Below are 66313 nucleotides of genomic sequence, written 5' to 3'. Positions count from 1 at the left end.
AGGATTAAATGCGTAGTTAAAAAACTTTACACTGACAGAAAAAGGAGTTCCACCGGTCCACCTGTATGTAGCCCACAATCTAAAATGAGTTTGACATCCCTGCATTTACTCTTTAGGAATTACAGCCATAGTTATACACAGTCCACCATAGTTACCCCAAGGTTGAGAGCCAGTTGAGATCATTAACCTAATTATTCCATGACAAACTTGCATTTGGTAGCTGTTCTGTACTCTCAATATGAGGTCCAGAAAGATGCCGATGCAAGTGAGGGAGGCCATCATTAAGCTGAAAATCTGAAAGTAAAAGACAACAAAAACGTTATGCGTTTCCAAAGCAACAGGCTGGTTCCTTTTTTAAAAGGAGTGCACTAGCACACCAAAAGGACTAAAAGACCATAGAAGAAAACTAAAGCAGATGATGACAGAATTATTTACACAGTTAATAAACACAACTTAACAACAGCTAACCAAGTCAAGAACACTGTGGAGCAGGCAGGGGTATCATTGTCGAGGTTTACAATAAAGAGACGCCTTCTTGAATGGAAACACAGTGGAATGCAAACCACTGGTTGCACTCAAGAACAAGAAGATCAGTTTAGATTTTGAAAGCCTGCATAGTTATAATCATTAATAAAGTAATAAATTATTTGGACATATTAAAAAATAAGATGAACTTGTAGCAGAATGATGGGAAGAAAAGGTTTGGAGAAGAAGAGAAATGACTCAAGGTATGAAGAATATCATTTTTCCCAGTTTGATCCTAGGCAAAGAGACAAATCTCTTCAGGGTTGCATCAGAAAGAGCATCTGGTATATAAAAATCTGCCAAATCAACCGTGCAGAGCTACCCACTGTGGCGACTAACCTGACCATGTTGTTTCTTTAAGAAAAAGTGTACGTTACAAGCTGCAAGTTTCACTTCTTCAGTACATATTTCTGTATCAGATTTATTTATACATCTACATAAAAACAGCAGCTCTACACAGCAAAATGGGAATCATATCAGTCAAATAAAAATATTAATAGTTAACAGTATGATCGTCGATACTAATGTTGGCTTTCTCTTGAATATAGTGGAACTGCTGTAAATGGCACTTACGAGCTCTTTTCATAGGTTGTTATGTAGGAAATTCTTTCTACATGTACACCATCTACAACAGGCAATCAACAAAAGTGCACAGTTAACCGATATTAAAGCTCAGCACAATGGGGTGACATTAATGTTTGCATGAGGTAGCTGTAGCTGAGATCGGGCCAGATGAGCTGTTTGGTACTCATGCCTGTATGAAATTATAACTGGCTCCTCTATGTGTGGATAAAATGCTGCTATGGAGATAAAAACCTCATTTATTTATATTTCTGACAACATAAAGTTCTGGACAGTGTCTGCCTCAGGTTTCCAGCCCCTCCATTGATTTCTTTTACTCTTGCAGATCATGTTGAAGCAGCGTGGTGAATCGTGCAGGACAGACACGCAGACAATTGCTGCCCACTAAAACTGACATTCCTCGTGGCTGCAGCACCATATGCGGAGCTGCTCACTTAGTCCACACATGGCTGGCTTTCATCATTAGCAAAGGATAGAGAAAAAATAAATAAATTAGGCCTTGTAATTTCAAGCGTTTCTGTTCGCCCTCCAGTAAAGATCCAGCAGTTTTTTTTCCTCGAGTGGGCGGTTTCTGATTTGTGCTGGCTGCATAAATGTGTAAAATAGAGGAAAAAATAAGATAAGAAGGCAAATCAAGAAGCCAAAATCAAGTGAGGGCGATCTTTAAATAAGAGCATTAATTTATCTATTAAACCCCAGCAGGGAGGCTTTGTGATGCGTAGATGTTGTTTCTAATATGTTATTATTATTTGCATTCACATCTCTGAGGGTTTCTTTTAGGTGGCCCGGACCGCTGAGCTGTGAAGAATGGGAATGAACCCTTCAGCACAGTGCTTTTCTGACAGAGGGGTATCTTTAATAAGTCATTGTCATGAACTAGTTTTGCATTCAGAATGTTAAAAACATACAAACAAACGTTTATACACCGTGTTTACCTTGTATTTTATGCTGAACTTTTACATTTGCGTGATATTTTTAAGCAAATATTGGATAGATTTTAATCCTGAATCCTCTAGATGGCATTGCCTTGGCTTCCAGTAGCACTGTGAGAAATCTTTGAGTCATCTCTGACCAGGATATGTCCTTGTGCATAAAACAAAGAGAGAAGACTGTTTTCTTTCATCTGCGCAATATCGCTAAAATTAGGAACATCCTGTCTCGGGGTTATGCTGAAAAACTAGTTCATGCATTTATTACCTGTAGGCTGGATTACTGTTATTTGTGCCTAATAAAGTGACCAGTGAGTGTATTTCTTTCATAATAGCTTCAATAAATCCCTTTAAAATCCAACATTTTATTTGAAATCCTTCTATGGAAGCCCATCTTCTATGGAAACAGCTTCCAATTTAGATTCAGGAGACAGACACTTTCTCTTCCCCTCAGATTAGGCTTAAAACTTCCTTTTTGATAAAGTATAAGGGCTGAACCATCCCTTAGTTATGCTTTATTGCAATCAGAATGTGCCTTCTCTCTTCCATGGTTTGTTTCTTGTCCTGTCTACCTATGCTCTCTTTTTCTTCCTTCTCTTTTCCCTCATCCTCTTCTGCCGGATATTTCTTTCTGTTAAAAGGGAGTTCTTCCTCCCCACTGTCACCAAGTGCTTGCTCATAGTGGTCATTTAATTATTGGACTTATCTCTCTAACACTGTAGTGTCTTGAGATGAATGTTATTGTGAACCGGTGCTATATAAATTAAACTGAATTAAATGAAATAATGAAAAAAATACCTAAAAAGTAACATTAATGCTACCAGTCAAATTCATTTTTAAGCAAATTAATTAAACCAATTAAAAATACAAGTGCATGTTGATGGGGAAACAGTCTGTGAGTCTGCACACATATTTTTTTAATATAATTATGTGTGCAATGTTGAAACAATGCTAATATTTCACTCTTAAATATAATAGTTGACAGCTATTGTGGATTAAATTGAAATTCGGTGCATCCTCGAATCAGTTCAGATTCTTGACAAAATATCTGTAAACATAAAGACCTTTCCTTCAGCCTCAGCTCACTTTCCCGTTGAATGATTTTGCTTTATTTTTCAGTCTTCTTCAGTCCTCGGCTCTTCTTTCCATTTCCTGTTTGTAAAGTGTCGACAAATCCTCTGGCTAATCCTATTGTGCGATGAGGCTTGGCCTTCATGAACCAGCCTCTCTTCACTGGATTTCTGTGCTGTGCTGAAGGAAAACATGATTTCAAGTTGGTTGACTCATAATCTTGGCACTGCCAAAGGACACATGATTAAGTGCAGGCTGCTAGCGCCCCTTGGTGGACAGAATGGGTACACTGAAACGCTGCAGGAATAAACAGGAGCGTGCCACTGCTGTGCACCTTCATTTGGATTTAAAGCTCACCCAAAATCTGCCATTAATGACCCATGGGCATTAAAGTCAAAGGAGGGATGTACTCTCATTGCTATTATTCAGATTTAATTATCCCAGCACAAACACACAAAACCTGCCAACGTGATTAAGAGCTGCATGGAAATGTATTCAGGAAGCAAAATAATTAAATTCTTTGGTGCATCTTTAATTTTTAGGCCTGACTGAAAAGAAGCTTCAACAAAATTAGGTCAAATTTAAATATTCAAAGCCAAAAATCGGCTTAAAATGTGTCAAATAAGTTTACCCTGCATTGTGTAACAGTCAAACCAGAGGCATCTTTAATCCTTTTACTCTGCATACTCACTTAAGGGCTCTTCCCTTCTGCTTTTTTTCCCCACGCAGCTGAAACACACATTTGCATTTTGCCATAAATAAGGAAGTAAAACTTAACTTTTGCCAGCAAGTCCTACCAGGAGCAGAGATGGAAAAGCAGAGCTCATCATCACGTCTTTAATAAAGCAGCTGTGTTTTTAATAGACTGTGATGATCATGGTTGTTAGAGAAGTTGGAGAACCTTTGTCACATCAGCCAACTCCAAAACATCCAAACCCATCATCTTTTATTCAATACAGAGTGGAGGAAGCAGGCCGTCTACCAATCAGAAGGCTGCTGTTTTGATCCCTGGGTTCCTCCAGTCTGGATGTCAGAGTGTCTTCGGGTGAGATACTGAACCCCCAAACTGCCCCTGATGCATCCATCGGAGCGTGAATGTGTGTGACAGAAAGAGTGAATGTGGCTTATGGTAAAAAGGTTTGTAGATGTGTCACTTTTAAAGTAGTTTGTGCAAAAACCCTCAAAGTTGAGGCTTCTGCAGCAGCAGATTTGGGTTCTCTGCGTTTTTTAGTCATGGCTCTCTCCAGAACATCACAGCACAGCGATTTGAAGTGGGAAATTACAATAAAATCAGAGCCTGTAATGTGTAAAACATGGGTATGGAGGGTTTCACACAACTTTCCATTATCCTCACTGCAGCAGTGAGCCAATTCCAGTAAAACTATGAGAAGCTGTAGGAGAAGCAAACAGACAAATTCTCAGTAGGAAACATCGTCATCATTAAAAATGTCACACAAGCATATAAAGTCGCCAGCCACTTTATTAGGTACACCTTGTTTCTATCTGGTTGGACCCCCTGTTGCATGCAAATCTGATTCATTATGGAAGAATTACACCCACTGGTCACTTTATTAAGTATACCCTGGTAATACTGGGCTAGACCCCTTCAGAACTGACTCAATCATTCACGGCACAGATTCAGCAAGGTGCTGGAAACATTCCTCAGAGATTTTGACGTTGTAGCATCATATAGTTTGATGCAGATGTGCCGTAAGCACATCACAAGGCAGGATGGATCCATGCATTCATGTTGTTTACACCAAATTGTGACACTACCATCTGAATGTAGCAGAAGAAATCAAAACTCATCAGATCAGACAATGTTTTTCCAAACTTCTATTGTCCAAGGTTGGTGAGCCAACACCTCAGTTTGGTGTTCTTAGCTCACAGGAGTAGCACCTGGTGTGGTCTTCTGCTGTTCTTGAAATGCTCTTCTGACAAGTGGTTATTTTAGATACTGAGGCCTTCCTGACACTTTAAAGCAGTTTTGTATTCCCCTCTGACCTCTTACATCAAAAAGACATCTTCTCCCAGAGAAAGACAACAGTGCCAGAAAATCCCAGCTGATCTGGGAATTTCTGAAATATTCAGACCAACAACCATACCACATTCAAAGTTACTTAAATCACCTTTCTTAATCATTCTGATGCTCAGGTCATCTTGATCTATGTACCTAAATACCCTGAGTTTTCTACATGGATTGGTTGATTAGATATATACACCAACTGAACAGGTGCACCTAAGTGACCAGTTGGAGTTATGAATAACTGAATAACTGGTACTATGTGCTTCTTTTGTGGGGTGAAATAATCCTTTGTAAAGACATAAAATGAAGGCCTTGCAGCCTTTTTATCTGTGGCTCTTTTTGCTGATTGACCTCAGATATTTTCCTCTTATGTGCTCGTCTTTGTTGCTTCTGCAGGCTCTCTCTCTCCCTCCCTCTCTGTCTTCTCTCGCCTCTTTAGATCAAAAATCTCTCCAGCAGATGATTCAGTGTTTGCAGGGGGATCCCAGGGCGTTCCCATACCAGATGGGATATTTAAACCCTGCAGCATGCTTTTGATCTTCCCCACTTTTGTCTTCCTCCCAGTGGCTCAAAATAACCACCACAGGGAGGCGTCCTGGAGGCGCTGTAAGCAGATGTCTGAATCACCTGGCTCCTGTCAACAAAGCAAAACACTGGTTGTGTGTCAGGATAATTAGCTTAAGTTACTTTAAGACATAAAACATCTATGACTAAAGTTTCACTCAATCCTAGAAAACTCCCCAAAAATTAAAGTAAAGAAATTTGTAACCCCACGTCCACACAACATACCAGCTCATTAAGACACGAGGCAAAGCACATATCTGCAATATGACAAAATTGGGAGGTACACTCAAAAAATTATCACCATCTTTTCATGTTTATCTGGCATTACCCTGCACAGCTGGAAGTTTATTTTGCCTAAATTCCAGGCAAAACAGGTATTAACTCTTTAAACATTGAGATGTTTCTTATCAATGTCTCACCGCTGAGAAAGTGACATTAATGCTACCAAATGCCTCTCCATGTGGGTCGTGCAGAAAGAGGTGAAACGTAGGCAAGACAGCACTAAACAACATATGAACGGCGTCTTGCTAGTGAGCAAGCGCACGTCTTTGCTACGTAACGACTACCTCCACCTACCCATCGCTTTGCTATCTGGCTATACTCACTGTTTGCCGTACGACAAAAGGGGCATCATGCGTCATGCTCTCTCAACTTTGGTGCCATAAACCCTTAGCTTATCGTTTATGGCACTTTGAGATTTATATTCAGCAGATGCCACCTGGTTAGTTTCTTTGTGATATATTCATAGGCCTTATAAGTTTTAGCTTTGCTGTCTAAGTCATGTTCATGGTCATAGTCCTTGTTTCACTTTGTCCCTGTGCTCCCTGTTAAGCTTCAGTCTCGGTGTTAGGCATTCCTCTGTTATGCTGCTTCCTGTTTTACTTTGATAGTCTTTTGGTCCATGTGCTTTGTATTTAGTTTTCATCCCCAGTCTAATTATGGCTGATTAACTTCACCTGTTTTCCTCAGTTGTGTCTTGTCCTTCTGACTAACCTTCAGTATATATAAAGTTTGCCATAAGTTCCTTGCCATGCTCACAGTTTGCTCTCTGTTGGTCTTGCCTCCCGTGTTTCCAGTTTGAGTTTGTCGGGTTCTGTTACTGGCTGCCTTTGGACTTTCTGCTCTCCCCCCCAAAAAAAGCCTTGCTTTTGTTCAGTTCTGTTTATGAGCCTGCATCTTGGTCTAAATCTACACTCTTCATTACAACATCAAACTCAACACTACACTTACTTGTTGTCCCCACTGACGCGCCAACTTTGAAGCAGTTTGGATGAACTGCTGGAGACTGACTAAGAAGACACGAGCAGAAAGACTTCTTGAATTATTAGTAGGAAGAAGGGTTTATCTGCAGCTGAGTACATGAATTTCACTTTTCAAACAGGATGTGGCTCATTCCCAATACTGGTGAGCAGTCTGATTCTCATGCTGTTTCCCTGTATAATACACGTGTACTTTCAGTTCACCCTTTCTGAGGTTTTTAAGTCATTTGGCTCTGTTTGATCCCAGAAAAGCTTGCGCTGCCTTTGATCTCGAATCAATAAATCATGTTGAAAATGTCAACCTGTGTAGCTTTGCAGTGAAGTTTCTCTCGCAGTGCTAAAAATCGGAATCTTCAGCTCAAGATAAATGACGAGTGAAGGCTGTCAGAACAGACAGCTGCTGCCCTACAGCGTCTAAACAAGGACTTTATTAAAGAGGTATTTCACTGCTGGGTCCACAAGTATTTAGACCGCGACACAGGTTTCACGTCTTTGCCTCGGTTATTTTCCACAGTGGATTTGAACTGAAGCAATCAAGGTGTGGTCAAATAATCTAACAGCTTTAATATGCACATGTTTTCACACAAAGTGATGTAATTATGAACAAGAGCTTTGTTTGCATGTAAGTCTTTTCAAATTCTTGCTGACATTGTTTATATGTATGTTTGAACAGTATCTTTTTTTTTTTTTATTGAGTTCCAAATAGTTTCCAGCTGTTTCCAGAGGTTTGCTTCGGATGAAGCTTTTTCCCCAAATCTGTTCAATAGGATTCAAGGTTTTGGTGCATTTTGCAAGTACCTGTCTCAGCAATCGACTCCAAAGCATACTCCACCACAGTATGAGAACACTTCATGCCTACGATTGTCTCAAAGACCATCCAGGATCATGGAGTTCATCAAGGTTTTTCCTTTTCAGTGAGTTCTTGAAATTTTAACCCTTTGAACAGGAATTTCAAACTGAGTCCAGATTTGAGCCGGACTTCTTGGAGAAATTTGAAACTATTTTTATGTTCAGGCATGAATCATTTTAAATAGTTCTTTATAGCATTTTTATCACTCTGACCTTCAGATCAATCTATCTTTCATATCCCTTAAAGGAGAGGTCAGAGGTCATATCTGATGTGATATTTTAAACCTTTATATGGTACTTTTTATATTTTGACAACAGAAACCACACTTATAACTTAGAAACTATGATTCTTACAAGGCTTTTTGTCGATTTTCCACCAACAAATCATTAAGCTGACCTCGAAGACCTTTGTGAATATAAGCCAGTTTTTGAGCTCTCATATTTACAGACAGAATGACCAATGACTTGGTGGAGGTAATAAAGACAAAGCACCAAATTTTGAACCTTCCCGATGTGCTCTGAGAGCCTGAAGCTCATAAATATTCAGTCTATGAAGGTAAAGCTTCAGTAAATACACTAAAGTTAATGTATACAAAAGAAAATTAAAATATCAGCTGAAAATATCGATTGCTTCACTTCGAGCCCGTTATGAGTCTGAACAAAGTCAAGACCGTCAAAACATATCGAGCTAACTTTATTCTGACACCATCCAACATCTGGGAAGAACCATTATTGTGATATAAAGGCTTTGCAGAGGGCTGAGAGGCATGCCCTCTGTTTACTGAGTAGGTTTTACAGCTTCATAGCTGCCATAACTAAAGCTTCAACGTGATATTGCAGAAGGAAGTCCATATATATCCATATACTCAGCCCTAACTCCATAGTTAGCTTATTTAAAGGCAGCTTTTTTTCCTAGTCACAGTTTTAGGATAACATTGTTACAATGAGATGGCTTTATAGTGTAATTCTATAATCATGCAACACGGAATTACAGTATTTCTATGTAGTTACGTCATTTTTTCAGTAAATCTTTTAAAGAAACAACTATTCTGAATTGTACATAATGTATCTCAAGAGACTTATAATTGAAATAAAGCTCTTAATAACAAACCCCAAGTCGCTTTAGAGTAGTGGTTAAAATATTAAAGGGCAATTCTGTGGCTTGTGAAAAACCAGCATATCAATGAGAAACTATATTAACTACAGTCGGTACTGTGAGACATAATGGTGCAGTTTCATGGGTTCTGTCTTCCTCTGTGCAAGCTTTAATATGCGTGCATGTGTTGAAAAGTATTTCAAGTCATTAAATCCATACTACATTTTAGAAAAATCACTAAATTGTTTGTGCTATTTTTGTTCAGTATTGCTTTATAAAAGGGTTAGGGCTGTTTGCATAACGTGTGATTCAAACATTGTGCAGCACACTTGCACGTGTCCTTTTATTTTTTCTCATATTTGTTTGTCGAAACTGCTTCTAAAGTCATGAAAATGCTGAAAACCTGGTGCAAGTTATTATTACTCCATCACATTAGTGGCTATAAGGCAGCTGGCAATAATCAACTCATCATATAAAGAGAAATAACCATATTTGTTGTGTTTTATGTAAAAAAGAAAACAAACAGGCAGATCTTACAAATTCATTTCCTGTAGAATAGTAAGAGGTTTAGTATCAGTGAGTTTCTTATACCAAAGTGCTTCTAGAAGTAAGTCTTGGTAGTGCAGCCTCTGTATTGGCTAATCACTTGTCATTTATGAGTCATCAGCCAGTGAGTGAGTAAGACACTCAGCTGGAGCTTCAAAACTGGACTTCACTAACCAGCAGTGTTGGTCAAGTTACTTGAAAAAGGAATTAATTACTAATTACTGATTACTTCTCCAAAAACGTAATCCAGTTTCTTTACTGATTACATCTTTTCAAAAGTAATTAGTTACTTTATTACTTAGTTGCTTAGTTGCTTTTTAAAAACATGATACACAACCTGAATAGGTAATAAACCATTTGAGCTGATAGGAAGGCAACAGTAACTCAAATAACCACCTGTTACAATCAAGGTGTGGAGAAGAGCATCTCAGCAGTAGCAGAAGACCACACCAGATGCCACTCCTGTCAGCTAAGAACAGAAAATTGGGGCTAAAATTCACACAGGCTCACCAAAGTTAGGCAATAGAAGACTATAAAGACATCACCTGTTCTAATACCATTCAGATGATATGGTTAGAATTTGGCACAAACAACATGAAAACATGGATCCATCCTGCCTTGTGATGTGCAGCTGACAAATCTGCATTAAACTGTGTGATGCTACAATCTCAAAATCCCCAGGAATGTTTTCAGCACCTTGTTGAATCTATACCACAAAGAATTAATCTCCTAAGACCCGAACTCTTCCACTGCATGCATTTTTAATTTCTCTTTGATATTTGGGCTGATTGGGACCCGATGAATGTAAAAAACAAAGAATTACCAGATTTTTTTTTTTTTACCTAATTTTTGTTTCTAAGAAAAATGAGAGCCACATATGAGGATATTTGTTTAGAATTTTGATAGAACAGTAGCAGTATAATGTCCTCGTAAGTGGATATCAGGCCTTTGTAGAGCAAAATTGAGTATTTTGGTCTAAATAACCCAAAATGTGATGTCCACATATGTGGACGCCAGGTCCTAGGAGGTTAAGGTGGTTCTGAAGACAAAATAAGGTCTAACTCAGTACTAGCAAGGTGTACCTAATCAAGTGGCCAGTGAGTGTATAGCTTAAGAGAAAAAAAAAAGTCCTACAAATGATATTTCTTTTATTTATTTATTTTTTAAATAAGTTAACAACTATTTAAAAATTCTGACAGTCCTCAGTGGTTATGTCCATCTTTTATATACAGGCTATGGCTAAAGGTAACAAAACGGCAGCTATAGCTCAAATAGAAAACCGGTATGAGTCACAGACCACTGGGAGGCTGTAACTGGAATTGAGGGTTAAACAGCACCCAGTTTAAAACCAGTCAGAGGCAGATGGCCTCGTGGCTGTACTTGTTGATCTCTGAAGGAATGAATTCAGATCAGTGCTGCGAGGCTTATTACATAATCAACAGTTGGCACTTCAGAGCGCTCGTCTCTAGCAGCATGCAGGTTATTCCACGAACAGAAACGCACCTCTTCGTCGTCTCCCTCCCACCCTCCCTCTCTCGCTCTCCTTCCTCCCCCTCCTCATCCTCATCATCCTCCATGCTCTGTGTAGTGACAGGATTTGTGTCGGTGCAGATCGGCTGTGTTTGCGGCTGACTTGAGGAGTTCCCGGCTTAAGCTCCTGCACACACACGCACACACAGATATTTTCTGATCCTCAGAGGTTCCCCGCAATCTGCCAGATTTTAAACCAGCCTGCGGTTCTCCGGATGAGACGGGACCACCTTTTGGGCTCCTGCGTCCTCCTGTGAGAGACGTCGGGAGCCTCGGCATCAGCCCCACCGTCCTCTTATGTATCCACACGAACCCCGAATGAGCGCAGTTTCTCCTCATAAATGACCGAGCGCCGACCTTCCACCTGCTGCGGAGAAATCTCCGACATTTAACCAGAAACCGCAAGACACGGAGACTACCTGTTAGCTTCTCCCACCCCCTCCACCTTCTCCTGCTCCTCCGGGCTCCGCTCTGCGCTTTTCCGTGCCCTCGGTGAGAGAGCAGAGGCTGGGATTTAGGCTGCACACCTACTGACCTACTTCGCGCAAGTTGGGAGTCCGACCAGTGCGGTCTGGCAAAACTGTGCCCTCCACCAGCAGCACCACCACTAGCAGCAGCAGAAGATGACGGGTGATGTGGAAACAGTGGTGACCCCGTGGCGAGACCTTCAGTAAAAAAGCAGCAGGGGGAGGTGGGGTAAAGGAGGTGAGAAGGTGAGGAAGAGAAGAAGGCGTGCAGAAGGAGCCAGAGGTGGTGGTGGTGGTGTGTGCGTATTTGTGCGTGGAGACACAGGAGGAGGTTATGACCGTGTCTCTTCACCTGGATCTCGGGCTGATGCTGCTGCTCCTGCTGGCCTGCTGGCAGACCCCGGGGATGGTCGGAGGAAGTGAGTGTCCCGTTTTCCTTCTCTGTGTCTCATATTTAATCTAAATATAAGAAACTTTAGGAAACAGTGACAGGATTGGCACAAACAGCTGGCATAACTCACATAATCATGACATTTTGCGGCATGATGGGACACAGGTGTTTGAACACATGGCTACCACGCTGTTTCTCTCCATTTAAGCTAATTTGAAGCAGCATTGTCTTTTTTAATCAAGCTGCATTCAAAACTCCATTGGAAAAACATCGAATTTTTAAAAAGAGCCTGATGTCCTTGTTATCTCTGAGCAAGGACAAGAGCCTCGTTTTGCTTTGACTCTCGAAATACCTCCGTCTGACTGATAAGAAGTGGAATGGTGATTTAAATGCAGTATTAAAAAACAAAAAACCCTATATATATATATATATATATATATGTATGTATGTGTGTGTGTGTGTGTGTGTGTGTGTGTGTGTGTGTTAATTGTGATAAAAGAAGAAATAGGAAGAGAATGAGTCCAGTGTGCAGGCACTAGGTCTGCATTTTGCACAAAAAGCTTTTATTTTTCTTTATTTTCATTCTTTTGTATGATCTGAAAGCAATCATGAAAAGGCGATACTGTTCACGTGGTGTTCTGCACAGAAAATGGACAGCTGAAAGCCCACACATCATCATTTTTAAGCTGCAAAAGTTTGCAAAGATGCCAAACACAAATAACAACCATCAGTGTAAATACCATGTGGGACAAAAGAGGGAAAACCTGGATGTTAGCCTGTAAAAACTGGCAATATATGCAGTAATAATAAGCTGTTGGCCCTGAAAGATGATCAATATTTCGTTATCATCTACAGCTTTAAGTACGTGACAGCGGTGCGACTCTACATCGACACACTGCTTTGTGTGTCCACCTGTTTGATTTGAGGTGAGTGGAGCGTTTGCTGCGCTCTGTTTACGCCTCATATTTCAACTAGACTAACAGCTGTTGTAAAAGTGTCCCAACCTTAATTGAATGCCTATCGGGGGATTAGAATTTCAAAGCAATCTCTCTCTCTCTCACTCCTCCTTTGCTCTGTTTAATTAGCTGTTGCAGGAATGCACCTAAATCACCCAGACCACTGGTCACATCCCCTCTCCTCTGCGCCTTCCCATGAGGTTTAGTCCAAAGTAGCCTTTGGCAAATAGCACCGAATTAACATGCTTCTTTTTGGATGAATACCAAAGAGGAGCTAATCTGCGCTTACAAGGTTCTGTATCGATTTATCCAATGAGCTGCTGTGTCTTTATATCCCCCTACACGGCCTTTACCTGCTCAGCTCACGTCACAGACGTCATGTCTTTATGGGAGCTCATCAACCACGCTTCATTTTCCTGCTCTCTGCCACCCATTAATTTTAAATGCAGATTTCCAGTCATGACAAACAGCTGCGGGAGGAAGCCTTTTTTTCCCTCCTTCACCATAAATCACAGACAGAGGCACTTCAGGAAGCGACCGGCGTCTTATTTTAAAAAGATTGATTCATGACTTTGAAGCAGCAGGTGATATTACACCTGGTTATAGCTTTGTGTAAAAATATTTGTTCTATGTTTTATGAGATTGAAAATTGTGCTTTTTCAACAAAAGGCTTTGGCTAGCAGAACAATCTGTGTTCAGTGTGAGTTACATTCTTAACAATGCATTACCCGCACACGGGGGACTATAATAAGTGAGCTGCTTTATCCTTTATGATTATGTATGTTCTTGTTTTATAAGTATCTTGTTTTGCATACCTTATATATACACACAAAGTCCATAAAAAGAGGTGGATGTTAGCTTATCCCAGACTCTGAGCAGGATTATAAGCAATGTTAACTGGCTGAAGAGTCTTCAGTCAAATAAAAAAGATTTTAATACTGAAACAAATGGAATTTGCTCACTGGGAGTTAAACTAGGGACCAACCTGAATCAGAAAATCAAAATTCCAACATGTGCAAATCTAAAATCTTTGCTCAACAGGCATGATCAGTCATTTTTGATCCAATTTATATCTTTGTTTGAAAGTAAAAATGAAAAAATGCATCCCGGGGATTAGCTCTGCCAGGACGGCCTCAAATTAGCTATTTGCTGATATACGAGTATAAGCCGATAAATAAAAATCTAAAAAGCAAATGATGTTGAATAGCTTCGCAAAACGCGTGTTTGGAAGACCACAAATGACAACCAGCTGCCAACCCGAGCAATTTCGGGCACAAACACGTAATCAACCACTTTTTGGGTCAGTAAAACAATTATATCATATTAGTGTTACGACATGTAAGTAAGAACCCTTAAATAACTACACATATCAAATGTTATGGAAATCTGTTTTAATTTTGTGTGACTGAAAGAAAAAATTATCAGCTAATATATCGGAATTACGCTCAGTATTGGTATAAGGATCAATATCAGTATTAGGTATTGGTATCTGTATCGGTCTTAACTTTTCTATGTATGTTGGGCCCTACAGGGGATTATGTGGAATGAGTTACATTACCCACAGTTAATATTTTGTTGCGGTGGTGCCGTCATGTTCTCATCCTGACCACAGATTGAAGATGGAAGTAGTCACTGCTACATCTCCCGACAGTTAGTGAAGTCCTGTTATGAAGCCTCGAACTGAGCATCTGGCTCTGAAGCCACACACTGCTCAGCTAACGACTTGTGCCTGACAAGTCATTTAACATGTGACAAGTCTTCATTTGAGCATGACCATCTCTTTTTGCTTTGTATGATTCTGGTCTGAAATGCTGATTTATCAGCTGCATCTCCTGATTTCAGGAATCTGCTCTCTGGTGTTGCTGCTCTGACACAGAGAGATAAAGGTCTTATTTTAGAGACCTACCGAGTCTGCCTTAGGAGGCTGCAGGTTTCTCAGCTAGGAGACAGTGCATCCTGTGTTTTCATTTTGGCTTATATTGTTCTTCACATGCTTATTTGTTTTGTTTTTTCACTCACTTTTAACTTTTGCTTTCAGTAGTTAGCATTAGGCACTAAAACCTGACTCGGTTAGGTTTAGGAATGTTGGCAAATGATGAGTTAGGAGTGCCAGATCCTTTTGCTCGATGCCACAACCCTGTCTGTCTGGGTGCACACTCGAAAGGACACCTCATGCATGAACCTGGATGCCTGTGGTTCTGACAAAATAACGATATGCTTGGCCATAGGGGCATATTTGCATCACTGCAATGGATGCTTGACGGCCAATACTACACATTGCTCTCCTTCTCCTACATGGTTGTATAACCATGCAGAGGAATAGCTTATGTTGATTGTGAGGTCCCAGATTTCAACAAACATTGCAGCTAATTTTCATCTTACGAATAAAGAAGATGCTTCAGCAAAATGTGTTTCTGAAAACCTCTGAGGCAAGAAATACGCATCGCTGAATCAGTCGTCTCTTCATTTTAACCAATTTTTGCTTAAGTTGTCAACCTTCAAATAATATCCCACATCTAGAATGACAGAATAAATTTAGAATATGTTATCCCAAGTCTTATTTATTAAGGAAACTGAGAAAACAGTTACAGGTCAAAGAGTGTTTAGTCTAAACTAATTTGGATATTAAGATTAAATGTGGGCGATGTGCAAGGTCAGTCTACTTACATTTTTCCAAAAGTGAAAATTTAAACAAGGTTTGTGTCCTTTGCTTAAGCTGCACGTGCACATGCTCAGCTGATATTTTGAATAGTTTGGGGGAACATTTTAGTCTTTGTACCAGCAGAGAATTCAGCAGAGGCCACTTTGTTGCTTTATTTGGCATGCACTCAGTGTCTAGTTCTGATTGGCACTACTTCAATATGAGTTTGTTATTGCATCTGTACTCTACAGTGATTACAAGCTAGGATTTCTAACAGAGGAAGGAGAGTATTAGCTACACTTTTTAATATAATGCAGTCCACTGTGACACCACCAACAGCTCTGACCTTCATTATAAACTTATATTTAAAAGGCCAGTGTGTGTGCTCTGTAAAGGAGTCGATATATTTTAGCTTTCTTTATCGCGTGGCAAAGATCTTGCCAGCTTACGTGGGATATGGCTAAAAAGTCTAGCCAAGTAACTGGACCTCGCACGACAATATTTTTAGTCCGTATGCTGTCAAAGCCAAGAATAAATTCCCAAGATTTATTTGCAGTTGTGTTTCTCTCTGTTGCATCTCGTCGCTCCCTGATGAAAACCTCGGGAGTGAGACGAAAGCTGTCCTACACGGGTCTTCAGAAAGGAGAACAAAGCAGAAAGCTGAGCATGGAGCTCGTAGGGGGATCATAAAAATGCACCAACTGCAGACACAGGAGGTATTTATTTTAAAAGGAGCAGGGTAAAGTGCTGTTTTATTCCAGCAGCGAAGCCTCTCTTTATACTCAGCTCAGCCTCACATAACTGCCTCAGCTCAGTGCTGATTGTCCTTATCTTTCCATGGCAACCTGATGATTTAAATGAAAGTTCACACAGGATTACCAAAATTAGACAATGTAACACTAGAAAAATGTTGCTTGGTCTGACGAGTCTCAGTTTCTGCTGCAACAGTCAGATGGTAGGGTCAGAATTTGGTATAAACAAGATTAATACAAGGCAGGATGGATCCATGCTTTCAAGATTCAGGCTGCTAGTGGTGGTGGTGGTGGTGTTATGGTGTGGGGGATATTACTAAGACTCGTTGCCAACCATGTCCACCCCTTTACAGTTTACAGTTGCTATGCCAGCAAACGTAAATCGCCATTCTCATGAAAGGATTCCTAATAGGGCCTGCAGGGCACACGCCAGCCGCTAGGGTTCAATTAATCTTTCATAATCACGAAGAAACACAAAATGTATGGAAAGCAACAAGCATAGCTCTGCCACGTAGATAGAGAAACAAAATGATCACAAAAACTATCACAAGAGTAGTGCACCTGGTCACATCCAGACATCTAGTGAATGACATTTACACAAATAGTAACAAAAGAATCACTATTTGAAAATTTCCCCAAAGGCGATAATATAAAAGTTACACTAAACAGGAAAGTAATGCAAGAATATAATGGAGAGCACAAAATGTGTACAAAGAGGCACAAAAGTAATGGAAAACAACACAAATGCACAGTGTAAATAGAAAATTTAAAATAACCGCAAAAGCTGAGTGTCTCCGGATTTACTAAACAAATGAAAAAACAACAAAAAAATGAAGTGTCCTTGTAAAAAATATATTGAAAAGCAACACAAAAATGACCCTAAATTCATCATAACGAGACACAGAAAGCACAAAAAATATGGAAAAGAAACACAAAATAATCACAAAAAACATTTTAAAAAAATGCACAAAGCAACAAAACAGACAGTTGTAAAAAAACCCAAAACAAATGAAAAATCATGCAAAATTATTACAAGAATGGAAACCATCCTGAAAAATGAGTAGTGGCAAAGAATGTCAACAAATAGTAACAAATTGAGGCAAAAATGATGGAAAAATGACTCAAAAGGACTGAAAAGATTTGCAAAAGATTCACAGAGAAGGAGAAAATGAAGTTGTGGGAACACAAAATCATCACAAGCATAGCAGAGCCTCCATGGTACACGATGAAGACATCCAAAACAACATCACAGAGTGACCAGAGAGAGACAGGGATGGATGAAAATTGGCACAAAATTACAAAAAATATGAACAGAAAGGAACACATACAATGTTGTGCAAAAGTGTTGAGCCAGCCGTCATTTCTTTATATTTTGCTTCCAAGGGGCCAGACTTTCTGTCTCTGGACCAATAGTTCTTAAAACTTTGTGGAGGTTTTCCAATGTGTTTCTTTGGACATTAGCTACTTTCCCACTCATTTTTAGCTCAGTCCAGTCCCCCAAGTATTTTGGGCGGCTTTTTTTGTTGAGCCACTTAAAATTGATGAATTATGAACACAGAAAAGCACCATCAGATTTTGATCCACTTTGTAATACCATCTGGTAAGTATCTGATGAACAAAAGCAAGATTTTTCACCATGACAATGCAGTAAAATCATACCTGGATAGAAAAACACACTGTCAATAATCAGTCATGGATTGGCCTCCCCAGAGCCCGGACCTCAATATTATTGAAGCAGTGTGGGCTCATGTTGACAGAGAACGGAACAAAAGGCAGAAACATCCAAAGAAGAGTTTTGAATGTCCTTCATGAAGCCTGGAGAACTATTCCTGAAGACTACTTAAAGACATGACAAGAAAGCTGCCTAAGAGAGTTCAGACTGTGCTGAAGAATAAAGATGGTCACACCAAATATTGACTTTCAGCTTGTTAAAATTGCACAAATTCTGTTTTGTTTTGTTTTTGCCTTATATGTTTGTACGTTTCAATAAATCCTAACTTCCTGTTTTCTCAGCAAAACATAAAGAAATTTGTGGTGAATCAAGACTTATGGAAACAGTTGCAAAGAGACACCAAAGAAAGTTAGTGCAGCACGAAATGACCTCAAAGGTAGCCAGGGACAGAAGACATAATGACCACAAAGTGAAGCAACAACAACTTTCATTCTGTCTCGCTCTTATGTAAGAGGAGTGAGGGGAACAATGTCTCATAATGCACTCATACTGTATATTTAATCAGTATGGAGAGGATGTTACTATATTAGATCGTGCACATCCACGGACATCCATCCATCTCAGAGAGTGGTAGGGAGCCATTAGTGAGATTAGGCTGTCTGAGTCAATCGTCAAACTGTTTCTTCGCCGTGATTTACAGCTGAACGTCCGACTCGAGTCACACGTCACAGAGTACTGTACTCCAGGACAAGCGGAGGTAAACAGCTGCCATCTCCGGACTTGTTTTTGTTTTCATCTTGTGGTCCTGGAGAGAAACACGAGGTCAGAGGCTAACGAAAAAAATCCACGTTTAGTAGATTTGGCTTTCGTCCATTTCATAGTACAACACACGGATAGAGCACCGTGTGGAGAGATCAAACCACAGCGTGGGTGGGGGTTTTTTGAACTTCAAATAAGGACGGGAAGATGAGGGAAATTCTCCAGAGTGAGCACATCCAGGCCGAACTTCACATCTGTTAAATTATCATTTTATTTTCCTGTTAAAACCCGGATTAGGATTACTGTTTCCAAAACTCAGCACAAGCAGAGCTGTGAGAGACTGTGAGAGAAACTCCAAGACCTGAAAAAGGGGTTATTATTCTGCATTCTGAGGTCTGCTTTGGAGAAATGCAATAACGTTTTTTGGCATTTATTAATTCCAGGGCTGCTTTTGAAGGAACGTGCCACAAAAACTATACCTTCAGCCTTTAGCAGGTCAAACATGCTGCTGCAGGCTCAGGACACTGTGTGCAAAAGGAGATGCCAGACATGCTTTGACAAAAGAAGGTATCTGAAACCCTGGGATTGAGAACAGGCTGCATTTTCTTGCTGATAATTGGCAGCATCAAAAATGCATTTCTTTTTTTACTTTTTTGAAAATCAGTAGAGGGAAAAAAAGTTAAGTTGTCAACATGCAAAGTGCATTTTCTCCTTTGCAACAAAAACTTATTTTAAAATGTTGACTCCAGAACCAAAAAGGTTTTTTTTCGACTTATTTTGCTCAATACTGCAGTTTGATATGACAAGAACAATCAAAAAATACCAATAAAACATAAACAAATGGCAGCAAAGAATTGAATTAAACAGGAAGAACCTAAATTACTGATCATGAAGCTGTAGACCAGGGGTGTCAAACGCACGGCCCGCGGGCCGGATCAGGCCCGCAAACGGGTTTAATCCGGCCCGCGAGATCATTTTGTAAAGTATAAAAATGAGCTGCAATTTTTCAAAAAAGAAACTGCTGTTCCAATTGCGTCCATTGGATGGCGCAATAGCAATTGTGAGCTACTTTGTTTTGCCTGCGAAATTTAAACCTGATGTGCTTTGGCACCCTCATTGCCCCAATATGTCTCTGTCAAAAAAGAGAAAAGTGGATGCAGAGTGCAGAGTGTTCCAAGAAAAATGGTCATACTCCTATTTATTCACGGAAGTGAATGGGAAAGCTGTATGTTTGGTGTGTTCCCAGCATGTTGCAGTGCTGAAAGAATATAACCTCTGTCGCCACTATGTGAGTCTTCATGCCGACAAATATGGCAACTTTCAAGGACAGCAGAGAAGAGAGAAGGTGAATGAACTGTTGGCGGGTCTGAAGAAACAGCAGTCTGTGTTTACTCACAGCTGAGACATCAGTGACGCTGCAGTGAAAGCTAGCTACCTCATTGCTAACGAAATTGCACTAGCTTCAAAACGATTTAGTGAGCGTGAATTTGTAAAAACATGTATGAGGAAGGCATCGGAGATTGTGTGACCTGAAAAGCGCCAGGCCTTTGCAAATATCAGCCTGACAAGAAACACAGTTGCCAACAGGATTTCTGATCTTTCAGCAGATTTGGGCAGCCAGTTGAAGCAAAGTCATTTATTGCGTTTTCAGTTGCAAATGATGAAGGCACTGACATTACAGATGTTGCACAACTGGCAATTTTCATCCGCGGAGTTGATGACACATTGACCGTCACCGAGGAGTTCGTGGAGTTGGTGCCGATGACAGATACAATGACCGCAGCTGATATTCTCACCGCACTCGTAGGCGCGCTGGACAGGGTCGGAGTGGACTGGTCCTGCGCTGTCAGCCTGACTACAGATGGTGCGCCCTCAGTGATCGGGAAAAAAGCAGGCATTGTAGAAAAGTTCAGAGATAAAGTGCAATCTGCAAATGGAGGATGTGATTTTTGGACTTTTCACTGTATTTTGCACCAGGAGGCTTTGTGTTGCAAGTCACTGAAAATGGATAATGTCATGGAGGTGGTCATCCAAACTGTTAATTTCATCCGATCCAGAAGCCTCAATTACCCTCAGTTTGACAGCCTTCTCAGAGAGAAAGACCACATCTATGTCCTGCCATACCACACTGAGGTAAGATGGTTGAGCCGAGGTGCTGTGCTGAGGCATTTCTTTGATTTACGAGAAGAAATTGAACAGTTTATGGAAGAAAAGGGCAAACCAGTGTTAGAATTTCATTCCGCAGAATGGATGCAGGACCTTGCACTTATGGTGGATGTTACAGAGCGCCTGAATAACTTGAACAAACAGCTACAAGGACGCAACAAAGTTGTCACGCAGTATTATGACAGCATACGTTCTTTCAAGTTGAAGCTGTTACTGTGGGAGACGCAGCTCGCTGGTGGTGATGCAGCTCACTTCCCCTGTCTGAAAAATGTGTGCACAACCTAAAGTGTGGCAGATATGAAGCGGTTCAAAGATAAAATAACGGGACTGTTACTAGAGTTTGAGCAACGATTTCAGATTTTTGGTGAACTGGAGAAAGACTTCAAAGTTTTTTGCTCGCCATTCACCATGAATCCCTCTGATGTGCCCATCAAGATCCAGCTTGAAATAATAGACTTGCAGTGTGACTCGGATTTGAAGGGCAAATTTGCTGCAGCTGGCTTGAACACATTTTTATCAGAATCTCTTGCCAGGTTACCCCAACTTGACAGCCCTCGCTGCAAAACTGTTGTGCATGTTCGGAACCACATATCTTTGTGAGCAAGTTTTCTCTGTAATGAGCATAAATAAAACAAAACTGCGCTCAAGGCTCACACACAAGCACTTGAATCACATCCTGAAGTTAGCTGCCGCTCAGGATGTGACGCCTGATATTGATGAGCTGGTGAAAGCTAAAAGATGCCAGGTATTAGGAGTCAAATAAACTATGCAACCCCACTGAAAGTGCTGCATGAAACACCCTGATATAGTTCTGTGATCTGTGAAACAGTTCTGTGAATCACTGAGGCACTCTGTGCTTGTGTGTTCTTTGTCCTCAGAATTTTCAAATAACTTGAGGTGTTTTAATAAGCTATGTTGTGCCTGTACTATTTTGAACATACTGTCCACAGGCTCTAGCTTTATTTTTTATGTTGATCGTATTAAAACAAAGAAAACAATCTGAAGTTGTTGTTTTTAAGTTATATATACAATGATTTTACCAGTCCGGCCCACTTGAGAATAGACTTTTCTCCATGTGGCCCCTGAACTAAAATGAGTTTGACAACCCTGCTGTAAAGAGTTAGCTTATTCCACCCACCCTTTTACATAGCATATTCTAAGCAGTGGCACTTCTATTAATATACATCATCAAAAAAACAAAAACCAAACAAAATAATAACTCCATTGACTCCAAGATGGTTAGCCCTGGTTTTCCACATCCGTGTGAGGTTGATTGGCTCTAAATTAATTCTCAACCTCCTCGTTCACATCTGTAATCCGCCTGCATTCTGACTGTTCATGTTTAAGCAGGTTATGGTACGTGTTGACAAAAGTATTGTAGAGGACAAAAGAGACCCTTTTAGAAATCTACCTAAAGCAGGGGTGGGGAACTCCAGGCCTCAAGGGCTGGTGTCCTGCAGGTTTTAGATATCACCCTGGGTCAACACACCTGAATCAAATGATTAGTTCATTCTCAGACCTCTGGAGAACTTCAAGACATGTTGAGGAGCTAATTTAGCCGTTTAAATGAGCTGTGTTGGATGAAGGACACATCTAAAACCTGCATGACACCGGCCCTTGAGGCCTGGAGTTGGACAGTGAACAGTGTACAGAATCTGAGGAATCAGATTTGAATAGACATTGTCTGTTGTTTGTTATCCATTTACCGGATACCCTGGATTAATTGGAAGCCCCCAAAATTGGCTGTTGGCTAGAGGCTAAAGAGGTGTCCACACAGGAAGTGACTGCTCATTGCGCATCACTAGTCTCTGGTTACCTATAGTTACCAACCCAACCACAGATAAGCTGGAGAGGGATGGATGGTTTGTTGTATAGATGGTCGGTTGGTTGGTTGGTTGGCTCAGTTGGTACCTCTTATAATTTATAGATAAATTGGAGAGTCGCTTTTTCCTTGACAAGAAACTTAAAAATTCTAAATTCAGAATTGTGCTTACATAATTGTAATTACAGCAATAGTTTATTTATTCTAAATTATCAGTAAAAATAAATAAAGCTTGACTAAGCTAGACTTAAATGTAGTTAAGCCTTTAATCAACCGCTGTTTAGCTCTTTTCCGCTTTAGGGGGGTTTTTGAATAAAAAGAGTTGAGTGCTGTTGATATGTTTTTTTTATTAAGTCAGTTTATTTTATTGCCTGTTGTGTATGTATAACCTTAGAAAACAAGTTAGGATCATTTGAAACACAGACTTTAAAAGCAGCCAGATGTGTCCTGAAATATTCCAGAAGTTAAAAGTGGATGGTCATAAATATGTAATCAGACAAACCTGACTCAAACATGAAGGACAAACAAGGGCATGTAGGAACTGTGTGTGTGTATGTACTCTAACATCCACCTGATCACTGCTGTATTTCATCATTTAATCAATACTCACATACTACTTCCCCACCCCCGTTGTCCCTCCACCCTCTCTCCATTTTTTTCCCTGCACATTGATCTTTCTCCCCCCCTCCGTCCATCCATCTCACTTTGCCCTTCGTCTGTCTTTTCTCTCCAAACCCAAAGATTGAAAACCCCACCGTCCCCATCTCTTGATATCTGCCCAGGATAATTGCTCTTTCTTCTCGCTCTCCCATCTCTTTTTTCCCCCTCCTGACTCATTCATTCCTTGTTCTGTCATATTCCTGTCGTCTTTCATCCACCTCTCTTTCATCTCTATCTCTTTTCCTCTGTCTTCCTGACTCCATCCGAGCCTCCCCTCTCATCTCCTCTCTTCTGCTGTGTATAATGTAATTGCAGAAGTCTATTCAGTGCGTGAGCACTCCATTGCAGCGCTGGCAGATGAAAGCGGTTGGGATTTAGCAACCGTAGCGCGATGGGAGTTCGGGGGGGATCTTGGCTGTCACTGGCAGTGACAGGGAGGGTGTGAGGAGGAGGAGGATGCGCTTTCACCGCATATTTTCATTACGTGTACATGTGTTTGTTTTTTAAATGCCTAAATACTGTCTATTTAAAGTCCTCATCTGGCATCATGTCCAGATGCTCCATGTGGGCAAAGGTTTGTGGACAAATGTATGTGGATAATAAGGAAATCCCTTAAAATTAACTCCAGAAGAAGCTTGACGCACAAGAACTTGAGTGACCTTCAGTGTCCTGACCTCAACTCTTCATAAAACCATTGAGATGAACTAGAAAACTGACTGAAAGCCAGACCTAACCTTGAAATATAAGTGATGAAAGCATGAAGTGTTCATAAAAGTCACCAATTGGAGACTTTACTGTCTAATGTTCAAGTAAACTTTAAGATGTTGAATGCTTATGATTAGGGTTTTCATCATTAACGTCTTGCTACACAAAATTTGATCTGGAAACAGTTATGCTCAGAAGTCTGTGATGGGTTTGAGTTCTAATTGGCCTTGAAATGACTTATAGAGTAAGGTGCCTCCATGTGAAATAAGCAGCTCCAAGTCACACTGATGGAGAACTGTTGGACTTTTCCTTTAATGACTCTGAAGCAGTCTTGGCAGGCAGGTCTGTATATATCCTGCAGGGAGCGGAGGAAGGCTGGCTTGCATAATGAGCTGTGGTTAGCTTGTTAGCTTGACATTCATGGTCACAGTCCACAGAGCCTGACAGGATGCTCTGATGGTAGGATAACTTTGTGGTGAAAAAAGCCCTGCACCTTTTTCAAGGTGGGAATCGCCAAACTGACATGGATAGCTGTGTTGCTGGATAAAGGCTGGACCCTAAGATTAAACCTACTACTGTACCTGACTTTAGACATGAATTACTTAAATACAAAAAACAGATCGGAGATTGGGAAATCTTCAAAGGGGGTCTAGTTTTGGTAGTGCGTATCCCATCCTGAACCTGTCAGTGATCTCACAAGAAACTCACAAGGATTTTTCCCTCAATTGCTTTCCTGTTTTGCTCTAGTTTCATAGAGCTCATGTACAACCACATATATTTTTGCCCAAGTTAAAACATTTTCAGTGGATGTGGATGTGTTTTTTTCATCTCCTACAGCATGTTCTCATTGCTGTTGCTGCTTTAAAATTTGCATCTCATCTGAAGAATACCACAGGCTGCTGTGGCTCATTGAGAGAAAAATATCTACAACTATGGTCACATGTAACTGTAATCTTTGGATCACCTAAATATTTTTGTTTTTTTTAAAGCAAGAGAAATTGAAAAACATCCGTTTTTTCAGGTCCTCAGCTGTAAAGTGCAAGTGCTTTTTTCTGCATCCACAGTCTTCAGTTATCATAGAGGGAGGAATTTGTCAGAAAACGAGCACACTGGCCAACTCTAACGCCCACAGCATCAGGAAATAGACCAGAATTCAGTGCAGCCACAGGACAGTTTGAGTAAAATGCTGCTTTTTCTCAACTGAAAAAAAAGGACTCCCACCTACTTGTGCTTCTTGCCATGCTTTCATTCACTCCACCTACACATGATGGATGCAACGGATTTATAATCCTTCCTTGTCAGCTGTCAAAGGGCAACCAGGGAAATGTAAGAAGTCACAAAAGGAAGCAGACAAGGGAGACAGAAGGAGCAGGATTCTGCCTTATCGCAGATTGATGATCGTTTTGCATCATGCTACAGACACTTTGTGGATTTTTCCCTTTAACCACTCTGAAGCAGTCTTGGCAGGCAGGCAGGCCTGGGTGTCCGGCAGGGAGTGTGGGAAAGCTGGCTTGCATAATGAGCTGTGGTTAGATTGTTAGCCTGAGATAGAGCTTGACATTCATGGTCACAGTCCACAGAGCCAAGCCAGATGCTTTCGGTTTGGAGAGTTCTTGCCGTGCTCGGCTCCTCCGCCAGCCTGGGAATGAACTGTGTTCTTTGTAGTTGTCTTACAACAAAACAAAGGCAGTGCTGGCATTTCTGTTTTGGTTGTCGTTCCTCCAGACAAAGTGGCACTGACATGAGGATTGCGTAATCAGGCTACAGACCAGCGCTGTGAGGCTGTAGAGAACTAAAGTGGGTGATCGCCAGCTTTTTAATCACATCAGTCAACTGTCCCATTACTTTCTCACACTATCGGTGCAATACTTTTGTTAAGAACCTTAATTAAAGCTCACAGTCTCCACTTGAATCATGTTTTTATTGATTTGGTCCAAATCAATTGTGCTGGTGTGAAGCTGCAAAATCACGAAAACTGCATCACTGTCCATCAATGGCGAGGACTTTGGTAGATTTGCTGAACAAAATCGGGTAACTGACCAACCTGATATGGTCAAATTTAATCTATGAGAAGGCTCCAGGTCCACCCTTCTACAGCTGTAACACTTGAAGTAACGCCTCCACCAGGTTTTAAGTTATTGGCGTTGATTGTTTATCACGAGGACAAGCACAAAAAGCTGGCAACAGAAGATAAGTGGGGTAATTATTACCCAGTGTGGAAACCTGTTAATGAGAGAAATATCCAGTTATCTCAAATATGATGTTATTTTTTTTAGCCCAGCATCACACAGAATGTGCCTAAAATGTAATTTGCAGAAAAACATAATGAATTAAATAAAGAGGATGTTTCAAAACATGGCCTTTGTATGGAGAAAACTGCAGCCCTCATTAAATAGTTTTGCCTCCTCTAAGCACCCCACCACCTTCTCCCCCGAGAGCAATGATGGCAGAGAGAAGAAGACTGCTCAGAGGACAGTTGGATACCAGCATAAACAACATATATGATTCATAGTTAATGTAGTTTAATAGAAAGCATGCACAAATATGGATCTCCGGTGATTAAATTGATTCAGCATGAAGCTACATGTTCAGACACTTGTCTGATGATGTAGTAGTAACGTGTGTTCACTAACCTAAAGCTGAATCACTGCAGAGAGTGCGCACTGCTGGTTAGTGTCATTCCAAAATGACAGCATGCTGCTGCACACTCTATGATGAACTGCACTCTCTGGTACACAAGTTCAATTGATCATTAACACAAACATCTAATCGCCCAATCACATGGCAACAACTTGATGCATTTAGGCATGTGGACACTAACAAGACGACCTACTGAAGTTCAAACTGAGTATCAGAAAGGGGAGGAAAGGTGATTTAAGTGACTAGTTGGTCTTTGAAGCAGATGGCCTACAACAGCAGAAGCCCGCACTGGATGCCACTTCTGTCAGCTAAGAACAGAAAAATGAGTCTACAGGTTACCCAAAATTAGATAAGAGAAGTGTGGAAAAAAAAAAAGTTGCCTGGTCTGATGAGTCTCAATTTCCTTTGCAACATTCAGATGGCCCTGTTATAACATAAACTAATTGTGGTATATCACATCTTTGGTAAGCTGAGTTAAATTTATCTAGCCACACTCAGGCCTGATTACTGCCACACCTATTCTCAAACCAAGAAATCATGTAAATAGGACCTGTTTGACAAAGTGGAGTAGACCAAAATATCCTCAAAAGCCAGACATCATTCCACAATCCAAGCAGTTTCAGGAACAAATGAGAAACAAAGTCATTGAGATCTTTTAGTCTGGAAAAGCCATTTCCAAAGCTGTGGGACTCAGTGAACCACAGTGAGAACCATTATCCACAGATGGAAAGGTGGTGAACCTTCCCAGAAGTGGCTGGCTGACAAAAATTTCTCCAAGAGCGACTCAATAACTCATCCAAGAGGTCACAAAAGACCCCAGAACAACATCACAAGAAATGCAGACCTCACTTTTTAATTAGTTTTTCTGCAAAAAATATTTGATGTCCAGAGTAGAGGTTTGTTCAGATTTAGTTTGAAACAGTAGCACAGAAGTCACAACATCCTGACCATGGTAGTATAATGCTACTTAAGACACCATTTCACACACATTAATCTATAAGTTTTGCTTTTTGAGTAGTGCAGAAACAAATAAATGCTGGTTTGCAGAACGTAAGAGTCAAGGATTTAGTCTTTAGTTTGACTCAGTTTTGCATAAAAATGATTGAAAACCATAATTTTCTCCTCCGCCTTGAAATAAGAGTTTGCTGCTCTTGAGTAAAATGCAGTTTAAGCTGAAGCATAACAATATGCTGCATCATTTTTCAGAAAGGAATGCAAGTTAGTGCTGTGTAATGCAAAATCGCAGCATTTTAATGTCCTTTTTTTAGCCTTGATGTCCTAATTGGCTGCTGCGCTGATTCCTTTTCCCTCATCATCATGTATTTGTGTCTTTTCCATACTACAAACACACACCAACACACAAGGACACACACTCTACCAGTGGGTGCTCATTAATTGCTTTCTGAGGATGAGAAAACTAAAGAGAGAAATGTGGGGTGCTATTCCTGTCCCGCAGTAAAGGAGGAGGAGCTGGAGTGGGCAGACTAGACTCATCGATGGCTTTTGAAGTAGTTATTGAGTCCATTAGATGTTTTATCATCAGTAAGATGAAAGTAGGGATGGCTGCTCATCTGTCTTTTCCTTTCATTGTTCCAGGGTTTGTCTTTGTGTCTCTCGCTTTCAAACTTTCTTTCTCTGACTTATTTAGAATTCTTCTTGTTTTTACTTTCATTTTTTTCCTGGAAGTTTTCTGACTCTAAATTTCACTTCTTCAGCTTTCTGTGTTGTTGCGTTATGTATTCTCTTTTTTCACTTTTTTGAAGCTCGTTTCATCTTGTTTTCTGTCTTTTTAACACGTTTTGCCTGTTTTTTAGTCTGAAGTATTGTGGAAAGCCTCAAGTCACCCGTCATTTCTTTGTGTTTTCCTAGGAAATTGTGGAATAGGTTCAGCAATGTATAGAAACATGTGCAAATTACATTTATATACAGTATATAAAGCAAAACCTAAGTTTGTACAATTCTATCAAGCTTGAAAGTCAACATTTGGTGTGACCACCTTTATTCTTCAGCACAGTCTGAACTCTCTTAGGCAGCTTTCTTGTCATGTCTTTAAGTAGTCTTCAGGAATAGTTCTCCAGGCTTCTTGAAGGACATTCAAAGCTCTTCTTTGGATGTCTCTGCCTTTCGTTCTGTTCCCTGTCAACATGATCCCACACTGCTTCAATAGTTGAGGTCCGAGCTCTGGGGAGGCCAATCCATGACTGATAGAGTTCAACTGTGTGTTTTTCTATCCAGGTATGATTTTACTGCATTGGCAGTGTGTTTGGGATCATTGTCATGCTAAAAAATGATGCCGGTGCCAATCAGGTGCAGTTCCAGATGGTACTTCATGGTGAACCAATATCTGATGGTAATTTTCTTTGTTTATAATTAATCAATTTTGACAAGATCTCCAACACCACTGGCTCTAATGCAGACCCAAACCATGACAGAGCCTCCACCTTACCTCCTCCACACATACTGTTAGTGATTAGTCACTCATCACTCCAAAAGTTGCCACTAATTTTCAGTCCAGTTCTTCCACTGAGACCATTTCTGATGAGGCTTCAGTGAACAGTAGCTGAATCAGCTGAAGGTTCAGATGTGTCTCTCAGGTCTGTTTCAGGTCTTTGCTGTTTTTTTTTTCCTGTTTCTTAAGAGAGTGACTTTCAGAAAATGTTCATCTGTAGATAGTTTTTTTAGGCCTGACACATCTTCTTTTGTCCTTCACTTGTCAGGTTTAGACAGATCTTCAGCTAATAGCTTTTAGGGAATGATGGGGAAAATGTTACTTTATGCCTGTCAAACTGTTTTCTTTGACCTTCTTCATAGATTTAACTAAATAAATGCAAACAAATTGTGGTTTGTTTGTTTTTTGGTTTCCCTTTTCTGTAAAATCTTAGTCCTTTAATCATCCACTTTCTGTTACTGTACCCATAAATGTTCATTTCCCCTGTTTTCAATTTCTGTTTTCTCCATTAAAAGCAAATATCCCCTTTTAAACTCTCATTTATAGTCTACTTTCTCCCTGTCTCACTCCCAGTGAAGGTCATGATGTTTCCTGATGATTTAGTAACATTAAAATACAAAAAAGAGAAAAGAAATCACACACTTCATTTGTGAGTGCTTCAGATTTCCCATCAGTTTTAACTGGCCCCCAGAGAATCATTCATGCCTGTAAGTACAGTATGTGCGTGGGTGTGATCATACATTTACATTTCAGCCATTTAGTTGGCACTTCAATCTGAATCAGAGTGCGGGAGGAGCGGTCGTACTAAAGAACACTGATGGAAGCAAACGATAAAGAATTCCTTTCAGCCTCGGTCTGGTTAGTTTTAGGAAGAAAGCTACTCAGTTTGGTTTAGGAGAAAGTTATTTTGGGGATAAAAACATTTTTAACAACATCTTAAAAGACCTGTCTAACATAAGATTTTAAAGGAAATATTATTTCATGTTTCCAAGGTTCAGGTTAATCAGTTAGAAAGACTTTCAGTCATTTTTCTTACTTTTCTTTGATTTCTTCATCGTTCAAACTCAAAGTACAAAACAAAATACTCAAAATACAAAACAAGAAATACAAAACAATACAAAACAGTGTAATTATTTTCTTGCTGAGAGTTAGACGACTAGTTTGAGAGACAGGTGACAGGTAGCGCTGTCATGATAATATATGAAGCTGTATCCAACAGTTTTGTAGCATAGCACAGCACACCCTCGGGGGGAAACTGTTATTCTGACTCTGTCCAAAGGTTATACAACCTGCGAGAACATCTAAAGTTTGGTAATTCCTTCCTGTGCCTGACTTCTTCCCAAACTAAAGACTTCTGCAGTGGCCCTCCAACACCTAAAATCACACTCTGATCATTATCAAAGTCTAACACGATCTTATGATTTGTTTCACAAAGCTGATAACCACTTACAGCTTTACCTAAGGTACCTTATAGGCACTATAGTCCTTTCCTGCTATTGACAAGGTATAAAACAAGCTCGAGATTATAAATCGGCCAGAAAAGCAGGAATAACTTGTGATATATAGAGAGCCATAACAAAGTACATTTTTGCAGGTCTCTCTGCAGTCATGTGGAAAACTAATTACACCCCATGATTCAGTAGTTTGTAAACCACTTTTATCAGCAATAACTCAAAGTAATTGTTTTCTGCATGACTTTATCATTCTCTCACATCATTGTGAAAGGCTTTTGGCCCAGTCTTCTTTACAGCATTGCTTCAGTTCATTGAGATTTGCAGGCTTTCATTTATGCACAGCTTTCTTGCAGTCCTGCCAAAGCATTTCAGTCAGGTTGAGGTCTGGACTTTGACTGATCAACTGCAGTACCTTGATGTTTCCTTTTTAATCATTCTGTTGTAGATGTGTTGCTGTACTTGGAATCGTTGTCTTGTTTCATGACCCAGTTTAAGCCAATCTTTAGCTGTCCAACAGATGTCCTCACATTTGTCTCTAGAATACAGAGGAGTTCATGGTGGACTGATTGTAAGGTGCTAATGTGGCTGCAAAAAAAGCCCAAATCATGACCCCTCCACCACCGTGCTGACAGCTGGTATGAGGTGTTTGTGCTAATATGTTGTGTTTGGTTTTGTGCATTATGACCAAACATCTGCATTAACCCTTTCACGCATAGTGGTCATTACAGTGGACAGCTATTCTGTTATAGACAGTGTTGTTGTTAATGTATGTTTGGGGCGTTGCACCCCGGAACCTTCAGAGGTTTTTCAGGGTTTTCCCTGTCAGAATGTTATGTGAGAAGCAGTTTCCTGAATGTGTTGAGACTAGCTGTGGTTGTTTCTAAAAGTGGTCAATAAACGTCCTAAAAGCGGCACCTGAGTTTCCGAGCATTTTTATCCTGAGGTTATAACACCTTTTTGGCAACAAGGATAAAAGCCGAACGCGGACAGTTTTGAGTTTTTGCTACGGATTTTGCAGTCAGACTACCACTTCGCATCTATGGCTACGATCAGATCACTGACGGAGTTCACCGAGGGAGACGGCGACTGGATTGAATATGTCGAGAGGCTGGAACACTTTTTCTTGGCAAACGACATTTCGGACGAAGGAAAAAAAAGGTCAGTTCTTCTCAGTGCGTGTGGAGCGAGGACCTACAAGTTGATACGTAACCTGACGACGCCTCGGAAACCCGGAGACTTCAGCTTCAAAGAACTGGTGACGTTGGTGCAAAATCATCACTGCCCGAAACCCTCCATGATTGTTCAGCGGTTCAAATTCCACACATTCACACAAGCCGGGAGTTTCTGTGGCTGCGTATGTGGCGGAGCTGAGACAGCTATCGGAGCACTGTGAGTTTGGAGGCGTGCTGGATGACATGCTACACGACAGGTTGGTGTGTGGTATAAATCAGCGGTCCCCAACCTTTTTTGCACCATGGACCGGTTTATGCCTAGTACCGGTACCGAAAAAAAGAAGATTTATTCATAACACACGTGAAAAGACCCAGGAAAACCGAGTTAACGATAAAAACGATAACAAAATAACGCTGAAAACCGATAAAAACCCTGAAAACCATACATTTCACACCTGAGCCTCAACTCTTGCGGCCCGGTACCAAACGACTCACGGTCCGGTACCGGTCCGAGGCCCGGGGGTTGGTGACTGCTGGTATAAATGATGATGGCATGCAGCGTCGATTGTTAGGGGAGCCCACACTGGACTTTAAGAAAGCTTTGGAAATTGCTCAGGCAATAGAAACAGCAGCTAATAACACTAAAGACATTCGGAAAGCTAACAACAATATGCACTCAGCCGATGTGCATCATGTATCTCAGAGTGTGAGAGGCACACCCAGAGAGCTTTTGGAGTGTTACCGGTGTGGGGGAGCACACTTTGCCAAGGACTGTTTTCAAAGACAGTACCTGCCATAACTGCAAGAAAAAGGGGCACTTAGCCAAGAAATGCAGGAGCACTAAGGAGAAACCAAAGAAGGAATGGAAGACAAAACCCAAACTAAACACGCATCACCTGCAGAGCATGGCGCCTGAGAAGGATGAGTGTGTTTTCAACATGTTTAATCTGGTTGGCTTTAATAAGTGCCGTGCGGAGCTCATCTATGCCACTATCCACGTAAATGGGAAGGAGCTACAAATGGAGGTGGATACAGGGGCCTCAGCTTCCGTGATCAACCAAGCCACTTACCACAGCTTGTGGCACTCGGGCAGGGCGCCGGCTCTCCAAGCGACTGAGATAAGCCTGAGACAGTACACGGGTGAATGCATTCCCCTGCTTGGTGCTATAGAGGTGCATGCAGCATATCAGGGTCAAGAAACTTCAGCAACACTACTGGTGGTGAAAGGGGAGGGGCCTAGTCTGCTGGGTCGTGACCTTCTGCAGAAAATCCGCCTGAACTGGAGAGAAATCAGGTATGTAACTGTAATAGCAGAATTACTGGGAAAGTATGCAGATGTGTTCAAGAATGATTTGGGCACTCTCCGGGGCACCACTGTGAAGCTGTGTGTGGACCCTTTTGCCCGGCCACGCTTTTTCAAACCACGCACTGTACCATACGCCATGAAGGCCAAGGTGGAAGCAGAGTTGGAGAGACTACAACAGTTAGGGGTCATTGAGCCAATAGAGTTCTCGGACTGGGCTACCCCGATTGTACCAGTGTTGAAGGAGGATGGAGGGGTGCGTATATGTGGTGATTACAAACTGACAGTAAACCAAGCCTGTCAGCTCGACGCCTACCCTCTGCCTCGAGTGAATGACCTGTTTGCCACACTGGCAGGTGGTCAGACATTCACAAAGTTGGATATGAGTCATGCTTACCAGCAGTTGCTGCTGAATGAGGAATCAAAAAAATATGTGACAATAAACACACACAAGGGGCTGTTCAAGTACAACCGCCTGGTGTTTGACGTTGCATCCAGTCCGGCTATCTTTCAGCGCACCATGGACAATCTTCTGCAAAACATTCCCGGTGTTGCTGTTTACTTGGATGACATTTTAGTTACAGGTAAAACGGAAGAGGGGCACCTGCGTAACCTTGAGCAGGTGTTGAAGAAGCTCTCAGAAGCTGGGTTGCGTTTGAAGCGCAGTAAGTGTGTTTTCCAAGCCCCTAGCGTGACATACCTGGGTCATCGCATCTCAGCTCAGGGCCTGTCCCCGCTGGAAGAGAAAGTGAGGGCAGTAAAGGAAGCCCCGAGTCCAAAGAATGTAGCTGAACTAAGATCATTCTTGGGCTTAGTGAACTATTATGGGAAGTTTTTGCCTGACCTCTCCAGCATTCTTGCTCCCCTGTATAGGCTACTGCACAAAGACAGTCAGTGGAGGTGGTCCCATGCACAATAGAAGGCCTTCAGACAGGTAAAAGAACTGTTACAATCGACGCCGCTCCTGGTGCATTTTGATCCGGAGAAGGAGGTGGTCCTGTCCTGCGATGCCTCCCCGTATGGCATAGGAGCTATTCTTTCACATCGCATGGAAGATGGGGAAGAGAAACCGGTCGGATATGCGTCACGCACACTCACAGCAGCAGAACAGGGCTATTCACAGCTTGAGAAGGAAGGCTTAGCAATAGTTTTTGCTGTGAAACGGTTTCACCAGTACCTGTATGGCCGCCCATTTACTGTTGTTACAGACCATAAGCCCCATTGTTTATAAGGCTGCTAAAAACATCAAAGCATGGACTGAATGGGATCCAGAGTTATCTCAGGTTAAACAGTGGCTATTGCAGGGCTGGCCAGCAACAGTGGAGCAGGATCAGCTCAAACCGTATGCCAAGCGTCAGCAGGAGCTCAGTGTTCAAGATGGCTGCATCCTTTGGGGTTCCCGAGTCATTGTTCCGCCTCCAGGTCGGTCACAGATTATTGAAGTGTTGCATGAGGCTCATCCAGGGATTTCTCGAATGAAAAGTCTGGCAAGGTCATTCGTGTGGTGGCCAGGAATGGACAGTGCCTTGGAGGAAAGAACTGACATGACATTGTTCTCAATGTCAGTCAAACCAAAAAGATGCCACCACCTGCCCCACTCCACCCATGGGAGTGGCCTGGCCATCCATGGTCCAGGCTTCATCTAGATTTTGCCAGCCCCTTTTTGGGCCACATGTTCCTGTGTTGGTGGATGCGCATTCAAAATGTGTGCCAACCATCACAGCCCCAGTCGCTACAGACACACTCCGGAGAATCTTTGCAACACATGGATTAGCTGAGGCAGTGGTCACGGACAATGGGCGCACGTTCACGAGTGGGATTTTCCAAGAATTTATGGAGAGAAATGGGATCCGGCATATCCTCACCGCACCCTACCACCCTGCCTCCAATGGCTTAGCGGAGCGCGCAGTGGAAACACTGAAAGATGGTCTGAAAAAAATGCCAGGTCTTTCAATAGAAAAGAGGCTCTGCCGTTTCCAGTTTCAGTATTGCATCACATCTCATACAACCACAGGCTTGTCCCCAGCGGAGTTGCAGATGGGGAGGAAGCCCAGATCTCATCTGGATCTTCTTCGCCCAGATGTGGGAGCCAGAGTCACACAGTCACAAGGTGAGCAGAAAGTGAGACATGATCTACAGGGTGGGCCATTTATATGGATACACCGTAATAAAATGGGAATGGTTGGTGATATTAAAGTCCTGTTTGTGGCACATTAGTATATGTGAGGGGGCAAACTCCTCAAGATGGGTGGTGACCATGGTGGCCATTTAGAAGTCGGCCATCTTGGATACAACTTTTGTTTTTTCAATAGGAAGAGGGCCATGTGACACATCAAACTTATTGGTAATGTCACAAGAAAAACAATGGTGTGCTTGGTTTCAACATAACTTTATTCTTTCATGAGTTATTTACAAGTTTCTGACCACTTATAAAATGTGTTCAATGTGCTGCCCATTGTGTTGGATTGTCAATGCAACCCTCTTCTCCCACTCTTCACACACTAATAGCAACACTGCAGGAGAAATGCCAGCACAGGCATCCAGTATCCGTAGTTTCAGGTGCTTCACACCATAGACAATTGCCTTCAGATGACCCCAAAGATAAAAGTCTAAGGGGGTCAGATCGGGAGACCTTGGGGGCCATTCAACTGGCCCACGACGACCAATCCACTTTCCAGGAAACTGTTCATCTAGGAATGCTCGGACCTGGCACCCATAATGTGGTGGTGCACCATCTTGCTGGAAAAACTCAGGGAACGTGCCAGCTTCAGTGCATAAAGAGGGAAACACATCATCATGTAGCAATTTCAAATATCCAGTGGCCTTGAGGTTTCCATTGATGAAGAATGGACCCACTATCGTTGTACCCCATATACCACACCAAACCATCACTTTTGTTGTTCCAACAGTCTTGGAGGGATCCATCCAATGTGGGTTAGTGTCAGACCAATAGCGGTGGTTTTGTTTGTTAACTTCACCATTCACATAAAAGTTTGCCTCATCACTGAACAAAATCTTTTGCATGAACTGAGGGTCCTGTTCCAATTTTTGTTTTGCCCATTCTGCAAATTCTGTGCGCCGATCTGGGTCATCCTCGTTGAGATGCTGCAGTAGCTGGAGTTTGTAAGTGCCATTTGTGAGTAGCTAATATCCGCCGAAGGGATGTTCGACTAATGCCACTCTCCAGTGACATGCGGCGAGTGCTACGCTGTGGGCTCTTGCTGAATGAAGCTAGGACAGCCACTGATGTTTCTTCATTAGTGACAGTTTTCTTGCGTCCACATTTTGGCAAATCCAACACTGAACCAGTTTCACGAAACTTAGCAAGCAGTTTGCTAACTGTAGCATGGGAGATGGGTGGTCTCGTAGGGTGTCTTGCATTGAAATCTGCTGCAATGACCCGGTTACTGCGTTCACCAGATATCAACACAATTTCGATCCACTCCTCACGTGTTAACCTCTTCGACATGTCAATGGCTGTGAACAAAGAGAAACTTGTAAATAACTCATGAAAGAATAAAGTTACGTTGAAACCAAGCACACCATTGTTTTTCTTGTGACATTACCAATAAGTTTGATGTGTCACATGGCCCTCTTCCTATTGAAAAAACAAAAGTTGTATCCAAGATGGCCGACTTCTAAATGGCCACCAGGGTCACCACCCATCTTGGGGAGTTTGCCCCCTCACATATACTAATGTGCCACAAACAGGACTTTAATATCACCAACCTTTCCCATTTTATTACGGTGTAACCATATAAATGGCCCACCCTGTACATGCCAGAGGCTGTGTTTTCAAGCAGGGAGACTGTGTGTATATCAAAAACTTTACTGGTGGCTCACAATGGCTGCCTGGTGTCATTCACCACAGTTCGGGGCCAGTATCTTTTGTGGTGGAGTTGTTGGATGGCAGACGAGTTCGCAGGCACAAGGATCATGTGAGAGCCCGCACGGATGGAGCTGGGAAGAGGGCTCAGAGTGGTTTGCACGCACAAGGTGGAGACAGGGCTGTGGACATTGTGGGGCCTCAGAGTGGTTCACCCGAAGGGGAAGTCGTGTCAGCAGCCCCTGAGATCGGGATTGGTTCTTCAGTATCACCAGAAGGGCTGGTGGAGCAATCTAAGTCACCTGAGCCGAACCCGGCCACAGGAGCTCAGCAGGCTCCTAGCCTGGAGAAACCAACAGCAGGACTGAGGAGGTCAAAGAGGCAGCACAAGCCCCCTGATAGACTGAATTGTTAAAATAATGCGGTGTTGAATTCTCCCTCTCTTTTCGTACATATGCATAATTGCTATGTTGTGGGTTTTTGCTTAAGGGGGGGCGGGGGGTGTTATAGACAGTGTTGTTGTTAATGTATGTTTGGGGCGTTGCACCCCGGAACCTTCAGAGGTTTTTCAGGGTTTTCCCTGTCGGAATGTTATGTGAGAAACAGTTTCCTGTATGTGTTGCGACTAGCTGTGGTTGTTTCTAAAAGTGGTCAATAAACATCCTAAAAGTGACACCTGAGTTTCCGAGCATTTTTATCTTGAGGTTATAACATATTCAAAGGCTGTTTTCTTGTATTCGTGTCAGTGTTGATGGTAAACTTGCACATAAACTACTACTTTGGACACTCATGTGTCACTCCATACCAGTGTTCCCTCTAATTTTTCATGTGTCTGAGCGAACACACAAACTCCCTGAGCGGTCCCTTGGACCACTGTGAGCAACAGCAGACGTGTGCACTGTGGTCACACCTGCATCGAATCCATCCAAGTTACGTGGTTTATTAAAATAATCAAATTACAGCATTTACATTTATGTTAGACTACTTTTAATTAACTGCTTTAACCCACTTACAATGAAAATTTAAAAAAATCTTGTTCATGACCTGTGTAGTATGTTAACACTATTGGAAGTAAAAAATAACTTGAACTCCAATTTTGAAAACTCAACTTTCTTTTTTTTGTGCTCTGACTTGTATTATGAGTATGAGTCTGTGGTCTGGGAGAGAGTCCTGTAACTCTCTGTCTGCAAAATACAGTATATAATGACCAATGTTGGGCAATTAATTATATGGTAGCTTCTTCAAAAAAGTAACTGAGTTTTGCAAACAACAAAGTTTTTTGCAGCTGTTTACCTAAAAATGCAGCCAAGGCATTTTTTTAAAATAAACATTTCAAACTATTTACAGAACAATCAGGTGTTCTGCATCAAATTTGATGCCACACAAATTATTTGTGCCACTCCAAAAAATAATTTCTGTCCACTATGAGATAAAGGAGAACAACAGCCTGATACCTGCAGGCCTGACAACAGGAGATGTATCACTCCTGTAACACCTGTAACATTCAGTAGTCGCCTCATTGTTCTGACACACACAACAAAACTATTGACTACACTACACACTAACTACACAAGATTTGCGCTAAACGTCGCAAATCTCTCACATCTCAAAACACCGCCGTCACTCCTAAAACTTCCCCCTTACTAAACAACTAAATGCCATGTTGCCATATCATTTTTTGATTGGTCCACATAGTACATTTTTCCACCAATAGGAAAGGGTGGGGGGGGGAGATTGCTCACAGGCTGAGAGTGCTTTCGAGCGTTTTCCTTATAAAACGCCATTTTCACCGTTTCTTCCCGCAGTAAATATAAACAACGATAGTATTCAGGAAAAAAAAAAAACATTGCATATATTTTTTTAACTTAACTCTGGTTTTACGTGGCCTATCAACACAATTTAAAAACTGGTATAAAGTCCACACTTTTTCCGTCAATTGTTCTGTCTGTCCTGCTCACATCTCCAATGGTTGTACACGTTGTCATTAACGTGGCTTCACTCCACATCAGCCACGCCGCTTTGCTAGCTAAAACACCGGTGTCGGCACATAAGGACGCTGCCATAGCCTGTCAACGACGTTGATTAGCTGCGTATATACGAATGTGAATCGCATCAGTGGCTGGACTATGGGATAAGGTGGCATCGTTCTAATCCCAGCAGCCAGTCACTCACTGACTAACACTGCAAAACAGAATTGTTAACGTATTTATTTTAATTTCAATTCAGGTTAGATATTTTTTTTGTGCGCAACACAGATTTTCTGTGCGCAGAGACCGTGCCAGCAGTGCACAATTGCGCACGCGCGCAGCTTGGAGGGAACATTGCTCCATACCCTGCCACCCACTGGTCAGCCAGTGGACTGACTGAGTGAACATGTAAAAAAACTATTTGAAAAGTACATATTTATAAAAATGAAGTTCAAAAATATTTTTTTCATGCCTAAAGACGAATAAAAATACTTAAGAAAAAAATCCTGATTTAGGTTGTCATAATTCATGCATGACAGGGTTAAGTTTTGATGGGCTTTCACACACCAGAGTGAAATGGGGGTTAAACAGATGAATGTTTGTTTCTGTTGACATCAAAAACTTGTGTCAGTTGTAACAAAATAGTTTAATCTTTCAACATCCATGAAGGGACTGGTGTTGGACATTAGCTTTGGTTATATGTAGACACAGCCTGTGCAGCTGTCAGCGTGTTTCTGTGGTTGTCCTTTACAAATTATCCATCCATGCCATTTTAAACAGATATCCAGTTACCTCCCAGTTAGCATATGGCCTCTTTAAAATGAAGGGACTGCAAATAATTGCTAGAATTTCTATGAAAGATGAAATGTGGGCTGGAATAGATCCATGGGCCTCTCAAATCTGTTGTTTGATCCACTGGAGCAAGTCCTGACACTCAGGTGTGGAACCGATCAAACAGCAACGAATACTTAAATTAAATTATTATCCTAATAATGCTATTTTACAGTTGAGTACAGTTTCACTTGTAATTCTGCAAATGCACAGCTTGTGTTCTAGGTCATAAGCCATTTTTAAATTGTATTTCTTTATGAATAAATGGGAGAACAGTCTTTATGAAAGGCCAGGGGGCTGGAGTACATTATTAATATGAGTGAATCCATCTTTAATGGATTGATTTTCCTGACAGAGATAAAGACTTGAAAGCTTTTAGAACACTTCGCAGATGCAGAGATATTAATATTTGACTTTAAACTTTTGGCTGAGTTTTACTATGGGAAAGATTTTAAATCGAAAATCAGCATCAGCCTTCACTAATGCCCCTCTAAGTAATTGGAAGCAAATGACAAAACATCTGGTGCAGCTGGATGTCTCTACACCGAAAAGGCACAACATTATGACCACAGACAGGTGAAGTGAAAAACAGTTGACTTGTTAGAAGCAGGGAAATGGACAAGTGTAAGAATCTAAGCGAAGTTGATGATGACTTAGACGAGTGAGTCAAAACATCTCCAAAACTGTAGCTCTTGTGGGGTGTTCCTGGTCTGCAGTGGTCAGTATCTATCACAAGCAATCCAAGGGAGGAACAGCGGTGAACCACCGACAGAGCTCACTGATGCTTGTGGAGAACAAAGGCTGGCCCGAGTGGTCCAGTCCAACAGATGAGCCACTGTAGCTTAAACTGCTGAAAACATTAATGCTGGTTCTGACAGAATACACAGAGCATCACAGTTTGTTGTGTATGTGGCGGTATAGCTGCAGATCACTCAGGATGCCCATGCAGACCCTTGCACAGTGTCAAAAGCACCAACAGTGGGCATGTGAGCATCAGACTAGACCACCGAGGAAGGTGGCCTAGACCTAAATAATAATTTAGGTCCTCCTTGGTTCGATTTAGGCTCTTGATCATTGTCCTTCCACTTGTTCTGTTTATCCTGATCAAATAAAGGCATAAATAAATACTTAAAACAGAAAGGAGCCCATTGCAAGTAATGTTGGTGTGTCCACATATTTGTGATCATCTCAGTTTAAATGCTCTGCAGACTGCATGTGTTACCTGGCCTTCACTGACCGTCCCTAACAAACAATATAAATGTGTGTGTGTGTGTGTGCGTGTGCGTGCGTGCGTGCGTGCGTGTGTTAACAGCTGTGCCAGCAGCCCCGGTGAATGTATCGGTGACCCAGCTGAGGGCTCACTCGGCCATGGTGACCTGGAACGTCCCTCAGGGAGACACCGTCATTGGATACGCCATCTCACAGCAGGTACAATACAGCAGCCTCATATCATCGCTGCATGCATACACTGAGCACGCACGGCCAATGAACCATGCTTTTTCTTCTTTTTAAACTGAATGTCAAATACATCCTGATGCGCCCTCTCATTCAGCTGAAGGCCGATTAATTTTGCAGGGATCCAAATTATGAATTGAATGCCCAGAAAAGCTGGATCGCTGCCATGCTCGGGGCTGGAACAGCTTTTCAAAGATGAATTATGTATTTCTTGTGCTCATCTCGATCTCACGAGGGCTCACTTCTTTCTCTTTTGTCCTCCTGCTGCTGTCTTCTGGGATTTATTAAAATGCTGCGTCATTCATTAGCCGGGTAGGCAGTCAGCATTCGGCTCAAAGACACTTTGAGTCATGAGGGGTGGGAAAGTTTGGAAACCTCTCGGAGGAATTTGCTCATAAACATTTTACTTCTTAAGGAGCTCATTAATGTCAAGGATGGCTACTGGTTGACGTAGGTAATAATAAAAAACCAAATCTCTTAATTACATAAGGTGCAGCCAAAAGAAGGACTTTCCAAGTATCCAATTAGCAAGAAAAACCTAATAATTGAAGTAATCGACCTTTAAATATCCCCCAGGAGGAAAGATCCTGCCGTGGATTTGAGGGGGAAAAGATCGCTCACAAGTAAGACATCCACAGCTGTGCACTGGTGTGTCAGCTCACCTGTGTGAGGTTAACAAAAGTCATATGCTCTGCCCGTGTTTGGGGTAATTTATCATAAATAATTAAGTTGCACAGCTGTCGTGCCATATGCATAATGGTGTGTTAATGCAAAAATGGGCTTTGGAGATGTTCATATGAAGTTGCAGGTATTTAATTAATTCAGGAAAAAAAGACTCCAACAAATAACTGAAAGCGACAGACACATTTGTTGAAGCCATGAATTCACTCATTACTGCTGGGTCTAGTATTATAGACACTGTGTTCAGCTGTACTTCATACAGCTGTCTGTGTGCCTTTCAGACAGCTGACAGTAGAACAATAGTGTATTTTGTCCTCTTTCTGACCCTAACATCTGGAAGAAGAAATACAGACTGCTCTCAGCTTACAGGTGTGGTCTTCTGCTGCTGTTCAGATGCTCTTCTGCATACCTTGGTTGTAATGAGTGGTTATTTGAGTTACTGTTGCCTTCCTATCAGCTCAAAGCACACTGGTCATTTTCCTCTGACATCAAAAAGGCATTTTCCCTCAGTGAACTGATGCTCACTGAATATTTTCTCTTCTTCAGGTCACTAGTAAACACTAGAAATGGTTGTGCAGGAAAATCACAGCAGATCAGCAGTTTCTGAAATACTTAAATCATCAACAACCACGGCACATTAACATAATCCTCCACATTCTGATGCTCAGTTTGGACTTCACTAGGTCGTTTTAACCATGTCCACTTGTGTAAATACATTGAGTTTCTGCCAGCTGACTGGTTAATTAGATATTTGCATTAATAAGCGGTTGAATATGATTGTTCAGAATGTATTTCTTTTTCTTCATGAATTCATCGATTCATTGGTTACATTTCATTTAATTAAACGCTGCAGTCCTTCCACGTAGCACCTTTAAAGAACACAACTGCCACCTAAAGTACAAGAAGTTTGCGTCACTGTAAGAGACGTTTCACATTAATTCTGCTGTTACATAACAACATTTTGTCCGTCTGACATCTCTTAAAAACCTCGGCTGCTAGCTCAGCTTGGCTCATTTTAATCAGTCTTCACCACCTACAGTTTTGGCAAAAGGAGAATGAGACATTAGCTGAGCTCTGAGTGGGTGTCGTCTCCATTAGTGGAAATTATTTGGCCAGGACTCGTCTCACAGGAGAAACATCCACAGCGGTGTCGATGCCAAACAACTCTTACTCTTTCTTTTTGTTTTTTTTTCCCAAGTCACCTCACATCTGAGTCAGAATCCATCAACCTTTTGGCATTTTCAAGAAAACACAGGATCGGGATGTAAAACATCTCCTGCTTTAACCTCAGAAAGCACTTATGTAAAAAAAAACCTTACTCAAATATTAATGGGGGAGGTGATGTTAGCAGGTGGATGCAGCGGGTATCCGTGCTGCAGGTTTTATCTACCGAGCCCGTATTTTCCACTGTTAGTCATCAAAGGTTGCCTTGGATCAGAGTGAGCTGCTACAAAAGGGCAAAAAATGCTGTTATATAAAAGGCTGCTCTGTCAATCAAGTATGTTTTCTACCAATTCTATTTTCCTTATTGCAAGAGTGGTCTCGCATCAGGCTTAAGTCTTGATTAGGATTCAAACGTGGCTGCTTTGTGGGATTATTTCATTCACAGTATCTTTCGGTGACATGCCGAGCCTTCTGTTTGTGAAGGAGAAGCAGGACGAGTGAATGTGCCCAGACAAAGAGTTGCTTCACTCATCTAAAGTTGTTCCAAATCCCACGGTGCTGGCTGCCAAGATTCACGCGTTACACAACCTCGCTCCCAAACACACAAACACATGAAGTAACCCAGTTTAAGTTTCTGTGTCTGAGATTCCCAGCAGTCCTGGTTTCTATGACTTCAAATATCAAACACACAGGGTTAATTGATGATTAGTACAAGGTCAATGTTTATCAAATAAAACCTGCAGAGAGCGCCTGTTTTAAACTTGTGTTGTGATGTTTGTACCAGAAGAAGATTGTTAGACTGTGACAACATCAGAGGAGAGATTTGTTTATCTGCACCACTTTCCTTCTGAAATGCATTAGGCTGCTGCTGACTTCTTTCCTGACCTAAAAATAGCGATGCACCCAAACTTCGTGTTCACCTGCAGACTTCATGGTCACATTTTACTGAAGTAAAGGCGCCTTCTGTTCCTTTTTAAAGTGTCTGAAGCTGAACCCTGACAAATCAAACTATAAGACCGCTGCCAAAATTAAAAGAAAGCTCGAAACCCCCTGCAAGAACAAGAAAATATTTACTTCAATTGTCAAATGTAGAGAACTTCCAAGAGCACAGATTAGGACTTAAGAGGGTTTGTAGCAGCCAGCTGTTGATAATCAAATCCACTTGATAAACTGATCATCAGTGAGTGTGAGCACCTCTATAAAAGCAGACATTTGGGCAGTTTGCTGGTCTTCAGAAATCACAATGCCACAGTCTTTCAAGGCGTAGATGTCCCAGCAAATTCACCCCAAAGTCAGACTGTGCAATGCTCAGAGAAACTGCAAAAAGAGCTACACCTCACTTCATGACAGCACAATTAGAAAAAAACAGAAAAAGTATGGCTTCTTTGGAAGGGCTTCCAGGAGAAAGCCTCTTCTCTCTTAACAACCCACAGAATCCCTGGAATGAGGCTAAAGTTTGTTATTATGTTTGCTCATAATGCACAAAACCAAACGGCGCGTATCACCACAAACACCTCATACCTGCTGTCAGCATAGAAGTGGAGGCGTAATGATTTGGGCAACTTACAGTCCTTGAGTCGATCATGAACTCCTCTGCATACCAAAGTACTCTAGAGACATCTGTCAGGCAGTTAAAGTGTGGATCAAAGTAATGACCAACTCTAAGTGCAGACCTCGACCTGATTGAAATGCTGTGGCGTGGCAAAAGAGAGCTGTGCATAAATAAATGCCCTCAAACCCCAATGAGCCGAAGCACCGCTGGACAGAAGAGCAGACCCAAAGTCCTCTACGATGTGAGAGACTGATATGACATACAAAAATGTATTATTTCAAGTTGTCGCTGATCCCAAGGTGGTTCTACAAACTACTGAATTATGGGGTTTACTTAGTTTTTCACCGGTCTGCATACTTTAAAAATCCTATTTTTGCCATCCTGTAAATGGATGCAGGGATTATAAAACACTTATGAAATCAACTAAAACCAGATACTCTGTCAATGTAGAACGTTTGTTTTACCTACCTTGAAAATATAAAGACTGACTCTCAGCAGGCACCTCAAACCTGCAGGCTTTACTTTCTTCTGTCATCAAACAGTATAAAACGCTCATCATCTAACGCTCTTTTGCTTGTTAAGAATTAGAAAAAATCTGTTTTACTTTTACGTTTTTAAAAAGCTAAGAGGGTATTCCCATGTTAACTACAGTTAGAAAATATATATAGAGATGACCAGCTTTTTTAAAAGCTGTTATCTATTTTGGAGCCGACCTTTGTGGCACAAAAATATAAAGGACAAAGGGTGGCTCAAGACTTTTGCACAGACCTTTAGATGGCTGTGACAAGTTTCCATTAGTTTTTATTTCCTGGTTTACTGTCTTACTTAAAACTGCAGAATTAAATGTGCCTACGAGGTAAACTGACAAAGCCTGAAAATTAGAAAGTATCTTGAGTTACGTCAGCGACACTTTTCAAAATTAGATGGATTTGGAGTTTTTATTCCAAAATGGTAATGCCTCAATCACAGCTGAGTCACTGGTGCTGATTAACAACCCTTTTAACCCCCGTCGATTCAGTATATACTTTTATATGACGGCCTTTTAGTGCTGCAGGACGATCAAAGCGTCCTGGCTGACTCGCCGCCTGCAGGGCTGCCAGAGGAGCAGCAAACACCACTTTGACTCTCCACTCGAGACATCTGGAGAGCCTCGAGCGTCCTGCCAGCTTTCTATTTATTGACTCTTCCTCAGCCTTCAGTGCTCCGCAGGCGCGTTTGCAATCTGGGAAACTTTCTCATTTGAAAACTGGACTAGCTGTCGCTAGATGATGCTTACCAAGCAATTGTTAAAAAAGCCTTGTTATGAGCTGTTCTGATGCCGAGCTGGTGGCTTTTTAGAATATTTGGTGTAATCGGTGTGTAATGGCCGGAGATGACAATAATGAAAAGCTTGAATATATGATGAGCCATTTTCTACAATCTCAAAAACAAGAATGCAGGCCAGTGCTTTTGTGTGAACACCAATTATCTCTGAGCAGCACTCATCAGGATGTCTCCAGTTAAAAAGAAGACAGTTAAAGGTTCCTTCATACAGAGTTTCCAATCAGAGCAATTAAAGTCTCGCTCAAGTCTCGTGTTGTCGGGAAAACTTAGCCACACAAAAACATGATTTCTTATTTTTTTCCATATTTGTCACGCTTACGTGTTTCAGATCATCAAACAAATTTTACTATCAGAAGAAAATAACCAGAGTAAATACAAAATGCAGTTTTTAAATTACAAACCGGATTCCAAAAAAGTTGGGACACTAAACAAATTGTGCATAAAAACTGAATGCAATGATGTGGAGATGGCAAATGTCAATATTTTATTCAGAATAGAACGTAGATGACAGATCAAAAGTTCAATCCGAGAAAATGTATCATTTTAAAGGAAAAATATGTTGATTCAAAATTTCACGGTGTCAACAAATCCCAAAAAAGTTGGGATAAGTAGCAATAAGAGGCTGGAAAAAGTAAATTTGAGCATAATGAAGAGCTGGAAGACCAATTAACACTAATTAGGTTAATTGGCAACATGATTGGGTATAAAAAGAGCTTCTCAGAGTGGCAGTGTCTCTCAGAAGCCAAGATGGGTAGAGGATCACCAATTCCCACAATGTTGCGCCGAAAGATAGTGGAGCAATATCAGAAAGGTGTTACCCAGCGAAAAATTGCAAAGACTTTGCAGTTATCATCATCAACTGTGCATAACATCATCCAAAGATTCAGAGAATCTGGAACAATCTCTGTGCGTAAGGGTCAAGGGCGTAAACCCATACTGGATGCCCGTGATCTCCGGGCCCTTAAACGACACTGCACCACAAACAGGAATGCTACTGTAAAGGAAATCACAGAATGGGCTCAGGAATACTTCCAGAAACCATTGTCAGTGAACACAATCCACCGTGCCATCCGCCGTTGCCAGCTGAAACTCTACAGTGCAAAGAAGAAACCATTTCTAAGCAAGATCCACAAACTCGGGCGTTTTCACTGGGCCATGGATCATGTAAAATGGAGTGTGACAAAATCGAAGACTGTTCTGTGGTCAGACGACTCACGATTCGAAGTTCTTTTTGGAAATATGGGACGCCATGTCATCCGGACCAAAGAGGACAAGGACAACCCAAGTTGTTATCAACGCTCAGTTCAGAAGCCTGCGTCTCTGATGGTATGGGGTTGCATGAGTGCGTGTGGCATGGGCAGCTTGCATGTCTGGAAAGGCACCATCAATGCAGAAAAATATATTCAGGTTCTAGAACAACATATGCTCCCATCCAGACGTCATCTCTTTCAGGGAAGACCCTGCATTTTCCAACAAGATAATGCCAGACCACATTCTGCATCAATCACAACATCATGGCTGCGTAGGAGAAGGATCCGGGTACTGAAATGGCCAGTCTGCAGTCCAGATCTTTCACCTATAGGGAACATTTGGTGCATCATAAAGAGGAAGGTGCGACAAAGAAGGCCCAAGACGATTGAACAGTTAGAGGCCTGTATTAGACACGAATGGGAGAGCATTCCTATTGCTAAACTTGAGAAACTGGTCTCCCTCGGTCCCCAGACGTCTGTTGAGTGTTGTAAGAAGAAGGGGAGATGCCACACAGTGGTGAAAATGGCCTTGTCCCAACTTTTTTGGGATTTGTTGACACCATGACATTTTGAATCACCATATTTTTCCCTTAAGATGATAAATTTTCTCAGTTTCAACTTTTGTTCCGTGATTTATGTTCTATTCTGAATAAAATATTGACATTTGCCATCTCCACATCATTGCATTCAGTTTTTATGCACAATTTGTTTAGTGTCCCAACTTTTTTGGAATCCGGTTTGTATAATTTTGATTATTAGGAGAAGAAAAATGTATCCAAACTTACCTGGGCCTCTGTGAAAGAGTAACTGCCCCCTTAGTGTTTCTTCTTCACTCACTTTTTTCCCCACTTGCTATGTGTTTATACACCTCTCTGCATTTAATCATTAGTTATTATTCATCTCTGTCTCTTCTCCACAACATGTTTTCGTCTTGTTTTTTTCCCCTTAACCCCAACTAGTTGTGACAAATGGCCTTCCCCCACTGAGCCTGGTTCTGGCAGAGGTTTCTTCCTGTTAAAAGGGAGTTTTTTCATTCCCATTCTCGCCAAGCCTGTACGGGGTCTGATTGTCGTGTTTTCTCTGTTTTCTTTGTATTATTGTAGGATGTCTACTTTACAATATAAAGCACATTGAGGCAATTGCTGTTGTGATTTGGTGCCAAATAAATAAAACTGAATTGAATTTAAATTAATTTAATTAAATCTAATAACTAGCTGTGCCACACTTGGCCACAAGAACTGCAATCAAGCGTTGCCACATGTGCAGTTTTATCAAGATCAGCACTCTTAAAGGCTAAAATCAGGTCTCATTGTGTTGGCCTAGCAATTCCAGACACACAAACACAAATGCAAATTATGCTGGAAACTCTTAGCTTGTTTTCTGTGTCCGAGGGGAATTAAGAACCAAAATGCATCTTAATTGCTGTTACCATGGTGCCACGTTAAGTGGAAGCCTGCTGCAGCAGCTCTTGTGTTTTCTGTTGTTGTTTGTTTTGCCATTTTCTTAATTTTACTGAACTACTAGTAAGTTAATTTACTCCATACACCTCTATAGTGCAGATATCTGCCTGGCAGAGAATCCTCTGCAGACATTATTATTATTAACCATCCATTTTCTTCCTCTTATTCAATTCAGGGTCCTGGGACTCCACCAGTCTTCATGTTCACGTAACATGAAGGATTTGATTTGCGATTGTTACTTTGAATCCACGTGCACAGTGTATTTACATATTACCAAATGTGCCCTTCTGAATCCACAGCTCATTTTAAAGATATGAACTGTAGAGTTTGGTGGGTAACCTTGTGAAAATGTTCTTGCCTCGATTCTCGTGCCCCCTTATGGATGTATGCTGCTTTGTGTTGTCTTTCCAGTGACTTTGTCTTCTTCTGCAGGCACCTTTTATCACTGGACATCTTTAAATAAACACAGTGAATGTGATCTTCTCAGTGCTAAAGCAGCTGAAAACTCAGATATTTCCCCAGGGAGGTGGTGGAGACCAAAAATGGAGCTAACACTGATTAAATTGTGGACTTGAATTAAAGCATGGCTCTAAATTAATAATTATCTTGTTGTGTTTTACCTTCTGATTGCAAAAATGGAGATGATAATATGTCTGTGTTGTGTTTACAATTTATAAATCCACCCATCCCCAAATTTTCACTAAAGACAGCTGATGAAAAACTAAAATTTATCTCCACAGGGTCACCATCTGTTTACCTGCTGATCCAGAAGGTGACATTTCTTCATTAATTCTGCAGCTCCTTATACTAACAGAGCATCTCTGCCTGAACATGTGTTTTTCTGTTTCTTTTGAATGACTATTGCTGGTGTTACCTTGCCTGCAGACCTAATTTCTCCCACTGGGACTGTATGGGTGTGAGGTGAATTTCTATGAGGCGAAGCTGCTTGTTACTGCAGGGATTCTGCTTGCATTTCAAGTATTTGCCTTTAAATGTGACATAATGATGATTTTTTTTTCTGGTAAATTAGTTTAGCAAAGTTTACTTTAAAAGAAAACAGAAAAGATTCTTCTCCTTTTAAGACAACATTATCTGCCTCGAGCAAGGTACGAGGCCATTACTGCTTTTATTAGATCATAATACTTAAGCTGTCAGCCGGATACGCTGATCAGATCCCGAGATTTGATTTAAATTTGCCGTAAGTGTGGCACATTAATGTCTTTGTGTGTGCAAAAGCATCCACCACGTGTGGCAAGTATTCCTAATATGTGCACCTATCCTGTCTCCAGAGGCAGGACGGCCTGATGCAGCGCTCCATACGAGAGGTGAACACGTCCAGCCGCTGGTGTGTGCTGTGGGACCTGGACGAAGACACACACTACAGTGTCCAGGTGAGAGAAACACACAAACACACACACACACGTAACTCTGAATCAGATATCTGCATCAGTGGATGATTTGTGGTGAAGTTTAATAGCTATTACCTATTTAATGATAGCTATTTAATAGCTAATAGCTAATTAGACTGATGTATGGATTAGTTGGATGGTATCTTTTTCTAAAAGGCAGGTGTGTAATGGTGTAACTAACCATTTTTATTGGCTATGTAACCCATAAACACTGCCATTACAAAAGGTCTTATGCAAATGTAGGCTTACAAAACACAAAATAGCAAAAGAAGAAGAAGAAGTTGATAATTCAGAAGTATTTTGGAGCAGTTGTGAAACCCAGGAGGAGGAACGACATGCAGGGCGCACCGTGAACAGGGCTGAAGTGTTCAGCCCACAGCTGTACACAAGGAAACAAGAAAAAACTCTGGAAAACCAGGAATGATGGCTGGGAAGTTTGAGGAATGCAACAAGGCAATCTGGCAAATTTAAGGAGGTTTCTCACGTGATGTCTCACTGCCAGAAACCTCCAGCAACCACTTGCCAATCAGTTGGGGAATACACACTGCTCCCTAGCAACCAGTGTTTACCGAGAGGGGGTGGTCTGTGTCCTTAGGTCTGTGTGAGTGAGGCCTAAGCTTGCTCCAGTTGCCTGAATTTTTTCCATATTTTCCTACAAATCACTCACTGTTAGACAAGTGGTAGTGAAACTTGATAATGTGCGATGTGAACTGAAAATGGAGAAGTTTCAAAGAGAAGCCAGCGTTCTTCAAAAGAGGCAACTTTTGTTTTGAAGGCAAACCTTCTCCATTTATGGTCTGTTACACTTTTCACAGTTTCACGGCGCCTTAGAGAGCAGGTGTTTGTAGGCAAGCCCATCACTACAATTCAAGTTACGGCCACAGCAATCTGCTAGCAACCAAATCAATCACAACAAAGTTTTTGCCAGGTAGATGGGGAATATTCATTTTTCCTTAGTTACAGATGGTTGCTGGGGGCTCACTGGCATGTCTGCCAGCTTCCACATTCTTGATAATGTTTCAAATGTTTCTTTTAGGCTGTTATGATAGGAACAGTTAAAATTATGGAGGAAAACGGGCAGCGAATGGCACTTTTGCTTTAGCCACGTGTCCAAAAATGGTGCACAAGTTAACATCATGTGGTTAGCGGTCACATGTCTACAAAACCTCAAAAATTAGGAGATTGATTACTGATTGAACACAGGTATGATGAAAAAGCAGTTGAAAACAGACAGGAAGTACGTCTGACTGAAGTGTAAGACTAGCTGAGACTTCAGAATAAAACAGGAAGTGGCTAAAGCAACAGAGGAATAGAAAAATAGAAAAAGGAAGGAAGTAGACTTGACATCAGCCAGCAGAATAAAACAGGAAACAACTAAAGAAAAACCCTCTGTGTCCTCCTAACTTTGCAAATTTTAAAAAGTTGACAACAATCATGGAAGCTAAGCCAAACCATGTAGGTTAAATAATAAAGTTGTCCTGTATTCCGCAAAAGTTGCTGCAAAAGAACTTTAATGTCTTCAGATTAATGCTCTTCTCTGTGCACCTTAAATGAATGAAGTTGTGTCACAAGAGTATGTGTCTGTCCAGGTCAGGACAATCTTTTAGATGCCAGACCAAAGAATATTCAGCATGTTGCAAAAAGGGACTCATAGTATTGAGCCAAAAGGTAAGAAAATGTTCATCATGTTTGTACAAATAGACATGAGGTCTAAATGATATATTAACAAAGCCATACATTTAGAAATAAAACTGGACGATTTGGTCTTTGTAAGTGCTTTGAAATGGAGATTTTTTGCCTCTGTGTATGGAAAAAGAGACCTCTCATCATCCTCTTCTTCTTTATTTTCATTCTGTGAGTCAGCTAGAGTACATTTGCATGATTCACAGTTTAAAAAACTGTGACTGGTTGTTTATAGAGCTCCTCAGTTCATCCTCTGTCTGAAACAAGTAGTTTTACCTCCTGCTCTTTAAGACCTACACCTTGAAAGCTCATTTTAGCCTGTTTCATGGACATGCAGTGTAACGTATAAATAAATCCTTGATGACCTGATGCAGCTTGTTCTGAAAATTAAAAAAAATAAATAAATAAATATTGAGAGGAGTATAATGACTTTTTCAACTTAGACACACATTTTTAGAAAACAAATTTAGGTCTTTATTTAAAACTTTAACATCATTTGTCAATTCTGCCGAGAAGAGCCGTCAAATATCTTTACCTTCAAAAATCACCTATTATACTTTCTGCCAGTTCATTCTAATTGGATGGTTTCCTGGCACAGACCTGGCTTTTAAGCCCAGTTCAGAAATTTTCAACAGGATTGAGGACGGGGCTTTAGGAAGGCCATTCCAGAAGCTCAGTGCTAGCCTGCTTTATCTATTCCCAACTAGTTTTGATCTGTTTGGGATCATTGTCCTGATTTGAGATGAATTTGAAGAATTTGGAGGTAGTCATCCTTCTTCATTATTCTATCGACTTCGTGCAGTGTACCAGTACCACTGGCAGCAAAACAGCCCCACAGCATGAACCTGCCACCACCATGCTTGACAGCTGGTACGGCGTTCTTAGGTAATAACAATGTTGGTCCACGATCAACATTATTTTCATGATGTAGCACCAAAGTGGTTACACATCTGAATAACTTGTACTTATGTACATTTGTTTGAATTACTGGTCTTGGAATCTGCAGTTGTTTAGAAATGGCTGCAAGACCTTCACAACCTTCCCAAATTTACAGTTCTCCTTCTTGGATCTTCACTGAGTTCCTTGGACTTTCCCATTGTTCCGAGTATTGGTCAGCCTAATGAGTGCCGTCAAACAAATCCTTTTAATACTGCAAAGAGAAACTACCAGCTGTACATAGTCATGATCACTAACGAGAAGTTAATAGGCCTTGTGAGTTAAAAGACATCATAGAACAATCAGCACCACTTGGTAAAAGATTTAAGAGTGTATGTATATTTTTGAGCCTGTTTGGATTAGAAAAAATCCAAAATAAATAGATAACTGAATTAAAACTTACCCAGTTCTTGTTTTTCAAAGTCATTAAAGATTTATGCTGTACAATCATCCCAGCCTAGAAATAGAACAGTTCCAAGAAATAATTAAAAGCCCAAAATTACCACGACATTCATGCCTATGATGAGTGGATGTAAACGTCTGACCAAAACTGTATATCTATGTATTACTCAGTGTAATGAAGCTGAATGCTGATTATAAAATCATATTTTAAGCACAAGTCCATATAAATGTAAAATAATTTGATATTTTCACAACCTGGCAACCTTACAAATTGCTTATCCAGGGCTGAAAAACACTTCTGAACCTCTCATAAAAACATTAATTACCATTTTAATTATGTTAATTATTTCAGTATCATTTAATGCTTGGTTGGCAAATAGATGGATCATCTGCATCACAGCTGAGAAATTTTCTTAGACGATGACAAAGCATTTTTTCTTAAATCAAGTGTCAGTATTTGATTAACCTAAACAGTGACATGTCTCTGTTCTGAAAGTTTAAACTAAAACTGCAGCTCCTCTCTGAAGAGGGAGTCTCTAATGTGACTCCATTATCGTGGTGCTATTAAAATTTTTATGCTCCATTATAGCCTAACAGACTGATGCAGACTGCAGACTGTCCTTCAGCTGCAGGACTTGCTTCAATGTGCTCGTCAGCAGACAGATGTCCTGCGCAAGTGTCATTGAGCAATGCATTGCTGCCCGGTGAGGTCCAGAGGGGGCTGAATTTGACCTCTGACCTCCCTTTGGCGGGCGGGGAGGTTAAAAAGTAAAGGATGAATTTCCCAATGGAGTTGGGTGTTGTTATCCAGGATGAGGGGACAGATTAGAGCTTGCAGAGGACACTTTGCAGGCATCAGACTGTAGAATTAGAGGAGAACAAACACTCTAAATTCAAGGACTTACTTCATAAACTCCACAGAAAACTTGCTGCGTACTGCCGTTGGCTGTGTTGTGTAGGTGGAGAGAGCATCTGTGGCACAATGAGACCTCGTGTGGATGTAATTTTATCTCCGTGATTGATTTATTTCCCTGTGTGTGCGTTAAACTGAGTGCTTCCTGTTATAAAACTCCACTGCAGCTCGAAACACCATTAACACGTGTTTATTTTTTACACAAAGCCTAATTTTATAAGCTTTCCCAGTGACTGAAAATGTCCCCAAATGAGCTTATAGCTCAAATTTATATTCTCTCTGTTGCCTTTTAAGCTTTTACTCAGCGTCCTCCAATGATCATTCAGGATCACGGCCAAAAGCCAAAGCACCGCTTGCTCACTAAATATACGCTCGGCAGCCAGTTTCTTACCATCGTTGCATAATGTTGTCCTTTGTTAATGCCACTGTAAGAATGCACCCAGAGTTTGTGCTCAGCTGTCATCAGCTTGGCTCTACCTTTGCTTAAAAATATCTTAACATTCCCTCTAAATACTTTTTTTTCCCCTTGTTGGATGTAGGTGCAGTCCGTTGGGCCGCACGGTGACAGCCCACCCAGCCGTGCCGTCCACTTCAGGACTCTGGAGAGGACCGACCATTATCCAGCCGGAGTCCTGGACCACCGTGAGTACTCATAAACACACTCCAGAGGGGGGCTTCCAAAAGTAAAACACATGACGTGGCGTGTTACAGCGGCACAGACACAAATCTGAAGTATTTTATTGTTGCATGAAGTACGCAGAAGTTTGGTGTCTCAGAAACGCTGTTTTAAGTCAAGTTTTCAAGGTGTGTATGCACATGTTAAATACTGGCAATAATAGTCTGAGGTGCTTCAAAAGAAAAGTGTCTGGACTTTAAGACCGACAAAAACTGGTTCATCCCGAAGACAAAACTCCTAAAAACAAACTTAGCAACGTAGTGTATGCTGTACTGTGTAGCGAGGAATGCTCAGACCTCTACATTGGAGAGACGAAACAGCCACTTCACAAACGCATGGCACAACATAGAAGATCCACCTCGACGGGACAAGACTCAGCGGTCCATCTGCATCTAAAGGACAAAAGTCACTCTTTCGAGGACGCCAATGTTCACATTTTGGACAGAGAAGACAGATGGTTTAAAAGAGGAGGAAAAGAAGCCATCTATGGCTACGTTCACACTGCAGGCGAAAGCGCATCAAATCCGACTTTTTTGACCCTATGCGACCCATATCCGATCATGGTATGACAGTTAGAAGAGCACAAATCTGATATTTTCAAATCCGACCTGGGTCACTTTCGTATGTGGTACTGAATCCGATACATATCTGATGTTTTAGAAAGCGACTGCTGTTTGAATGGTCATGTCGCATTAAATCTGTCTTTTACGTCACTGACACAAGACAGACACCAATTATCAGCGCCGGAGAAGACATCGTGAACGCTTCCTGGCCATCCAGTGTAGATGTTAGTGAAACTGTTGGGAAGACAACGTTGGAGAAACGTGAACATTTTATTTGTACTGTATAATCTGCAGATTCTGACAGAAATCTGCAACTATCCTTTGAAGCACCGCTCCTCTCTAAAACTGCAATAAGGATAATTATTAGGCCATATGTAAATAACAAAATAACTTTATAACTTAAAGCAAAATTGGGAAACGTAAAGTCCGAAACAAGTCTTTATATTAAGGGCCATCAGTCAAACAATACTGTTTGGTCTGGGTCTAAACAGAGCGCATTGTGTGTGACGTCTTCTTTTGTGCATGCGGGCCGCTTTGAGGGTTCACACTAGAGCGCGTTTGCTGTCACATTTTATTTGTAGTGTGAACAAGCAGACAAAAAAATCAGATTTGATCAAAAAATCAGAATTGAGCATTAAGACCTACAGTGTGAACGTAGCCTTTGTCCACTGTGAACGACCATCTTTGAACAGAGGCGGTGGCTTACAACACCAACTGTCGGCCATCTATAATCCAGATCTGAGATCCCTTCTCAGACACCTTAACGCCCACGCACATCCTGGGCCTTCTGACCTCAGGAAATCACATGATAGGGTGGGGCTAGGTTTCACAATGAGCTCACCCGAAACCTTGGCTGATTGTGACCTACACCCATTTTCACACCTTGGCTCATGTGATTAGGTAGAGGATCATTAGGGGGTCCTTTGTCCCTCTTGGGGGGAAACTCCCACAGGGCTTAAATCTGGGACTCTCCACCATTTGACCCTAGAACTGAAGAAGCTTCTCAGTTGAGAGGTGAAACGTCTTAAAGCAACTTAAAGAAGTCCAGACACTTTTCTTTCCAAGCTCCTTAGACTACGATGCCCTGGATAACTGAGAACCTTCACAGACACTGGCAATAATAATAAAATGATGTAGTTGTACGAGTTGTATGAGTTATTCAGTATACAAAAGTATTGAGCCACTCCTCATTTCTTTATGTTTTACTTCCAAGGCATCAGACTTTCTTTGTAACTTGCTTCTTGAGCAATAGTTCTTTTGTATCTTTAGTTACTTTGTTATTAGCAGCCTATCATAAAAACACACCATTTATTTCCATTTCTTTGGTTGAATCTGTGAAAAATATCAAAGATAACACAGTTTGACAGACATAAAATAGTATTTTTGCACCAGCAAGGTGATTCACAAAGAGATATAGCTGAAAGCTTGGCATATCTCAGCATGGTGTGCACTGTGTCCTTAAAAAATTTGAGGAAACTGGACAAGTACAGCAGATGAACACTATCTAAAAGTCACGTTCTTAAGAAACAGGGAAAAAAATCCAGCAAAGACCTGACATTGTCAGGTGAGGCTGTATGCAGGCAGGAGTGGTGGTAAGGAGGACCCAAAGTGCAGACTCACAGAGATGGAATGTAAACTCAAACTTAGATTTATTGTAAAATAAAAACCAAAAACTAAACTGAAAAACGACAAACCCAGACAGGCAGAACACACAGCATGATAAGACGGTAGATTGTGACACAGACAGAGGAAAACACAGGGCTTAAATACACAGAGGGCGCAATCAAGGAATGAGAGGCAGGAAGGAAACACAGCTGGGACAAATCAGGGCTAACGAGACAAGGGAAGCAAAATCAGATACGTTAACATGAGACACGGACTTTCAAAGTAAAACAGGAAACATAATACAGAGACGCGGACTTGACAAGGGGATAAAGCTGACAGGGGAGACAGTGCAACTATAGAACACAGAGACATAAACCATAGGACAGAGAACTCTAACAAAGAAACCTAAAGACTAGAAATGATAAATAATGGCAAAATCAAACTTCAACAATAATGAAAACTCAAAACTCTGGGTCAACGACCCAGGTCTCCTAACAGACACAGGACACGAGAAATGCATCTGGACTTTCAGCTGATCCAACTACTGTTCATTGAAGCCTCATTGAAATGGTCTCAGTGGAAGCGTGGCTGTCAGGAAGCAATCATTAATGAAGGGAAACAGGGAGGAAAGGCTGACATCTTGGCGATCTTTGTCATAATTGTTGAATTATGAACTTTTGATCCATCATGTAATACCGTCTGGAAACCATCTGATTGGCAGCAGCTTCATTTTTCACCATGATAATGATCCCAAACACAATGCCAATGCAGTAAAATAATACCTGGATAGAAAAACACACAGTGGAGCACTATCGGTCATGGATTGGCCTCCCCTAGAGCCCGGACCTCAACATCATTGAAGCAGTGTGGGATCATGCTGACAGAGAATGGAACAAAAGGCAGAAACAACCAAAGAAGAGCTTTGAATGTCCTTCAAGAAGCCTGGAGAACTATTCCTGAAGACTACTTAAAGAAATGACAAGAAAGCTGCCTAAGAGAGTTCAGACTGTGCTGAAGAGTAAAGATGGTCACATGAGTGACTCTCTAATGAGTTGTACAAACTCTGTATTTGCCTCATATGTTTGCACGTTTCAATAAATCACATTTTCCTAGAAAGATAATAAAGAAAGGGTTGACTCAAGAGTTTTGCATAGCACTGTAGTATAAGGGTGGAACAGTAGCAGTAAAAATAATACCTGTAAAGTAGCCATAGCAACTACAAACATCTGGGAAAAAAAACTCCATTAAGTACTGCGTTTACAAAGTGTGATAGCGTACATGTTACTCCTGTGTGCCTCAGAGCTCCACTGCGGTGGCCATTAAAAACACATCAGTGAGTCACACTGTTGCACTGACTCACATGTTCCTTTATTACCATGAAAACAACAGCAAATGTGGATCCATCCGCTACTGAAAATAGTCCATATTAAATGTACTGTGAGCCTTTCAGTTTTTTTGTTTTTTTTTAATGGGATTTGCTGGTAGAAGATAGAACTGTAGTATATTCTGTTGAGTAGAGTTTGACCGGACCTGTCTTTGTCCTCAGATGAGCCAGCGATGGAGGGTCTGGGTATGACTCCACAACTGGAGACTGGAGAGCTGCTGATCATCACCACTGTGCTGTTGCTGTGGGCAGGTCAGCTTGCACCACAGACACCATCCAATGGACACTCTAAGCATCTCTTCTGAATAATTCTCCTTTCTAACTCCGTTAACCGCCTTAATGTATACAATTAACTTCATGTGTTAATTTAATATGACCTGAATCTAGTGCTTGAGACCGCAAACTGATCAAGCGAGGGATGTTTTTGACTTCTTTTCTCTTTGCTTTCCACACCACCAGCCGTCATCGCCCTTTTCTGCCGGCAGTACGACATCATCAAAGACAACGACTCCAACGGCACCAAGGAGAAAGCCAAGCGGCCGCTGGTCCGAGCCACTTCCTCCTACTACAATGCCTCAGCTGGCAGCTCGCCCATCTACCACAACGGAGCCGTCCGCAGCAGCAGGGTGACTCATTTACTAAAACTTCCTCCTCTTCCTCCCCTCTTCGTCTTGCTGCAGAACTCCTCTATAATGCACGCTCGCTCCTGGCTGCCAGGAGTATTTTGTTTCCTCTGTAGAGTCTTTGTAGTTGCATCAGAGATCTCCTAGCAACTAGAGCTACTGCCATCGCGGCTAAATATAAAACAGCCGGGCTGAAAACAGAGAGCAGCGCAAACGCTCATTCAGTTGTTGCTGAGCATCTCCTCGGTTAAAGCAAGCAGGCAGACGATTTGTTTTTGTTTTTGCACATGCGAGCAGCTTTAATTAGACACACCAGCTACAGGTGTCCTGGTTGCAGTGCCCCCTAATGGCCACATTTCATTTATCACCCATTTCCTCATCTGCAAGATTACTGGTGCAGAGAATAACATCAGATAGAAGAACATTTCTTCACTTGCGGTGTTGAGTAGAGAAAGCGAGGCTGCACGTTCACGGCCTCATTACAAACTCTCAGAGGAAGGTTACAACAAATCATAAAACTTTGGTCATTAAGAGGAAGGAAACAGAGGACACAGATTATGTGCGTTAATAGAATAAGGAACCATCCAGCAGCCTGAATCCAGTGCTGTGAAAAAGTAACGGCCCCCTTTATTAAATCATGTATTAAGTCAGTGACATTTATCAGTCTGGAAAGGGTTAAAAAGTCATTTCTGAGTCTTTGGGACTCCAGTGAACCACAGTGAGAGTCATTATCCACACATGGAGGAAACTTGGAACAGCGGTGAAGCTTCACAGGAGTGATCAGCCAACCAAAATTACTCTAACAGCTTCAATGGCTCATCCAGGAGGTCACAAAAGAACCACAACAACATTGAAAGAACTGCATGACTCACTTGTGTCAGTTAAGGTCGGAGTTCATGATTCAAAAATAAGACAGAGACTGGGCAAAAATGGCGTCCATGGGAGAGTTCAAGGAGAAAACCACTGCTGACCAAAAAGATCACAAAGGTTCGTCTCACATTTACCAAAAACTTCTTGATGATTCCCAAGAAAATATTCTGTGGACTGACGAGACAAAAGCTGAACTTTCTGGAAGGTTTAAGTCCAGTTACATTTGACATAAAACTAACAGCATTTCATAAAAAGATCATCACAGCAACAGTCAAACATGGTGGTGGTAGTGCGATAGTCTAGAGTTTTCTGCTTCAGGACGACTTGCTTTAATTGATGGAACCATGAATTCTGCTCTCTACCAGATAATCCTGAAGGAGAATGTCCGACCATCAGTTCAAGACCTGAAGCTCAAGAGCACATGGGTTATGCATCCGGACAATGATCAGAGACACACCAGCAGAAATAAACAAAATGTTTTTGGAGTGAAGTCAAACTCTGGATTTAAATTAGATTGCAAGGCTTTGCACTGACCTTAAACAGGCCATTCATGCTGGAAACCCTCCAATGTGTCTGAATTAAAACAATTCTGCAAAGAGTGGGACAAAATTCCTCCACAGCGATGTGAAAGACTCATTGCCAGTGTTTTTTTTTGTGTGCAGCCATTTCCCTCATTGTCGGGTTTCAAAAATGGCGGATTTTTGTGAAGCAGACGCTCTCATGACTCATTTAACTGCAAAATGATCTTGGTGCTCAGCAGCCTTGCTTTTACAAGGGGAAGTACTAGTTAAGTTGAGTCTCGTGTTGCACAGAGATTTATGCTCATTTGGTGCAGACTGACTCAGATTGATTGCAAGCTGGAAATCTGTGTTTCTGAATTTGCATTTAGGATCATTTGCAAACTTTTGCCAAGTTGTCTCAGAGTGATTGCAGTCTGTTTTGAGACAGGTTGCCTCCCTCCAGGTAATCAAAAGTGGTCACGCTTTTGGTGTTGCAACTACTTGCAGCACTCGATCATGAAAAAATGCAGTGCAATCACCAGTTTTACTAGTTTTCTAGTTCAATTTTCTGGTCGCAAAGAGGTTGACATGCTGTTTTTACTTTAGTGTGACGGAGACAGTCAGTTTGGTTTGGGAAAAGTTCACAGCTTGGGTTAAAATACGGCCCTTCACAAAATGAACCATGGTCAGCCGGTGCATTTAAATGCAATGCCACTGAGTCCTTTAAAAGCTTCTATGTGACATGATGAGTTTGAAGTGAGAGACAGCCTGTGTGACTTCAAATCATAAATGTGGAGTTTACAGATTTCTGTCCTCTGCTGCGCTCTGTTTTAAAATCTTTTCCTTTAATCCATCGCCTGTCTATATGTATAAAAGAGTGTTTGTGGAGAGAAGGTCCGGGAACATTTTGGCAGGGCATCTGTCTGTCGGAAGTTAATTCACACTTCCCGTTCTAATTGGTCTCTCCCGCTGCGAGAACCTGCGACTTCACTGCTTGCGATGTACGGGTCAATTGACCGCCCACCGCGCGCGGCTTGCACTGTTTATTTATACAGGACGGCTTCCAGTGGTGTCAAAGTAAGAGAAAGGCAGCGTTACTTTGAGCGTTTACGGAGCTGAAACTGCACTGGCCGGATTTAATGGTTAATTTAATTATAAAAACACAACTCTTATCTTAATTTAGTCTTTTCTTATTGGCATTTCTGCAGCTTTTAAGTGTCCTTACAGTTTATTAGCTACTTCTTGTGAGTTTAATCCTTTAAAAAAATAATTCATTTAGGGCTATGTCTACTTTCCTGGGGATATATTTGCACACACAGATTTCTGCAGAGATTTAAATACTAAAGCCTAATGATGGATTAAAAATAAAAGCATCCTACTTTAAATAGGATAGTCTTTAAATAAAAAGCTCCTGGGAGCAGTTAGTTCTCTGCTCACTCGCGCTCATTGATTGGCAAGTAAATCTCTGACATGCATGACATGCTGTGGTCTGTGATTCACGTCTCATGGTGTGCTCCTTCTCTTTCAGCTGCACAGGGCCTCCTCCTCCATCAGCATCATCAGGGTCTGAGACGCGGGTGCCGGATCGGAGCCTCTTGGACAAGCGAGGAAGATTTACAAACTCAGAGTCTAATCTATTGTAAAATATGGGCCGAGTAAGGAACCACTCCATGCAAATCAGACTGAAATGAGAGCGAGGAGCCATGCTGCAGAGACCGTGGACGGCTGCTGCTCTCTAGTGGCCAGAGACTCGGGGGGGGCTCAGAAACAGCTGGAAGGAAGCTGGACTCATCTGAAGTGCGGCCAAACTAATCTCTCGTTTTCTTCTCTCTGATGTCAAAGACTGAAGTGTGAATATTCGCCAGCATGTCGGCCCGACCGTGTGCCAAGTCCCACTCGCCTCAGACTCATTCATTTTCAGCAGACGTTCTTTCATCTCGCTGAGGTGTTCAGCTCATCCCTTTTCCTTTTTACCCGCTGTAGAACCACACGTTTGAAATCCTGTCTGATGGTTATTTAATGGGATTTATTCACTTTACTTTCATGTTCGATAGTTTAACATGTGCAGCACTAGCATCACGATTCAAATCTGTACATAGGCTGAAGGTGTTTGTAAAGGTAATTCACAGAACCATTTGAATGTAGGAGATGGTAGTGGGGAATTTACATTGTAAAACAATTCATAATTAGTTTAATTAAATTATGTCTTAATTTCACATTGAAATTGTGTGATCACCTTTTAAATTAAGTTTAAGCTTTTTGTTTTTTCAGAGTTTCTAAAAGCAGAAATGATGTGAACAACCCCCAAGATATATCACCTGAAGTTTCCAGCAGCTTCTCTTGTTGTTTCGGATTTTGTTAAAAGGTTTTATTTGTATCTGAGCCACTTAAAAGTACAGAGCTAAACCTTGTCTGTCCCTCAAAAACACCTATTTTTACAGCTTAACTCACACTCACTGGCCACTTCATTATGCATGTCTGATAAACTGCTCATTAAGCATTAAAATTTCTAATTAACCAATCAAATGGAAGCAACTCAGGGCATGTAGACATGGTCAAAATGACCTACTGAACATAAGCTCACCAAAGCTGGACAATAGAAGATTTGAAAAATGTTGCCTGGTCTGATGATTCTCAATTTCTGCTACAACGTTCAGATGGTTGAGTCAAAATTTGGTGTAACAGCATGAAAACATGGATCCATTCTGTCTTGTATTAACCGTTCAGGCTGCTGGTGGTGTCATGATGTGGGGGATATTTTCTTGGTACACTTTGGGCCCCTTAGTACCAACTGAGCAACACCACAGCTTAGAGCATTGTTACTGACCATGTCCATCCCTTTATGACCACAGTGTACCATCTTCTGATAACATGCCATGTCACAAAGCTCAGATCATCTCAAACTAGTTTCTTGAACATGACAATGAGTTCTCTGTACTCAAATGGCCTCCACAGTCACCAGATCTCTATCCCATTGAGCACATTTGGGATGTGGTTGAATAGGAAATTCTAATCATGAAAGGCCAAACCAGTGTACCTAATAAAGTGTCTGGTAAATCACACAATTAATAACATGAACTCTAGGTAGAAAACCATTTGCAGTTGTGTTTGCCAACAGAAAACAAAATGTGAAGCAATTAGAGGTACTCTCCGAACACCAGACATCCCTGGGCGTTGTCCTCTGGGCACTTTTAGAAAGACGTTTCTTTATGTCTAAATTTGTTTAAAAAATGTAAGTTTAGTAAACAACTACAACACACCCAGCTGTTGTAGCTGTTTGTTCTCCTGCTGCAGAATTGTTCAGTTTTTAGTGAAACTCGCACACAGAAATGACCTGATCCTTGTTCCCAGTGGATCTGAATTCTTATTGGTTTGTGCAATACAGCCAGCCAATGACAAGTAATCTCATAAGAGTAACCCATGTTTTGGGATGGATGACGTATTCTCAGTATACTGGTTGCAGTATATTGAGTTTAAAGCCTATAATATATCTGGATAGATGACATCTCATTGCCATTATGCACAATATGGACACTTAGTGAATTTTCTCGTGCCAAAAGCCAAATTTTCTGTCTTTGGAAAGATCCTCTGAAAAAGCTTTTAGGCCAGGGTACATAATCAAACTGCATCAAATGCTATTATCTGCAAGGCCATTATTTTCTGTCATGGGTTCATCAAGCAGGAAATTAACATGAAATGTTGTCAGTGTGAGCCTACTGGTGCATTAGGATGATTAGCAGATCACCAGCTAATCAATAGGCACCGTGTGCAGGAGTGCAGATGTTAACATCAGTCAGTTTTTGCATCAGTGCACACAAACACGTGAGACTTTTGCTGCTCAAACAGAAAAATCCTTTTGATGGAGCTAAGACTGAGTTTGAAGCTTTTATCTGCCATGTTTTATAAATGGACTTAAACAAATGTCAATTTTGAGAACTGCTGTATGCAGATTGGACACAAGGTGGCGCCTGAACTCCATCACATACAGTTTTTTGTTCTGCAAGCTGCAGCGGTACTGGTGCGTCTGCATCTCTGTCCGTGCAAATAGAGCATCTAAGACAAGATCATAGATTTAAAACGAGCTTCTTCTTTTTTTTTCTTTGTTTGTTTTAATGCTATTAATGTACTGGATTGCTCTGATGCTTAAAAAAAACTTAAAAACATGGAGAATCTGAGAAAGGTTTTTTCTCTAGGATTTCAGTGACTTCAGTGACTATGAATCTAAAAACATCTATTTTTCAAAGCAAGAAAGAATGTAGCTTAATACTATCCTCTTTTCAGAGGATTATTCATCCCATTCTTCACACGTTAGCAGATGAACAACACCATCAGAACCTGGCCTGCAGTTAACAAGAGGCAAGGTCTGCATATCATTCAAAAGAAAGCATATTTCTGCTTCATTTGAATAAAGGGAAATGTCACTAATTCACACCACACCGAGCGTGATTTGCAGCTGTAAGGCTTTCCGGGTCAGAGGTCACAGGAAGGAAGGCCCTCCACCTCAGGCACGTGTTGACCTTCTGAGTTAAAAGTGAAATATGTTCCTGCAATGTTTTGTCCCCTCCTCCTAAAAACAAAAAGACAGAGGAGTGAAGGAATCCTCAGCGACTGCGGAGGTAAAGGGCAGGTCGCCCTCACCGACAGTCTGAAATATCACGGCTTGCCCGGGGCTCGTCATCCTCTTTGATGCTCTGAGGGAGTCTGCGACAAGTCTGTGGTAATGCTGAGGCAGAGAAGCGAGGGAACAGGATCGATCAAGCGCTGCTGACTGAATCATTGACTGTGGATAAATCCTCTTCTTTAATGTTGTACTGACTCTCCCATCACATTTCCTCTTTAAAAGGGAAAAAAAACATCCACTTTCCTGCAGGTGCCAGGGATTCATTCTCAGTTAATGAGATTTTAATCTGACATACATAACAGCACCCTCCACACTGACATTTAAAGAAGTCATTAAGGTTTGCCTTTAAAAGGTGTTCGAATGTTCTCTACAGTACGCTCGACCCACACACATCCCGGCCAGATATGTATTTTTTAAATTATTTTATTCCATCCAATTAAAATTCGGTAAGGGACCCTCACATGTTTCTCAAGCTGAAGTGAAATTAAAGATCAAATTAACAATCTGTCATGCCACCAGTCAGATGATCATATAAATAGGCTAAAATATTCCCAAACCAGCACACGCTGGATTTTAAGGCGTTAGTGGACTGTGCTTGCCACACAGGATACACTTTGTAGAGACTGCACAGTATCCATTGTACACGCTTATACACTTAATTGTAATGTGCAATTTTACACTTTATTTCTTCCAATTAAAGAGTTGTGCTGCCAGATTTCTTTCGTTTACTCCAACATTTGTTTATCATGTAGAAAAAACTGAGATGTGTTGTGGAAATTGCTCTTTTTCCCTCATATTAAGGGTGACCTCAAGGATTAAATGTGTTGTTAAATGTCTTTATACTGACAGAAATGGGACTTTTACTGGTCTGAGTTTGAGAGGATGAAACCCACAAACATCCAAACTCCAAGTTTCTATAAGGTCTATAAGACCAGAATCTAACACAGCTTGATACTGAGGCATTTCTTTAACTGCTAGATTCATTTATACAATTACTTCAAATTAGTTTCTTCCAGTTCTTCAGTCTTCATGATGTGTTTTGCCTAAAACTCATTGACCCACAGAAGAATCCAGAACCTGGCAGAGCCATCTCAGCAGACTGTCAGACATACTTTTAAAGAGGTCTTCAGTTTGTATTTATTTATTTTGCCTTAATATTTATCAAATCTCTATATATTTTTTTTTTTTTACCGTCAGAGACATTTAGTAAAGAAAATAAAGCCGACCAATGTTCTACCGGTCAAAATATTTAGTCCTGAACCTCTGAAAGAGGCACCCAACCTACTGAGGAAAGAGTTAAAACTCTTAAACGTCCAGCAACAGGAAGTGTTGCTGGATTGAAACCACAACTCTCCTGGGAGTCTTATAACATTTTGACCTTGCATGCCTCCATGAAAACCTTGCAGAACTCTAACAAAATATGTCTAAAATGACAGTGAAGCATCCAGCCTCTCAAAGAGAAAGAGCTGTTTCAGTGTTGAATCTCCCAACACATTTGGTCAGCCCACTCAAAATCATTCAGAGCCAGGGACATTCAGCTGAGTGACTCACTGTGCCGAGTCCAACGTGAAAGGAGGCATTGTTGCCAGGGAGAAACACATCATGGACACAGTCTGAGGAAGGCAAAAGATTA

The 66313-nt window shown here is 41.3% G+C and overlaps 1 protein-coding gene across 1 annotated transcript; it reads left to right on the top strand.

Moving 5' to 3' along the window:
- The first annotated feature begins 10664 nt into the window (after positions 1-10664).
- Positions 10665-65389, top strand: LOC134620211 (fibronectin type III domain-containing protein 5-like). Its single transcript, XM_063466253.1, has 7 exons — positions 10665-11863; positions 40923-41038; positions 49785-49886; positions 54378-54480; positions 58229-58318; positions 58526-58692; positions 61588-65389. Exons 1-7 carry the CDS (start codon positions 11779-11781, stop codon positions 61627-61629), a joined length of 705 nt encoding a protein of 234 aa, XP_063322323.1. The 5' UTR covers positions 10665-11778; the 3' UTR covers positions 61630-65389.
- The last annotated feature ends 924 nt before the right edge of the window (positions 65390-66313 follow it).

Source organism: Pelmatolapia mariae, linkage group LG23 (assembly GCF_036321145.2).
Source record: "Pelmatolapia mariae isolate MD_Pm_ZW linkage group LG23, Pm_UMD_F_2, whole genome shotgun sequence".
Classification (NCBI taxonomy): Eukaryota; Metazoa; Chordata; class Actinopteri; order Cichliformes; family Cichlidae; genus Pelmatolapia; species Pelmatolapia mariae.
Note: the sequence above shows the minus strand (reverse complement) of the source record. Positions and strands in the feature narration are given on the sequence as shown.

Coding starts and splice junctions, on each gene's coding strand:
- LOC134620211 (XM_063466253.1), top strand. CDS start 11,779: ATGACCGTGTCTCTTCACCTGGATCTCGGGCTGATGCTGCTGCTCCTG. Junction 54,481..58,228: donor AGCCGGAGTCCTGGACCACC/GTGAGTACTCAT, acceptor CTTTGTCCTCAG/ATGAGCCAGCGATGGAGGGT. Junction 58,693..61,587: donor GAGCCGTCCGCAGCAGCAGG/GTGACTCATTTA, acceptor CTTCTCTTTCAG/CTGCACAGGGCCTCCTCCTC.